This window comes from Leptodactylus fuscus, chromosome 2 (assembly GCF_031893055.1).
Source record: "Leptodactylus fuscus isolate aLepFus1 chromosome 2, aLepFus1.hap2, whole genome shotgun sequence".
In the NCBI taxonomy this organism is placed as follows: Eukaryota; Metazoa; Chordata; class Amphibia; order Anura; family Leptodactylidae; genus Leptodactylus; species Leptodactylus fuscus.
The window spans coordinates 100,732,132-100,804,220 of NC_134266.1; positions in this window are offsets into that span (position 1 = coordinate 100,732,132).

Here is a 72,089-nt window from a genome sequence, read left to right on the forward strand (position 1 = left end):
TACAATGCAAAAAGGTAGGTATATCCAGCAACCAAGGAAAGTCCAGTAGTAAAATAAAACTTAACTTTTATTAATGCATAGTACAGTCCATAAAAAACATTGAGATACTGTGTGTGGATAAAAAAAAGGTATTGCCTACAAAACATACCCAGATGGAAAAACGAATTCACATACGCATGGCTAACCGCTGACGCGTTTCGAGTACTTCAACTCTTAGTCATCGCTATGACTAAGAGTTGAAGTACTCGAAACGCGGCAGCGGTTAGCCATGCGTATGTGAATTCGTTTTTCCATCTGGGTATGTTTTTGTATTCAATACCTTTTTTTTTTTTTTTTTTTTTTATCCACACACAGTAGCTCAATGTTTTTTATGGACTGTACTATGCATTAATAAAAGTTAAGTTTTATTTTACTACTGGACTTTCCTTGGTTGCTGGATATACCTACCTTTTTGCATTGTGTCTTTGTCCTCGTCCGGGAGGCTCTATCCGCGCATCAGGAAATCCTACAATATACTATCAATTTGTTGTTGGCTGTGGACTTCCCCCTTCTTTTTTGGAAGAATACAATGTTGTGACATTACAAGAACCCCAGAACTTTTTATAGCTAAAGGGGTTGTCTCTGTTTCCAATGATAACTGCTTGTACCGGTTCCCTAGTTGGGGTCGGCACTGAGGTCTTTTTTTTTTTTTTATGTAGATTGTGAGCCCCACATACATGCAAACACATGCACGTACATGCAAACACGGGGAGAACATACAAACTCCTTGCAGATGGTTTTATGCCCTTGGCGGGATTTGAACACCAGGACTCCAGCGCTGCAAAGCTTCAGTGCTAACCACTGAGCCACCGTGTGGCCCCTGGCCCTGAGGTGTTGATTGTGTAAAGGAACTGCTGCAGCCAATCTCAGTTATTCTTTGTATGGATTTTGTACCTGGAGCTCTGTGGAGTGACTGGACATTTGATTGTCAATATTACTGCTGCTTTATCTTTATATTCAGAGCTCGCACAGACTGAATCAGTGCAGGAGGAGGAGAGGCCGTCTCAAAGGAAGAAACGTGGAGGGTACGTATATACTATGGTCGGAGGTTGGGCTGGGCAGTTGGGGTAGGGAAGGGTGGGATAGCTAGAGAGACAGGGTGGGGGTGTATGAGGGGGGGTAGTGACGAAGTTGCATAGCAGGAAGCAGAACCAATTAAAAATCAGGAGATACCAAGAGCTCCCAGAGCAGAGTCAGACTGGCCCACCGGAGGACCAGTGAATCCCCTGGTGGGCCCTGTACCTTTAGGAGGCCCTGCGGGGCTCTCACTGATTTTTTTTTTAATAGGCAGTGGAGGTGTGGTAAGGCCCCTTTCCACTAACCTCTCCACGCTCCTGGCCAGGGGGCCCCTGTATGCTGCGCATTACATCATCACGACATAATGTGTGCAGCGCACAGAGCCCAGGCTGAAGTGGGAAAGGGAGAGGCCACAAGCAGGAGCGGGAAGAGGTAAGGAATGCAGACAGGTTTTAATAACCATATCGCAAAACCAAGAAGTTGTGCCGCCGACCCGGTTCTGCTACTAGTAGAGCAGAAAGCCACAGGCTTCCTGTAATACCATTCACAGGCCTCTAGTTAATCCCCAATTCCTACCTGACTGCTCCAGCGCCTCCTGCTTCTTCCTGCTCCGTACGCACTTGGTGTCACATCAGTGCGCTCAGAATAAGAAGGAGTGGGACCGTGGAGCTGACAGGTAAGTACTGACCTAATGCTGCCATGGGGGACAGTGAAGGAGTTACTGTATGGGCCCTTCACTATTCCCCCCATACAGTGGCCAACTCAGCTGTCCCACCCCCCATACAGTGGCCCCTTCACTGGTCCCCTATACTGTATGGGGACCTTTCATGGGGACATTATATTGTGGGTGGGGGGGAGTCAGTGATGTCATGTCACCACCCCAGGGACATTTTATGATTATCCGGTGATGATCTGTTTCCCCATTTCTGGAAACTGATCATCACTACTACAACCCCCCATCCAACCCATTATACTTACCCTCCACGCTACAGGCAAATACCCTGGGGGACATTAAAGGGGTTACCTAAGCAAAAATGGACAACCCTTTTAAAGATTAAATAAGCTGGGACAATGAAAAAAAAATGCACGCTCCCTTGTCCCCATTGCTCTGCAGAAGCCCCTGACCACTGAGGCCAATCAGCAAAGGGCCTGAATGACACTATCTGTGATATCATGGGTTTTCTTCCTGGGGTTGCTGAGGTCAATCAGCAGCTTCAGCACAACGCTGAAAGAGACCCTGTAGAGAAGACAAAACTGAAGGCACAGGATGACAACGGAGCAACAGGGACAGATGAGTATTTTTTTTATTATTATTTTTATTTTCACTGCCCCCAGCAGATTTAAATGTTAAAAGTTTAGCCTTTAAAGCAGTTTTTTCTTGTTTTGTTTTTTAAATTAGGCCAGGAGATGTGGAAAAAAAAACCACAGAATTTTCTCTCCTGTCCCCAGTGTCTCCCAGCGTGGTTCGGTCCTGCACCTTTGTTGTAGTCTTCCAGTGGGAGTTCCCTTTGCTAATCAGCTGTGGAAGGGAAGTGACCAGGGACGGCTCATATGCTATATGAAATCACTTCCGGCACCCGTCCTGTACACAATACGGGGCCAGAAGCAAAAAACTTTTCCCACTGTTTATTAGCTGGGCACCTTCACTGCATCTCAGCACTTATTGAAGTCAGTGAGATCTGAGCTGCAGTGAAGGCACCAGGTGACTATACAGCGTATGGAGCGTTCTGCTTCTGGCAGAACGGGCAACAGAACTGGCAACGGGCAACGGAACTGGCTCCATACAGCTGATGGGGCCATGTGTCAGTTCCTGTACCAATCAGGATGCCTTTCTTGAAGACAATAATATTAAGGGTTATGGACTCTATATTTTAAGGACATGTTGATCCAGGGTTTTATACTGACTGCCAGATTGGAGCAAGGAATTTTTTTCCCCTGAAATGGGGAAATTGGCATAAGCCTCATGGGGTTTTTGCCTTCCTCTGGATAAACACCGTAGGGGATTGTAGAGTTATAGGTTGGACTTGATGGACTGATGTCTTCATCCAACCTCATCTACTATGTAACTATCCCTGGATATATTCTGTGATTGGTGTAGTTTCCAAAATGGGATCACTTTTGGGGGTTTCCATTTTATGAATACTCTAGAGGCTCTGCAAATGTGACATGAATCCACCATCACCACTTCCTGGGGCAGAGATTTCCATAGCCTCGCTGTTCTTACTGTGAAGAATCCCCATAGAAATTCTATGTTTCTGGTGAAACTTTCTGTCCTCTGGAAGTAGAGGATGTCCTCTTGCCACTGTCACTGGCCTAGGAGTAAAAAGATCCTTGGAAAGTTCTTTGTGCTGCCCCTTCATGTATTTGTACATTGTTATGTTGCCAAGTCTCCCCCCCATGCTTGCAGCTTCCTTAGATCCCCTTGTAATATTCTACTATCCTCCTCATTATTGATTACCTTACAAAGTTTAGTATCATCTGTAAATATGGACACCCTGCTTTGTAAACCCTCTACCAGGTCATTAATAAAGATATTAAACAAGAGAGGACCTAATACTGACCCCTGTGGCACCCCACTGGTGACTGTGGCCCAGTCTGAATATTTACCATTAACAAGTACCCTCTGTTTCCTATCAGTGAGCCAGTTGCTAACCCAAATGCATATGTTTTCCTCCAGTCTCAATATTCTCATTTTGCATAACAAGCTTTTATGTGGTACTGTATCAGGAACCTTTGAAAAGTTCACATACCCCCATGTCCACTGCATTACCCATGTCCAGTCTTGAACTGACCTCCTCATAGAAGCTGATCAGATTAGTCTGACAGGACCGATTTCTCATAAACCCATGCTGATTGAGTGTTATAAGATTATTTACATTGAGATATTCCAGGATAGCATCTCTTAGAAAGCCCTCAAGAGTAAGCATTTTACCCCACAATTATTAAAGGGGTTTTCCCATCTCAGTGTTTCAGCCAGCTGTCTGCAGTGTCTGCTTCTCACTTCCTGTATTTATCCCCCCCACACACACACACAAACGAGACATACAATACTCCTGCAGATCAGATAATATGCAGATACTTGTACAGAATGGACTCAGTGTTATCTGTGTATTTACATAGTAAGATAACAGACTCGGCTTTAACAGCAAAATGCAATTAGCTGAACAGATTGTCCTGCCAGCACTAAGTGACAACACTTGTCCTATCTCGCAGGTCCGTGGTTATAGCAATGCTATGTAAACAATGGAAGGAATAAGGTCACATTGCAGGCAAAGAAAGCTAAATTTCTAAAGCAATATATTTAGGAAAAGTCTTCAATTTACATAAGTTACCAGTATAGATAGGATCCTTGAGATGGGACAACCCCTTAAATAAATTTTACTAAGATTGGAACGTGAAAATGAAAGATTACTTTTTCCCAATAAATCGTCAAATCAAACCCAAATTTTTAATTTTCCACAAAGGGCTCAAGGAGAAAAAGCACCCCACAGTTTGTTACGCAATTTCTCCTGAACCCTTCAATACCACATATGTAGTTGTAAAATGTTGTATGGGTATATGGCAATACAATGTCAACCCCCAAAACTGATCCCATTTTGGAAACTACATCTCTCGCAGTATTTAACAAGAGATTTAGCGACCATTTTGACCCAAAAGATGATTTTCAAAAAGAATTGCACAATAGATGATGCAAAATGAAAATCCAGTGCCCAATATGTCATGCCCAGTTTGTGGTACTATGAAATTTCAGTTCTCCAGCTATCATGATCTGTTTCCTAATTTTGGAAACATCCTATATACAGCCCTAATCTTTTGCCTGGAAATATGACAGAGCTCAGAAGTGAGCAGATTTGAGGCTTAATTTGGACATCTAAACTACATTGTTGGGCATTTCCAGATGCCCTGAGATTAAATAAGTAATTCATGCCCAAAATATGACCTCATTTTAGAAACTACACTCATCAAAGAATTCCTCAAGGAGTATTATAATTTTGAGCCAAATTGTGCTTTCCAAAACTTAATGTGCAAAGTGAAGTCATTTTTAAAGAAATATGCCATTTCAATGCCTAATATGTTGTACCGACTTTGTTTCAGTATAGACACGCGCTCTTAAAACTTTAAGGCTAAGGCCCCACGGTTTAGAGATGAGCGAGTACTATTCGAAACGGCTGTTTCGAATAGCACGCACCCATAGGAATGAATGGAAGCATCCGGCACGCAGACTTTGCCGGCGGACGGCCCCTTAACCCCCTGCATGCCAGCTGCGTTCATTCATTCCTATGTACTCAATGTCCATTAAGTAATCTATATGGAATAAAGTTTCTTGATTGATTGATCCTGCTCCTGTGTGCTGGACAAGCCTTCTTGATGATTATTTGTACTTTCTGCTCTGTGCATTGTGCGGGTGTATTGCTGGATAAGTTTGTGGACTTGTTTTTCTATTGCTGCTAATTTAGGGGCTCTTCAAATGAGACATGGCACACCCATGGCGCTACCCCTGCTACCCCGGTATTTACGCCACTATGGCACACAAAAACGATTTCAACCACATTTTCTCTAAAAGCAAATAACGCCCTTCCCTTACAGAAGTTAAAAAAAAAAACCACACACATATAGAGTATTTGTGCATTCAGGAGAAATTGTACTATAATTTAATTTATTTTTTTTTTAGCTTTGTGAGAGAGTATATGTCCCAGCCAGGCAGCTAAAGGGTGTTTGGTAAAAGCCCACACCAGGGAGGTCAGCTGACCAATCAAGGCCTGATAATAGTCTGTGAGTGGGACTGACCTGTCCAGACCGGACCTCCAAAGCAGGTACTGTGCCACCCGTTGCTGTTGCCAAGGTGGGAGACTGGTAGCCAGTCTCTTGTATCGTCAGGGAAAAGTTTCCTTACGTTTAAGTTAGTTTCTCAGCCGAGAAGGGTTTTGTTTTGTTTATTCTGTGCCACTGCGCTACAAGTGAATAAAGCCTAAACTTGTGTGCAATCCAGTATCTGTGTCCCTGTTTCCTGCACTGCTACAAGCATCTACTTGAGCGATTCCCCACACCTATTAAAAAGATTTCAGCAAAATACCCTCCAAAAGCTCAATGGCATTCCTTCCTTTGTGTGCACAGCCCATGCTTTGTGCCCAAGCAACAGTTTACATCCTCATGTGGGGTTTTGCCATATTCAGGAGAAATTGTGCAACAAAATGTGTTTTTTTTCTCTTTTGCTTTGTGAAAATAAACAATTTGGCTCTGCAATAGTTACATTTTAAGCTATGAGAGTTGCAGAATGTTCAGTCCTTTGCACAGAGCAATTTGCAGAGTGTGGAGTCTGTGAGGAGAATCAGACCCTTCTCCCTCCAATCACTGTGATCCTCTCTTGTTTATCTAATGTATCCATGGACAAACCTTTGCTAGCAACAGGGGGAGAGCTGCAAATTATGTAGAAGGGAGACACATAGTGGCAGAACATTAGAGAAGTTTTCAGGTAGAAAGCAGCCACATTAATTATTAAATTATTAAATTTTGGTCCAGAATCATGTGCTCTATGAAATGAGTCTAAGCTGTCTGAAAAGTTAGTATCCGCCTAAACTGGCTGTATCATTGAGGAGTTAACAAAAACAACTGTTGCATTACGTTTTTTTCATATTTCAGGTTAAATACCACTGTAAATTATCTACAAGGGAGACACCTAGTGGCAGAAACTTTATAGAGGTTTTTCAGGCAGAAAGCAGCCACATTTTAAATAAAGAATCCAGAATGACATGATCTATGAAATGAGACTAAGTTGTATGAAAAGTTAGTGACCATTTAAACACCCCAAAGTTGCAGATGATTGGCTGGGAACACACGGTACAGAAGAAGCTATAGAACTAAATAGATCTTGATCATTGGATAATAAAGTAAAACTTAGCTTCTACTGAACAGATGATAAAAAAAATATTGAGTGTATGTGTACCAACCCCACTATACAACACAAAGTACTGGATAAAATATATCCTTCAATCGGGTTTGTTTATAAATGTCACTGCTGCTAATATTGTCAAAAAGTGAACATACACCAAAATAATTGTGTGATATTAATTTTCGTCACTCACATAAGTGTATTCAAAGTGACTTTTGAAAAAAAAATTGCAGCTCTATTTTTTGAAAGCAAAAAGGTCAGCAAAGTCTCAGACCAAACTTGCTCCACTCTCCAAATAGTGAAAGACATAACTCGTATATTACGGCTATAAAAAACATGAAAAGGGTCTTGGTTGATATGTTCTCTCATTTAATATATACCAAGACCACTCCACCAGACATTGTTAATGCCCTATGTTCTTATTGTCCAAGATCCCTTTGCTAAGTAAGACACCTAAAAGTTTTCTTCTCCCTGTAAACAGGTGCACTCTAAAAAGAGCAAAACTCCAACTAATTCTGAAAGATCAGGCCCATGTTAAGGGTTAATAAAAAGAAAACTAGAGTTGTCACTATAAAAGTGATAGATAAATCAGCAGCAAAAGTGGAGAAAACCCTAAGGGGGCGGAGTTTGCGTGCACTGATTCTGACGCGGAATTCGCGCAGAAATAAAGCCTCCCATTGACTTCAATGGGTTCTGTTTTCCGCTTAGAACCCATTGAAATCAATGGGAAAAAAGCACCTCCCATTCATTTCAATTGGTATCACGCGGAAAAAGTGTCAGAATCCGTGCCAAAATACTCCGGGAGTGCCCCCCTGAGGAAAAAAAAAAAAAGGTGTTAAAAAGTCATCCATTCCTACGCATTTCCCCTTGCTAGGGGGATAGTATAGTTATGTGTTCTGATAAAGGTTCAGAATAGCAGTGTTAGCCTCAGACACTCCCCTTGAGACAAAACAACGACCTCTGGCCTATAATTTATCGATGGGCGGTGTTTATTTTCCACACCCCATGTGGTATGAGTGTCAGCCTATAGGGGTGGGCCATGAAGGAAAAAACAGGGGTTACCATGGGGATATTTACTGCGTGTTCCCTGTGAAGCTGTTTGAAAATCGCAGCACTGGAATGTATTAGGTGAGTAGAGCACAAGAAAAATGAATAATAATAATAAATGTTATTTATATAGCGCCAACATATTCCGCAGCGCTGTACAATTAGTAGGGTTCAAATACAGACAGATACATAACAAAGAACGTCATTTCACACAATGGGACTGAGGGCCCTGCTCGCAAGAGCTTACAATCTATGGGGTAGAGGGGGTGACACAAGAGGTAGCAGGGGCGGCATTGCTTATACAGTATTCAGACAATTTTGTAATAGAGGTGACTGTCATTACACAAACAAAACTTTATGAGCCATCACTAGTGGTGTCCTGTAACATGTGGATGGAGCTTGGACAAATAAAGTTAGCCTGAAAAGGAATCATCATGTGGTGTAATGTGGGAGCGGGGACAGAGGAAGGTTAAATTTTGGGGATTCTAATTATAGTACGGAAGGGTTTACGTTAGAAATTGTGATAGGCTGATAGTGTCTGAAAAGATGTGTCTTTAGTTTGCGTTTGAAACTGTAGAAATTGGGAGATAATCTGATTGTCCGGGGTAGAGCATTCCAGAGAAGTGGTGCAGCTCGGGAGAAGTCTTGTATACGAGCATGGGAGGTTCTGATAATAGAGGATGTAAGTGTTAGATCATTGAGTGAACGGAGAACACGGGTTGGGTGGTAGACAGAGATGAGGGAGGAAATGTAGGGAGGTGCGGCATTATGGAGAGCCTTGTGGATGAGGGTGATAACTTTATATTTTATTCTATAATGAATAGGCAGCCAATGTAGCGACTGGCACAGACTGGAATAAACCACAAATACAACACAGTTTAGGTAAATGTTGTAGAATTATTAATATCGACTGCAAACATTAAACCACAGAGTCTGATTAGCTGAATCCAGCATCATTGTGCAGGATATCCATGTTAAACTTATGATAATGGCCTAATCATTACTGTATCATGACATAATTCATGTTAATGATTGTCAACAAAGAATTGTTGACATTGTTGGCATTGTTTTCAGGGAGTGCCACTGCTCCTATTCGGTCTGACCAGTGACCCCAGGTCTTCCCCATCACTGTCCCTATGGATGCCTGCTCCAGCCTCCTACATACTGCTATACACGTGTATTGCAGCGTATACCTATTGAAACAGCGATAACAATATCACTGCTTCAATCCCATATTTGGACAAAAAAATATAAAAAAAAAGGAATGACCCTTACACAGTATTATATACACCCAAGACCCTCAGACCCCAGAGTATAATAATCAGAGGCCCAGGGAAAGTGATTAAAAATTAAAAAAAAAACACTTATACTCACCTTACTTCATCTCTTCTGGGTATCTGGCAGTCTGTAATGTCCTCCTCACTCCTCTTCTTCCTTGCGACTGAGGTCCTACTCCCCAGTCGTCACTGCTGGAGCCTATGATTGGGCCTCAGCTGTCACTTGGGGCGCAATGATGTCAGTGCAATGACATCATAACTCCAGAGTGCTGACATCATTACATCAGTGTGCTCCACATTAAGGCTGGAACCCAATCACAGTGGCCTGGGGAGTAAGGCCTCAGTCACCGGTCAGAAGAGCGGACTGGATGCTGAGCCCAGGACAGGTGAGTATCAGTCTTTTTTAATCATGAAGGCACCCCCCCCCCCTACATCTAGCCGCAGTAGGATGTAGGCTGGCGGAACCTCTTGGACGCCGCAGTCATGTTTGGTCATGTTAAAAACCCCTGACCCCTTGGCGTCATCGTCTGGCCGCATGCTGTGGCACAAGAGGTGTGTTCGGCTGTGATTTCTTTCCTTGAGTTCTTCTTGCATTGTCTGAACACTGTCCTATTCTTTCACCTTGGTAATTGATTTTCCACCACACCCATCTCCTTCAACTTCATTTCCCTCTGCTCCTCTAATAGTTAATTTCAGTCTTGCCCTGTGATTGACGGCCTATCTGCCTATCATCTCCAGGGCAGGTTTTTCCTCCCTATTTATTCTAGGCTCACATTCACACTGGTGCTTGCTATTGCCTTGTGCGTACTTGCTTTTTTCTGTCACTGTTATTACTTATATTCTAATCCTTGACCTCTGGCTTTTCCTACTGACTATTCTTTTGGACTTCGATTTGGCACTGCATTGCTCGACTGTTTCCTCACCCTTGGCTAGCTGACCTCCCTTTGTTGTTGTTCGTCTTGTCTGCATTTTGTGTATCACATATATAGGAAGGGATCGTCTTCGAGTTGCCGCCTATTATGTAGGATAGGGCCTGGCAATAGGAAGGGACAGTGGGGGGCTTCAGCTTAGCGCTCACTGTCTCTTGTGCCCCGCCCCAGGGTTTCCAGCAGCTACTGGGGAATTGCTGTCCTAGCAATTCCATAACAGTATCTCTGTAAAAATTGCCCTTATATTAGAGTGTTCCATAACAAATGATCCAATGATTCTTAAGTTTGGTTCAGTTGCGGTTTCAAATTTATCCCTCTTAGTTCTTGTTAGTAGGAGGGATCTGTGGTCACTGTTAATGGCAGATTTAAAAGCATTTTTTAGGGTAGCTGTTGGATATCCCCTCTTGAGAAAGAAAGCCCACAAATCATCAGCTTTGAAGACTGAGGTCTGGGAACAATTTCTCCTTAAATGGAGATACTGCCCTTGTATTCCATGTTTCGATGCCTCTAGGTGTACACTCTCCCATCTTCCCATCTTGAGAGGCTATTGCTAGATGTCTTCTTTCTATAGACCTGAGTCTGTATAAATCCACCAATACCCCTTGTGATCATTCAAAAATGGGAGAGTGTTTTCATCCCACTCATATGTAAAATGTAGGTCCAAAGGGCAACAAATTTAGTGGAAGATTCTCCCATTCCCTTCAACAGGACAAAAAGTTCATCAATATACCTTAGCCAGAGACGTACATGTTCCTGCCACTGGCTGAGGTCGTCCGAGGCCAACAAATGATGCTCCCACCATCCCAGGAGCAAGTTGACATAGCTAGGAGCACAAGGGTTCCCCATAGCTGAGCCACTGGGCTTATGAAAGAACTGTCCGCAAAAAACTAAGTAGTTTCTGTTCAGGAAGAAACGTAATAGCTGCAAGACAAAGAAACTATGCAGTTTAAACCTAATGTCCCTCTTGTCTAAGCAGTACTGATATGCATGTAATCCCAGGTGGTTATGTATGGAAGTATACAAGGCCTCTCCATCAGTGGTGGCCAAAATCATGTCCTCCTCCATAGTCAAAACACCAAGACATTTAAGAAGATCGGTGTATCCTAATATACAAATGCAGGGTTTCCACAAAATGTTATAAAATGCATTCTATATAAACCCCTATATTTCGTGTTAGACTCCCTACTCCAGAAACAGTGTGCCTACCCTTAAGAAGAAGTAGGCCCATTTGAATCTTGGGTAGGGAGTAAAAACTAGCAATAATAGGGTGGAGGGGGCACAAAAAATCATATTCAGTATTGTTGATATTCCCAGTCTCTAAGGCCTGCAATAAAATTGATTTTAATTCCTACTGAAAGGCAGTAGAGGGGTTGTTGTCAAGTCAAACATAGAAAGATGTATTAGAGTCTAGAGATGAGCGAGTATATTCGATCGATTACCTCCCCTGCATAGTTTTTGGTTTAAAAAAAAGTGCCAGGGAAGGTGGGAGAGGAATCGAATGTTTACCACGTGGTATTCGACTGAGTACACCAATAACTATGCAATGGGAGGTATTCGATCTAATACTACTTGCTCATCATTATAGAGACCAAAATAAGGCATAGCCTCTTATATTGTGATGTATACAAAATCACCACATTACTGTCTTTGCAGACAATTGTCTTACAATCTATCAGATTCAAAGGGCCCTTGTCTCATCTGAAAATAGGTTTTCACTGATGGATGACACTGAAAGTTGAGGTTGATAATAGCTCAAGGTCATGTCTAACCATGTTCTCAAATACTTCAATGTGGGAATAATCATTAACTGGCGGCATATGTGTGTCCTTTAACCAAAGGTTGGTAAAAGGACCTGAGGACAAACTTCTTTCATTGTCCTCCATGAGCGAAACCATTGCCCTGGTTGCTTCAAAGTCACCCAGTTATTTTTTGCACAAACCCTCCTATCCTCTGCTACATGGAAGTTGTGCCAGAACAGTTTCCTAACAAAAAATGCAAGGTCTTTACTTAAATAAAAGAATCAAAAGTGATTGAGGGGACAACAGAAAGGCCTAGATTAAATACGAAGTTTTCTGTGTTTGTAAGTGTATGTGAGGATAAATTGATGACCCGTGTGGATGAGATCATGTCATTTCTTTCTAAATCCAATCCTGTAATCAGTTCTGAAGATAATAATAACTTTGGATGAGACTCTGGGATAAAAACTATACTTGTGGGATTAACAGTATTTCTAAATTGAGAATTACATTCCCATTGATTAGTGCTCCTACCACAGTTCCTATATCCCCTATGTCTATTGTCCCTTGTCAAACTAGAGAGTCTGAAATCTCTCGATTTGGGATGAGAACACATTCAACTCCCTATGAGGTTTACTCTTACGTAAAATTTTAAAAAAAGCTGGAACTGTTGATGCTTCCATTCACTGATTGTACACTGGAAGCACTGAACAGTTACCTGCAGAATCAATTCCTACTGTACAAATTGTGGATCATTCTTGAGTTTTTGTCTCCCCGCCTAATTATAATAGTATAAAACGGATTGAGCTAGCAATGGCCTCTTGTTCCCATTAAAGCATGATGTCAGTGTTCCTTACTCTATCATCTGGACTGATATTGATCCTTTTTCAGAGCACACTGTTATACCTTCCCCTGATGAATATCTTTGGAAGGGGAAACGCAAACGGTTGGGATGACTTTTTTTTGCCACAGGGTTGCCTCCACTTTTGCTGCTAATTTATCTCTCTTTTTCAGTTAAAATGCTATTTTTCTTTTTGTTAACACTTTAGATGGGTCTGATCTCTCAGAATTAGTAGTAAGACTCCTATTTGAGTTTTACTTATTTTAGGGTGAGTTTTACTTATTTTAGAGTGCACCCATCTACAGCTTTAAGCCCACAGACATGCCCGGTATGGGCATGGCTATAATTGGCCAGGCGAGACATATGACTCCTCTGTTAGGCTAGGTAGGGAGAGGCTGCAGTTAGAGATAGGGACATTGAGGGCCTTAAATTTAATAATTGTCCTTTTCAGGGCAATGCGGCTAGGTAGGGAGAGGAGTCTGATACTGTGAAGAACAGTTAGTCTATAAATAATAATTGCCATTTTCAGGGCAGTGACAGTAAACTGTGTGTGTACCCATACTGTCCCCTAGCACAGCAACAATAACTGCGTTTGTTTACACATAGTGTCTTCTAGCACAGTGAAAATAACTGCAGGCGGATAAAAATGAAAAAAGCAGCAAATAATCGACAGGGATGTGGCCATGGTGCTGATGCTGCAGGTGGTGATGGAGCTGGTGGTTCCAGGAGATAACGTTACATCTGTGCCTGCTACACCTTCTTCTGATGCAAGCAGGTGCCAGGGTTTGCCAGCTTATTCTTGCAGGCCACAATAGTGTTGTCAGAATGGAGAGGCCAGGTGAAGTTGATGGATTGTTAGATTACATCACAAACAGTGCCTCAAGTTCCATTGGATTGTCTTCCACCCGTTCCACTGGGATTCCATGGGCCATCCACCTGCCCTTCTCCAGTTGCAGACATAGAGTTCCCAGGTGACCATGGCCGGACATCTACCATGAGGATGAAACCCAAGTGCTAACTGCTGAGGCTTTCTGCAGTGGGCAGACTGACAAGGAGGGCAGCGGTGAGGGGTCAGTGGAAGAAGATACAAGGGGTGATGATGAGGTTCTAGACCCAACATGGATTGAAAGCAATGATAGTTTGGAGGAAGAGGTGGTGACTACGCAGCCCCAGGTAGCCAGAAGAAGATGGAGATGGGTGTAAAGGCACAGCCGTCAGCCCATAGCCATGATGTTGCCTGCTATTGCCCACCGTGCCCAAGGACTGAATGCACAAAATCTGGTTCAGAGAATTCAGTGGCATTTTTTTAAGCAGTGTGCAGAAGACAAAACACAGGTCATTTACACAATGTGCTGCCAATCCCTAAAGTGAGGTAAAAGTGTGAATAATTTCAGGACCACGTGTATGACCAGTCACCTGAAAAACAAAACACGAGCTGCAGTGGATGAGACACCAAAAAAACAAGGAAACAGCAGAGGCTCCCTCTGCTGTTTCAGTTGTCTCAGCCTCTACAAACAACAAGGCCACCTGTGACACCATCACCAGTGACACCATCACCAAGCCTGTCCATACCATCCAGGGAAGCATTCAGCTTTCTATCTACCAAACATTGGAGAGAAAGTGGAAGTTTGGACCATCTCACCCATGAGCCCTATTCCTGAATGGAAGCATTTCAAAATTGCTGACCTTTGAAATGCTCCCATTAAGGCTGATGAAGACAGAGAGCTTTAATAGTGGTGGCAGCTGTCCCACAATATGTCATTCTCAGCCACCACTACTTCTCATCCCAACTTTGCACCGACAGGTTGAAGAGAAAATAAGGTGTGCACTGTGTAATTCCATTAGTGGCAAAGTGAACATCGCAACTGACACGAGGACAAGTAAGCAGGAGCAGGGACGTTACATCTCTTTAACTGCCCATCAGATTAACGTAGTGGCGACTGGGCAAGAAACGCCTTGGCGCATGTACTTCCACCACCCAGGATTGCCAGTCATCACTCGTTGCCTTCCATTGTCTCCTCCAACACCGCTTCCTCCTCTCTTGCCATCTCATCCAGTCAGTGCACCACCAGTTTGAGCATAGCAATTGGGAACAATTGCAGGCTGTGCTGAATCTCCTTTGTCTGGGCGAAAGACAGCGCACCATCCAGGAGCTGTGGGACGGATCAAAAGACAGACAGATGAGTTGTTGCTGCTGCTGAACCTTAAGCCTGGCAGCCAAGTTAGGTTGACGCAAGATGTGCTCAACTTGGTGGTTCAAAGTTTCCTGGCCAATTATCCAGACATGCTGGAGTTGCTGCATAAAACGTGTGCTGTGTGTGCCCACTTTTGGCATTCACACCCTTCTGCTGCTTGCCTATCTGCATTACAGAGGAACTTTGGCCTTCCCACCCACCACCTCATATGTGATGTGCCAACCAGGTGGAATTCCACTTTACATATGTTGGAAATCGTGTGTAAGCAGCAGCAGGCAATAGTTGAGTTCCAGTAACAGAATGTATCTGTTGACTTGTCTCCTGGTACTGAGCAATGGGTCATCCCTGTTCTATTTCTGAGTTGGAAAATTGGACATGTGGCCAGAGCCTGCCCTCTATGCCTTGAAGGTGCTGGCCTGCCCTTCGGCAAGTGTCCTCTCAGAACATGTGTTTAGCACTGCAGGGGGTGTCATCACCGACAAGAGAATATGCCTATCCACAGCCAACGTGGAGATAATAACATTCATTAAGATGAATTATGCATGGATCCCACAGGACTTGGCTGTGCCAGCGCCTCTACTTCCTCTTCCACCACCACATCCACCTCCTCCTCCCCTTGGATCTCTACCAACTGTTTCATAATTATTGACAGGTGACATTTAATTGAGAGTTCACATTACCTCTAATCATGTTGCTGGCCATTGGATTTTCTTGTGTAAACAACGTAGAGAAGAAGACATTTAATAGTTGTATCTTTTCCTCATCCTCCTCCACCATTACACCCAGATTGCTTTTGAGAGGGCTCACATTGTCCGTTTTTATATTCTTATTATTTATGTAATTGAAGATTAGTTTTGGATTATTTATAATTTCCTTGGCAATTACTCTCTCAGTCTTAATCTTTGCCTCCATTATTTGTCGAGAGAAGTTCTCAATCAAGACCTGTAACATGTTGTTTATGTCCGTAATATACAAGCTATTTATCTACAATTTGAATAGCCAAACGATGAATCCAGCAAACAATCTCTGATTAAAACGTAGCCTTTATTTTAATAGATATCCAGAATAAAAAATATATGTAGGTATTGGTATTTCAAAAATAATCCATGATGGCAAGTGGAAAAGACGGCGTCTGGCTGACGCGTTTCGGAGCGCTACAGGGGCTCCTTACTCATAGCCTGACGAAACAAATGCAAATGCTCCTCTATATAGTGAAGACTACTGATTGAACAGCTCAGAGCGTCCTTCATAATAGGTGAGTTTCGATTTCGTAAGTACGAATATTCTTTCCTTGTAGTTTAGTGGAGATGTCCTCTTCTTCTGTTGTGACCTTTTAATGAGAGTTTCTTCAAGTATAACGTCTGAATTCATTTCAGCTTCCTGTTCACTGGTTTCCCTGCCATTGAATATGAAGGACTGGAACTTATTGCCCCCCTGTATGCCAAGGTATCTCTGGGGCCAGTGCAAGGTGCAGTGACGTCACAGGAGTCCAGGCAAGTTTCCAGTCCTTCATATTCAATGGCATACACACTGGCCCCAGAGATACTGGATATTCATTAAAATAAAGACTACGTTTTAATCAGAGATTGTTTGCTGGATTCATCGTTTGGCTATTCAAATTTCACCTCAAGCTGGGAGGCTGGTTTTCGTGCAAGTACATTCACTGAAGAGGACTACAACACGGCATTATCAGAGTGGATTCTACAACTGGTCATTGATCGGAGACACGTGAGTGAGCTGACACGTTCGTATACTAGCTTGTTATTTATCTACAATTGCCACTGTCTATTTCACTATTTGGAGAGTGGAGCAACTTTGGCCTGAGACTTTGGTGACCTATTAGAAGGGGAATTTATAAATAAACCCGATTGAGGGATATATTTTATCTAGCACTTTCTGTTGCATATTGGGGTTGGTACACATACACTCAATATTTTTTTTATCATCTATTCAGTAAAAGTATAGTTTTACTTTATTATCCAATGATCAAGACTGTGTCGTCATATATTTTCATCTTTACTCTTCTGTACTTCTTTAAACACACAGTACAGATTACAGCTTCTTATAGGGCCAGAGCAACCTACACATACACTCACCGGCCACTTTATTAGGTACACCATGCTAGTAACGGGTTGGACCCCCTTTTGCCTTCAGAACTGCCTCAATTCTTCGTGGCATAGATTCAACAAGGTGCTGGAAGCATTCCTCAGAGATTTTGGTCCATATTGACATGATGGCATCACACAGTTGCCGCAGATTTGTCGGCTGCACATCCATGATGCGAATCTCCCGTTCCACCACATCCCAAAGATGCTCTATTGGATTGAGATCTGGTGACTGTGGAGGCCATTGGAGTACAGTGAACTCATTGTCATGTTCAAGAAACCAGTCTGAGATGATTCCAGCTTTATGACATGGCACATTATCCTGCTGAAAGTAGCCATCAGATGTTGGATACATTGTGGTCATAAAGGGATGGACATGGTCAGCAACAATACTCAGGTAGGCTTTGGCGTTGCAACGATGCTCAATTGGTACCAAGGGGCCCAAAGAGTGCCAAGAAAATATTCCCCACACCATGACACCACCACCACCAGCCTGAACCGTTGATACAAGGCAGGATGGATCCATGCTTTCATGTTGTTGACGCCAAATTCTGACCCTACCATCCGAATGTCGCAGCAGAAATCGAGACTCATCAGACCAGGCAACGTTTTTCCAATCTTCAATTGTCCAATTTCGATGAGCTTGTGCAAATTGTAGCCTCAGTTTCCTGTTCTTAGCTGAAAGGAGTGGCACCCGGTGTGGTCTTCTGCTGCTGTAGCCCATCTGCCTCAAAGTTCGACGTACTGTGCGTTCAGAGATGCTCTTCTGGCTACCTTGGTTGTAACGGGTGGCTATTTGAGTCACTGTTGCCTTTCTATCAGCTCGAACCAGTCTGGCCATTCTCCTCTGACCTCTGGCATCAACAACGCATTTCCGCCCACAGAACTGCCGCTCACTGGATGTTTTTTCTTTTTCGGACCATTCTCTGTAAACCCTAGAGATGGTTGTGCGTGAAAATCCCAGTAGATCAGCAGTTTCTGAAATACTCAGACCAGCCCTTCTGGCACCAACAACCATGCCACGTTCAAAGGCACTCAAATCACCTTTCTTCCCCATACTGATGCTCGGTTTGAACTGCAGGAGATTGTCTTGACCATTTCTACATGCCTAAATGCACTGAGTTGCCGCCATGTGATTGTGTGATTAGAAATTAAGTGTTAACGAACAGTTGGACAGGTGTACCTAATAAAGTGGCCGGTGAGTGTATATACTGGAGCACATCAGTCACGATATAGGAGAGTAGTGTAGTGGGCAGAGATGTTGGTGGCTATATCCAGGTGGTGCTACAGCTGTTCAACAGGGAGATAGAAGACGTACCGTACATACTTGAGTATAAGCTGACCTGAATATAAGCCGAGGCCCCTAATTTTATCTAAAAAAAACTGGGAAAACTTATTGACTTGAGTATAAGCCGAGGGGGGGAAATGCAGAAGCTACTGGAAAATTTCAAAATTAAAATGGTCGGAGTTTTGGGGTACAGTAGATGCTGGGTGCTGGGGAAGGGGAGGGGGTGTTTTGGTTGTCTGTCTGCCCCTTCCCTTGAGGACTGGGGGTTTTCCCCCCACTTGGAATTCAGCCTGGCTGAATATACGGTATCTGCAGTGCTCCTATTAACCTCTTCCCGACGGAATAGGAGCACTGCACATACCCTATATTCAGCCTGGCTGTAGTCAGGCTGAATTCCAAGTGGGGGCAAAAAAAAAAAACAGTCTCAGGGAAGGGGCAGTTAGACAACTTTTTTTTTGCTACGGCGTTTACCATACACGAAAAATATTTTTATAGATTTGTAGAGCGGGCATTTTCGAACACAGGGATACCTAGCGTGTATGTGGTTCTCATTATTAACAGTATTAGATATTAATTATATGTGTTTTAGGGAAAGGGTGAGGATTTGAATTTTTAAGGGTGAATTCACACTGAGTAAACGCTAGCTTATTCTGAACGTAAAACACGTTCAGAATAAGCGGCGTCTAAAGCAGCTCCATTCATTTCTATGGGAGGCGGGGATACGAGCGCTCCCCATAGAAATGAATGGGCTGCTTCTTTCACTCCGTGCAGTCCCATTGAAGTGAATGGGGAGTGCCGGCGTATACGGCAAGCTCTGCTCATGCTGGAGCGTACACGCCGGCACTCCCCATTCACTTCAATGGGACTGCTCACAGTGAAAGAAGCAGCCCATTCATTTCTATGGGGAGCGCTCGTATCCCCGCCTCCCATAGAAATGAATGGAGCTGCTTTAGACGCCGCTTATTCTGAACGTGTTTTACGTTCAGAATAAGCTAGCGTTTACTCAGTGTGAATGCACCCTAATACTTTTTTTTTTATTTATTTATTTATTTATTTTGCATTTATTAGACCCCCTAGGGGTCTTGAACCCCAGGGGGTCTGATCACTAATGCAATGCATTGCAATGCTAATGCATTGCAAAAATCATCATTTCTTTTGCAGGCTGCAAAAGAAATGCACTGCAGGCCGGGAAGACTTTACAGAAGTGCTCAAGGGAATCCCTGGCAGGAGTGCTGAGGGGCGGACCAGAATGAGAACCTCGGCCGGCCGCCGGCCAGCCGCAGTTCCCCTTCAGGTCCGGCGGCCGAGGTCTTCCTTTAGGTCCGGCCTCAATGCTCCTGCCGGCAGCAGGGGATTTCCCTCAGTGCTTCAGGGCCACACTCGAGAGAGCGGTCGCGCCCGCTCCCTCCTTTCTCCAGGGGCATGGCGGAGCTTGCCACTTCCCTGCAGCGGTTCCCCTCAGTGGGTTCCAGTGCTACCCACAGAGGGCATCTCCGCTGTAACTCGGAGGTGCCAGTTGCCATGGTGACCGCTCTGGAGCAGAGCAGCGCCATTATAGCTATGGACCCGGCATCCAGACCAGGCATACTGTTACGGTTCTGTGTGTATATATATATAAATATTTTTTTTTTTTTAAACTACAGAACCTCTTAGCTGTAGAACACTACAGCGAGGCCCACAGGCCCAATGGTGGGCGGCTATATGTCTGAACTCAATGTGAATTACTGCAAAGACACTGCAGCATGAAAATCAATGTGAACTACTGCAAAGACACTGCAGCCTGAACTCAATGTGAACAGCTGCAAAGACACTGCAGTGCGATACTTAATGTGAACAGTGTATACTGTGAGACACTCAATGTGAACATAGGTGCAACTAAAACCCTGCCAGTTTAGCTCACTGGCCAGGTGCACCAGTACAAGTGAAACACACACGGCTGCCAAGGGTTAACACTCACCCCAGGCCAGCAAACACACACACTTACCCCTGCAACAGCTAGGGGCCACCACGGAAGTTTAGAACATTCTCCTGCACACAGCTTGGAGTTACCAGGGGAGTTTGCATGCTCCTGCACACAGCTTGGAGGCATCACACACCCATGCTCCCGCACACAGCTGGGAGCCATACATGAAGTCAGACAGTACACATAGGCTAGCTTAGAGACCATACCTGCGGCAGATCTACAAGCTGGAACGGCGTCTACCGCTCCTGGCCCTGGTGTAGATCTAACGGTTCAGGGTTTACAGGTCCTACCTAACAGCACCCAGGAGAAGCAGAGAAACCCCACACAGAGGCCTAGTCTGAAACCTGCCTGAGTACTGGAGCCTATCCCTGAAAACTACTGTCATTCACTCCGTGGACTTTGAGGAAATTTTAGTGGAAAGTGTGAGCCCCCAGCGGGCGTCGGCTCACACTATTTAAAGGGAAGTCCTCGCCCAATAGGGGCGGTGGTGATGACCTCACTGCTCATGCTCAATAGGGGAGAAATGGCACTTAGCTTGTGAGCAGCTCCAATAGGTCTGAGCATGCTCAGTAAGGTGACAGCTGGATGATTAGACTGACCCGCAGGTGGTTCTGTGCGCTATGATAGCAACCTGCGGGACCCAATCCTAACACATACATACACTGGGGCGGGTGCTGGGCCACAGCATCGCCATGCTCCTGGCACGAGCTCGGCGATGCTGTTCATTTCAAACTGCAGAAGTACTTACGGTACTTCTGCTAGCAGGGCCGGAACACAGACACACGCCGGGTGTGGGCCTGAGGTTACATGGCCACATCACCCCGCGTGTCATAGAGCAGTGTGTGTGTGTGTGTGTGTGTGGGGGGGGGGGGGGGGGGGGCGGGGTTCTGTGTTCTGGGCCTGCTAGCAGAAGTACCGTAAGTACTTCTGCAGTTTGAAATGAACAGCATCGCCACGCTACTTCCGTGTTTCCCTGAAAGTAGGACACCCCCCAAAAGTAAGGCATGTGTGTGTGTGGGGGGGTTCTGTTGAATTGCCTAATATAAGGCACCCCCCCCCCCCCCCCCCCCCGAAAATAAGGCATGGCCGACTGAACACTGTGCGATGTGCTCGGTGTGCACAGGAAATACGGCTGCTGCCTCTGCTGTTGTGTTCACTGTCCCTGCTGCTGTAGGATGAGCTCTCCCAGCTCATCCCAGAGGCAGCAGCCGGCATACAGAAGAGGCTGTCAGTGAATTGAGGATCGCTAAGCCCCCCGAAGGCTCGCTAAGTCCCGCCCACCACTGCCGGGACGAACAGCAGCACCAGCGCTACTATGAAGATGGGAAAGGTAAGTATGATATCTTCCCCCCCTCCCCTACACTACCTACAACTGGCAGTCATTCTGACATGAAGTGCCGGCATGACTGCCGGTTGTCATAAGACGTCCCCCGAAAATAAGACAGGTCCTATATTTAGAACGACAATTTAATGTAAGACACTGTCTTATTTTCGGGGAAACACGGTACCAGGAGCGTGGCGATGCTGCGGCCCGGCACCCGCCCTGGTGTCTGGATGCCGGGTCTGGATTCCGGGTCTGGAAAATTGCTGAATTACCGTAATGATCCGAGTATAAGCCGAGGCGGACTTTTTCAGCACAAAAACTGCGCTGAAAAAAATCAGCTTATACTCGAGTATATACAGTAATTTTATAATAAAACAGCAATAGCTGTCCATTGCTCCTTCAATCACATTTATAAGTAATTAAATATTTTACATTTACCAAGTTAGGCCAGGCCCCACGTTGTGAACACATAGGATTTTGAAATAAAATTCAGCATTTTATACTAACTGCAAAGAGGATGGAATTCTGGCCAATTGAAGAAAATAATCTGCAGCGTAAAAGTTGTGATTTAAAAAAATACCCAGTTTTTGAAAATCGAAGCATATCCATTATACCTACAGAAATTATGGAATTTTCCATATAGGTATAATAGGGTCAGAAAGTCTGCATACGAAAACTGTGCGGCAAAAAAACACAATTTGTTTCTGCAACGGTCTTTTCCGATATGAAGAACCTTATTTTAAACAGCATTGCATAATAGAGAAGCTAAAACAATATGCTCTGTGTTCATATTCCTTTTACTAAGTTAGAAATTATGACAGTTGTAAGCTGTATATAACTAACTACTATTAGGCACAAGTAACTTGTAGAAAGCTACATATCCATCATCTTCTGTAATCCATCAGGTCACACAGTATTTGATGTTCAGGAAAGATGTGTTTTAGTAACTCCATATAAAATAGAAGGATGATAAAATGGTCATGATTAGAGATGAGCGAACAGTGTTCTATCGAACACATGTTCGATCGGATATCAGGGTGTTCGCCATGTTCGAATCGAATCGAACACCACGTGGTAAAGTGCGCCAAAATTCGATTCCCCTCCCACCTTCCCTGGCGCCTTTTTTGCACCAATAACAGCGCAGGGGAGGTGGGACAGGAACTACGACACTGGGGGCATTGAAAAAAATTGGAAAAAGTCATTGGCTGCCGAAATCAGGTGACCTCCATTTTAGACGAATAGTGGATTTCAAATCCGGGTCATATGAGAATGTGAACTTTGTGACTATGAGACAGGGATAGCTGTACAGGCAGGGATAGCTAGGGATAACCTTTATTTAGGGGGGAATGTTATTAAAAATAACTTTTTGGGGCTCTATCGGGTGTGTAATTGTGATTTTTGTGAGATAAACTTTTTCCCATAGGGATGCATTGGCCAGCGCTGATTGGCCGAATTCCGTACTCTGGCCAATCAGTGCTGGCCAATGCATTCTATTAGCTTGATGAAGCAGAGTGTGCACAAGGGTTCAAGCGCACCCTCGGCTCTGATGTAGCAGAGCCCAGGCTGCACAAGGGTTCAAGCGCACCCTCGGCTCTGATGTAGGAGAGCCGAGGGTGCACTTGAACCCTTGTGCACCCTCAGCTCTGCTACATCAAAGCCGAGGGTGCGCTTGAACCCTTGTGCACACTCTGCTTCATCAAGCTAATAGAATGCATTGGCCAGCGCTGATTGGCCAATGTATTCTATTAGCCTGATGAAGTAGAGCTGAATGTGTGTGCTAAGCACACACATTCAGCTCTACTTCATCGGGCTAATAGAATGCATTGGCCAGCGCTGATTGGCCAGAGTACGGAACTCGACCAATCAGCGCTGGCTCTGCTGGAGGAGGCGGAGTCTAAGATCGCTCCACACCAGTCTCCATTCAGGTCCGACCTTAGACTCCGCCTCCTCCGGCAGAGCCAGCGCTGATTGGCCGAAGGCTGGCCAATGCATTCCTATGCGAATGCAGAGACTTAGCAGTGCTGAGTCAGTTTTGCTCAACTGCACATCTGATGCACACTCGGCACTGCTACATCAGATGTAGCAATCTGATGTAGCAGAGCCGAGGGTGCACTAGAACCCCTGTGCAAACTCAGTTCACGCTAATAGAATGCATTGGCCAGCGCTGATTGGCCAATGCATTCTATTAGCCCGATGAAGTAGAGCTGAATGTGTGTGCTAAGCACACACATTCAGCACTGCTTCATCACGCCAATACAATGCATTAGCCAGTGCTGATTGGCCAGAGTACGGAATTCGGCCAATCAGCGCTGGCTCTGCTGGAGGAGGCGGAGTCTAAGGTCGGACCTGAATGGAGACTGGTGTGGAGCGATCTTAGACTCCGCCTCCTCCAGCAGAGCCAGCGCTGATTGGTCGAGTTCCGTACTCTGGCCAATCAGCGCTGGCCAATGCATTCTATTAGCCCGATGAAGTAGAGCTGAATGTGTGTGCTTAGCACACACATTCAGCTCTACTTCATCAGGCTAATAGAATACATTGGCCAATCAGCGCTGGCCAATGCATTCTATTAGCTTGATGAAGCAGAGTGTGCACAAGGGTTCAAGCGCACCCTCGGCTCTGATGTAGCAGAGCCGAGGCTGCACAAGGGTTCAAGTGCACCCTCGGCTCTCCTACATCAGAGCCGAGGGTGCGCTTGAACCCTTGTGCAGCCTCGGCTCTGCTACATCAGAGCCGAGGGTGCGCTTGAACCCTTGTGCACACTCTGCTTCATCAAGCTAATAGAATGCATTGGCCAGCACTGATTGGCCAGAGTACGGAATTCGGCCAATCAGCGCTGGCCAATGCATTCTATTAGCCCGATGAAGTAGAGCTGAATGTGTGTGCTTAGCACACACATTCAGCTCTACTTCATCAGGCTAATAGAATACATTGGCCAATCAGCGCTGGCCAATGCATTCTATTAGCTTGATGAAGCAGAGTGTGCACAAGGGTTCAAGCGCACCCTCGGCTCTGATGTAGCAGAGCCGAGGCTGCACAAGGGTTCAAGTGCACCCTCGGCTCTCCTACATCAGAGCCGAGGGTGCGCTTGAACCCTTGTGCAGCCTCGGCTCTGCTACATCAGAGCCGAGGGTGCGCTTGAACCCTTGTGCACACTCTGCTTCATCACGCCAATACAATGCATTAGCCAGTGCTGATTGGCCAGAGTACGGAATTCGGCCAATCAGCGCTGGCTCTGCTGGAGGAGGCGGAGTCTAAGATCGCTCCACACCAGTCTCCATTCAGGTCCGACCTTAGACTCCGCCTCCTCCAGCAGAGCCAGCGCTGATTGGCCGAATTCCGTACTCTGGCCAATCAGCACTGGCTAATGCATTGTATTGGCTTGATGAAGCAGTGCTGAATGTGTGTGCTTAGCACACACATTCAGCTCTACTTCATCGGGCTAATAGAATGCATTGGCCAGCGCTGATTGGCCGAATTCCGTACTCTGGCCAATCAGCACTGGCTAATGCATTGTATTGGCTTGATGAAGCAGTGCTGAATGTGTGTGCTTAGCACACACATTCAGCTCTACTTCATCGGGCTAATAGAATGCATTGGCCAATCAGCGCTGGCCAATGCATTCTATTAGCGTGAACTGAGTTTGCACAGGGGTTCTAGTGCACCCTCGGCTCTGCTACATCAGATTGCTACATCTGATGTAGCAGTGCCGAGTGTGCATCAGATGTGTAGTTGAGCAAAACTGACTCAGCACTGCTAAGTCTGCATTCGCATAGGAATGCATTGGCCAGCCTTCGGCCAATCAGCGCTGGCTCTGCCGGAGGAGGCGGAGTCTAAGGTCGGACCTGAATGGAGACTGGTGTGGAGCGATCTTAGACTCCGCCTCCTCCAGCAGAGCCAGCGCTGATTGGCCGAATTCCGTACTCTGGCCAATCAGCACTGGCTAATGCATTGTATTGGCTTGATGAAGCAGTGCTGAATGTGTGTGCTTAGCACACACATTCAGCTCTACTTCATCGGGCTAATAGAATGCATTGGCCAGCGCTGATTGGCCGAATTCCGTACTCTGGCCAATCAGCACTGGCTAATGCATTGTATTGGCTTGATGAAGCAGTGCTGAATGTGTGTGCTTAGCACACACATTCAGCTCTACTTCATCGGGCTAATAGAATGCATTGGCCAATCAGCGCTGGCCAATGCATTCTATTAGCGTGAACTGAGTTTGCACAGGGGTTCTAGTGCACCCTCGGCTCTGCTACATCAGATTGCTACATCTGATGTAGCAGTGCCGAGTGTGCATCAGATGTGTAGTTGAGCAAAACTGACTCAGCACTGCTAAGTCTGCATTCGCATAGGAATGCATTGGCCAGCCTTCGGCCAATCAGCGCTGGCTCTGCCGGAGGAGGCGGAGTCTAAGGTCGGACCTGAATGGAGACTGGTGTGGAGCTATCTTAGACTCCGCCTCCTCCAGCAGAGCCAGCGCTGATTGGTCGAGTTCCGTACTCTGGCCAATCAGCACTGGCCAATGCATTTCTATGGGGAAAAGTTAGCTTGCGAAAATCGCAAACTGACAGGGATTTCCATGAAATAAAGTGACTTTTATGCCCCCAGACATGCTTCCCCTGCTGTCCCAGTGTCATTCCAGGGTGTTGGTATCATTTCCTGGGGTGTCATAGTGGACTTGGTGACCCTCCAGACACGAATTTGGGTTTCCCCCTTAACGAGTTTATGTTCCCCATAGACTATAATGGGGTTCGAAACCCATTCGAACACTCGAACAGTGAGCGGCTGTTCGAATCGAATTTCGAACCTCGAACATTTTAGTGTTCGCTCATCTCTAGTCATGATTAACAAACACAAATACCCTGTGAAGACCATGGCTGATTTACAGTTCTCATAAACCGCTGGCTCATTCAATTTGTCTCAGCCTTGACAGATGAGGAACCAGAGATTCACACAAAACATCTGGAATAATAACTCATTAACGTTCACAGCAGAGAAGCACGCCACAAGGATCATTGTGGCATAAAGGGTGCTAACATATATATTGTCTCAATAAAAAGCAACATCACAGTCTAAGGGTTCCCTTAAAATGCAATTTCAGAACAATGCACATTAATAGTGCGGGGGCCCACCATTGATCCATTCCATCTTCTCTCTTCATTGCGTATCGCTCCCTCTATAGCTATATTTTCTCAATCTCCCTGTTTTTTTAATCTTATTCTGAGCTACTTTCCTCCACCTCTTCTTTCACTCCCTCCTCCCGTTCTTAACACTTTTGGGTTTAAACACCTAACAATGACTACTAAATGTTTTAAGGTTGCTATAGAAACAGCAGCAGATGCATCTTCCACCCAGGAGTTTATACAGTTTACCATAAGTGGCACCTGCAAGCTGACATAACACACTTCCTACATGCTAGTATGATCTAGTGTACACAAATCTTAACAACTTGATGTGATGTGGAAAGAGAATTTCTTCTGTACAGGTTAGTATATCCTTTACCTTAATATAAGAATTGTCCTGCTTCTTTCAAGCCAATAATTAATAAAATATACAATATATAAAGAAATAAAAATGTATTTGTTAATTACTGCATTTCCCTCTATTTTTGTGTGGATTGTGAACAGCTGCAAGCTACTGTTTATAAATTGGAGCAAAATATAGTAAAATCTACTGATGAAAAATGAACCTGGTTTTATGATTTCTTCTTTCAAAGTATAGAAACTACATATATTTACATGACGTACACTACCTATAGTTACATGACATACACTGCCTACAGTTACATGACATACACTACCTATACTTACATGACATACACTATATAGTTATATGGTATACACTGCCTACAGTTACATGGCGTATACTGCCTATAGTTACATGACATACACTATTTATAGTTATATGGTATACACTGCCTACAGTTACATGGCTGCCTACAGTTACATGGCATACACTGCCTACAGTTACATGACATACACTGCCTATAGTTACATGGCTGCCTACAGTTACATGACATACACTGCCTATAGTTACATGACATTACACTGCCTATAGTTACATGGCATACCCTGCCTACAGTTACATGACATACGCTGCCTATAGTTACATGGCATACACTGTCTATAGTTACATGGCTGCCTACAGTTACATGGCTACCTACAGTTACATGACATACACTGCCTATAGTTACATGACATACACTGCCTATAGTTACATGGCATACACTGCCTACAGTTACATGACATACACTACCTATAGTTACAATGTAAATAATCTTTCTAAATTTACTTTTCTTATGCTCCTTAAACTGAGCAAGATCTCATCGCATAGTGACATTGCGTTCCTCTTTTTCCACCCGTAGGACTTTTGGGGTAAGTTTGCAATTCTGAGTCAACAGGGTTTAGACTTCATATTGAATTATTAAAAACCCACAGTGCTGCCACAAATATTTAATAACATCTTCATCAAAAATTTACTGCAGTGGTTGTCATAATTAAGCAGATCTGTACAAGATGAGAGTGTGGAAACCGGAATTTGAAAAACTTTGATTGGTTTAGAAATGAGGTCACCCCTCCCCCATGTGGGTGCTGAGAGGAGGGGGTTCAAACACACATAAATCTTACCCCTACAACTGTACTGTAATTATCACCTACATTGTGTGAAGAGATGTCTTGCCTGCTTCTGTATAACCATAAGTAACCCTTTAAAGGCATGTGATTAATGCATTATTTAATTCTTGCAAGATATTCCTACCAAAAGAATTTGAAGAAAACACCACTGATGCTGTGTAGACGAAATTGTTTTAAAGGTCCCAGCAGCAAATGTATGGAGGATGCTGCACTATAAAGTGTCCCCAAGCAAGGAATTCTTATTTGTATATTTGTGGAAGGAAATGAATGGGTACAGAATGTCTTATGCTCTTCTGTCTCCTGTGCTCAGCCTCTCACTTTCAGAAACATTGCAAATGCTGTAAATTATTCAGAATGATAAGAAGATAGAAAACGGAGGGATTGTACAGCTGAATCTTACATATTAAATCAACAATTCACCAACCTGTGGTTCACTGAAAACTGGAAACCTCCAATATTACTTGTGCCCATAAATTACAGTTGCATCTGATTCTCTTACAGATTTTAGATTAGATTTTTTTTTCTGATACACATTAAATATACTCACTAGAGATGAGCAAGTAGTGAAATATTCGTTTTGAGTAGCCCCTCAATATTCGACCGAATATCGAATCCCATTATAGTCTATGGGGAAAAAATGCTCGTTTCAGGGGAAACCACAATTCGACTAAGGAGAGTCACCAAGTCCACAATGACACCCCAGGAAATGATGCCAACACCTCTGGAATACAACTGGGACAGCAGGGAAGCATGCCTGGGGGCATCTAACATGCCCAAGTCCCAGTATTACCCACTATCACAGCCTAACAACTACACACTTTCCACACTCAATAGAACCTCTATGGAAAGTGGAAAAATACTTGGAAACCTTCTTTCCTCTACATTAGTATGTACAGAAACACAAATTTTAAGCTAAAGAAACATTAACATGCACCCCTTTAAATCATGTTGCCCATGACAACCACAGATGGCATAGGCAATGGGAAATCCAACAGCCCCCACCCTTAACTGTCATTGTTTATGTGTGTGTGTGATGTGGTGAGACCTCCAAAAATTATTTTTCTGGCCCTTCACGTGAGCCCTTCCAAATTAAGTTAGAGGCCCTTAAGCTGAGCCATACAAAAATTTACTTTTCAGGCCCTTGGAGTGAGCCCTTCCAAACTTAGCTTCAGGACCTTGGGGTGAGTTGGGGTGAGACTTGTACCAGTAGAGTTTTAGGCCCTTTAAGTGAGTTGAGCCTTTAACCAGCAGAGTTTTTGGCCCTTTGGGTGAGTTGAGCCTTTATCTATATAGCAGTTGCTAATGATGAAGGGCGGATGACAGACGACGCAGCTGGGCAGGGGCATGGGGGGACGAGGGGGGGAAGAATCTGCAAGAGGATCCAAAACAAAATTAAAGTCCCCTCCCAGGACTACTACACCCTCACTAAAGTCTGCGAGTCTGCCAATGAAGGACCTACAAAACGTCATTTGACCCTGATTTGGGAGATATCAACCGGCTACAGTAAGGACAGTGCCCGCAGTGCGCAGTTTAAGAAAAACATATCTACCATCAGGATCAATCAGGGAGTCCAGGACTTCATGCTGGAAAGAACGATAAATGGCAATAGAGACCCCCTTGGATTTAGAGACCGGGTTGACGCTGTGGAGTGAGTTGAGCCTTGCACCAGCAGTGTTTTTGGCCCTTGGGGTGAGTTGAGCCTTACACCAGCAGTATTTTTTGGCCCTTGAGGTGAGTTGAGCCTTTAACCAGCAGTGGTTTTGGCCCTTTGGGTGAGTTGAGCCCTTTACCAGCAGTGTTTTTGGCGCTTGAGGTGAGTTGAGCCTTTAACCAGCAGAGTTTTAGTTTTTGGCCCTTTGGGTGAATTTAGCCTTTTACCAGCAGAGTTTTTGGCCCTTGAGGTGAGTTGAGCCTTGTAGCAGCAGAGTTTTAGTTTTTGGCCCTTTTGGTGAATTGATCCTTGTAGCAGCAGAGTTTTAGATTTTGGCCCTTTGGGTGAATTGAGGCTGCTACCAGAAATGTTTTTGGCCCTTGGGGTGAGTTGTTCCTTGTACCAGCAATGTTTTTGGCCCTTTGGGTGAGTTTAGCCTTGCACTAGCAGTGTTTTTGGCCCATGGGGTGAGTTGAGTCTTGCACCAGATGTGTTTTAGTTTTTGGCCCTTGGGGTGAGTTGAGCCTTGCACCAGCAATGTTTTTGGCCGTTGGAGTGAGTTGAGCCTTTAAACAGCAAAGTTTTAGTTACTGGCCCTTTGGGTGAGTTGAGCCTTTAACCAGCAGTGTTTTAGGCCCTTTGGGTGAATTGAGCCTTTAATCAGCAGTGTTTTAGTTTTTGGCCCTTGGGGTGAGCCCTAAAAAATATTTTTCAGACCCTTGGGGTGAGTCTTAAAACATTATTTGTCAGGCCCTTGGGGTGAGCCCTAAAAAAATATTTTTCAGGCCCTTGGGGTGAGCCCTAAAAAATTATTTTTCAGGCCGTTGGGGTGAGCCCTAAAACATTATTTGTCAGGCCCTTGGGGTGAGCCCTAAAACATTATTTGTCAAGCCCTTGGGGTGAGCCCTAAAACATTATTTGTCAGGCCCTTGGGGTGTACCCTAAAACATTATTTGTCAGGCCATTTGGGTGAGCCCTAAAACATTATTTGTCAGACCCTTGGGGTGAGACCTAAAACATTATTTGTCAGGCCCTTTGGGGTGAGACCTAAAACATTATTTGTCAGGCCCTTGCAGTGAGCCCTAAAACATTAATTTTCAGGGCCTTGGGGTGAGCCCTAAAAAATTATTTGCCCTAAAACATTAATGGGGTTATTTTAATTATTTTTTAACGGTGATGGTGGTGGTGTTGAAGGATGCCGGGACTTCGGGGGAGGGCAGCATTTTTGCTGACCTAAGCCAGTCCAGGACAAGCTGTCCTGGACTGGCTTAGCGTCACCATCTCAGCAACCCAGCACGGGAAGCGAGCGGTGGATTGGGGCGGCCCTGTGGACGCAGCGCTGCTCCAGCGGCCACCCCTCATGCTTAGCAGAGAGCAGGTCCTCTTCCTGCCTGCTCTCTGCCTGCTAACGATGCTCGCTCGGCCCCGCCCCCTCCGCTTGGCCCCATCCCGCCACCTCCGCTCGGACACGTCTCTGACCTCCGCCTCAGGCGGCAGAAACCCTAGGTTCACCCCTGAGGAGGACAAGGAACTTGTGAGCTGGCACAGACACATGGAAGTACTGTTGATGTGACATGCTGGTAGCGGTCCACAATATCTGCTATCCACTGTAACATCAGTTCTTGGTGCTCAGGACTCGTCAGCGGGGTACCCTGCACCCTGCTTGATGTTCTGGCACTGCTGGCTGACCCTCTCCAGTAGCTAATTGGATCCGCAGTAGCTCGACTGCGGCCTGGATCCCCAGTTGGATTTCCACATCCCTGTCCCTGTATGCTAATGATGAGGGGCACTGCTGGCTGCCCCTCTCCAGTAGCCATTGGATCCGCAGTAGCTCAACTGTACTACTACTGTTTCCACCATGTAATACATCTGTCCCTGATATATCCATTGTAGTCTCAGGCCTTACTATAACTCCTAGGCAGCATGCCCGATGCCTCAGGGTCATGTTTGACGCAGACCTTTCCTTCACCCCTCATATTGAATCACTTGCACGTTCATGACACCTCCACCTCAAAAACATCTCCAGAATACGCCCTTTCCTTACCAGAGATACACTAAAGACACTTATTGTCTCTCTGATTCAATCTCGCCTTGACTACTGTAACTCCTTATTAATCGGTCTTCCCCTTACTAAACTCTCCCCTCTACAATCTATTACTAATGCAGCGGCCAGGCTTATCTATCAGTCTAGACGCTACAGTGATGCCTGGAGTCTGTGCCAGTCACTACATTGGCTGCCTATTCATTATAGAATAAAATATAAAGTTATTACTCTCATCCACAAGGCTCTCCATAATGCCGCACCTCCCTACGTTTCCGCCCTCATCTCTGTCTACCGCCCAACCCGTGCTCTCCGTTCACTCAATGACCTAACACTTACATCCTCTGTTATCAGAACTTTAGATCAGAACTATAATTTATTATAAATCCGAGGTCTCCTGATTTAGCCAGCCAATGACTTTTTCCTATTTTTTTTCGATGCCTACATTTTCCTGCTTCCTGTCCCACCTTCCTTGCACAGTTATTGGTGCTAAAAAAGCACAAGGGAAGGTGGGAGGGGATACAAATTTTTGCATAATACAAATACCGCGTGATATTCTATCAAAATCGAATGTCGGGAATACTGTAATATTCGATTGCATACCTACTCGATCGAACGGTATTCTCTCATCTCTAATATTCACCTCAGCTTCTCCCATGTTGTCCATGACTCAGGCTATCAAGCACATCTTGTGATGCAACACACGAAAGTCATTAGCCATCATGCCACCAGGTATTTTTCCCAAATATTTTCTTTGCACACTATTCTCCTTGATCTTTTGGTTTTATGGAAAAGGTTTTGCTAAAAAGATTGGACATGGAAGCTTAGACTGATGAAATGATTACTACATGGTTAATTGAATATTTCTTCCTTATGCATAACAGATAAGGTTATAGATCAGTTTGTGAGATAGCTCCAAACACTGAGAGGACATCATTACCTAGATAAGGTGAGGAGATCAGGTACAAGTTGATATGGTTGGAGCAAAGCAAGCATATATAATTACATTTATCACTTGCTTTTTCCATTCAACATATTAGTCTTTACTTTTATTAACAGAACTATTAACCAATCCATCCCTGACATAATTGACATGTGTAACGGGATTAGCTCAGGGATCGCTGTCTTGAGCACTTTTTGGCACAAAATGAAAGTCCAAACCAGCCAAGTATGGTGCAACTGGCCGCAACCAGTTTTATTATGATTTTTCCAGGCAAAACAAAACAGAAACAATGCAAAATAAAATCCTAGCCGTCCGGCTTCTACCTTCAACAGCAGGTATCCTAACTATGAGAGCTGGGCCTTCTGCACCGCTCCCTAAACACAAACACCAGCAGTAGTACTCACAAGTAGACAGAGCCCTTTTCCTTTGGGCTGTCTGCCCTTTTATACAGACACTTTCATGAAACCAGGAATTACCCCACACATCTCAAAAACCTGGAGTGGTTGAGTGGAGTACAGCCACACCCAATACTCCCACTCCAGCAGCCAGAACTTGTTACCAGGGTTTTGGTAAAACCCACGAGCAAGGAGCGCAGCTTTGCTCAAGCTGCACCTGGATTGTGTATGACAGGAACCTGGGAGAAATGTATATTCCTTCTACCACTTTTCCCCTGGTCCTGTCACACATGTTACACTAATGGCATTAGCCCAACATTCCAGTTTCATATTAAATTCAAACATGCAGCCTGGACATAATCATACACTATATATGACACAGGACACTTGGAGCGAATAAACCTGGAACCTGTACAGCACTCCATAGAAGTTTTATTGTTATAAGGTTTAGTTAGCGAGGAAGGGGGGGCCCGCACAAAGTCAGTGGACCCAAAGGCCGCTGCAAACACATGTAGCATTTTACACTGTATTAATGTCTACAGGACACCAATACAATTGAAACAGATGGTAGAGGAGGAAGCCTTTTGTTTCCTCCTCTACCAGATGCATTCTTTCAACAAATCTTGAAAATCACAGTGAAGGCTTAGCTTCCTGGCCTATAATGCAGGCATCTTCTAGTGATGTCTGATGCTCCCTCCAATATTGCTGCTTTGAGACAAGAATAAGAAGAGAACTACCGAATGCTTCAGGGACAGGACTGGGTAAACATGTGTGCGTGTGTTGAGGTGTCTGAGGACAATAGTACTGTGTGAAGGGACCACTGGAGCTATTGGGGCGAATATTACTGTGTGAAGGGGCCTCTGAGTTCAATAATACTGTGTGAAGAAGCCACTAAGGATTATTGGGGGCAGTAATACTGTGTGAAGGCGCCCCTGGGATGTCTTATAAATAAAATGTACTTTTCTGTCAGGTTTTTTGGAAAACAGATAAAACATATAGATTTATAATTTCATAGTCCACGCCAATCCATGCAGGAATAAACTTACACCCTATAACCCCTTTTTAAAACATTTGGCTACAACCCAAAACCTTAAATTTACCCATTCCCCCCATAGAAAACCGCAGCTAATTACCCCAAAATACACTTAAAGGGATTTAATCATTGAAATACAATTTTTTCTCCCTAAAACATAGGAATAGCCTTAAAAGAAAGGCTTTTCTTCTCCTACCTTTAGATGTCTCGTACGAGCGCTCCCATTGAAGTGAATGGGAAGTGTTCGGCAGTCTGCCGTAACGCCGGCGTGTATGGCTGTGTTACACGCCCGGCGTTACTCCGTTTCAATGCCCCCTAAGGCTGGGGGAGGTGAAAAATAATTTTTTTAAAAAAACATAGTGTCTCAGATCGCTGTCCTTGAATTTATTTTGGATGTTACAAGTGTAATAGCGATATTCCAGATTTACAAGAACATTGACTAGTAATTTCTTAGATTTGTTAGGCACCACTTCAGTTCTGAAGGGGATTACAAAGGCCTATATATTAGAATGGAATGGAAAAGGAAGATTTTTCTGGAACAGTTGTCAGGTGACACATTGCATTTGCAGAGCCTCTAAACTACCAGTAGAAGTACTAGTACTTCTGAGGAAGCCCCAGAAGCTGCCGTGTGTGACACTGGAGAAGCTGTCCAATGTAGATGCTGAGGCCAGCACTGCTACATCTCGGCATAGGAATGCATTGACCATCGATGAATTTTTAGTGCGTTTGCCTCGTGGTATTCGATTGGAATCGAATACCTGGAACGGCCTTATATTCGACCGAATTTCTATTCGATCGAACAGTGTTCGCTCATCTCTAATTATTACTATTATTACAGGTCAATGTGGTTTTGCCCATAAAAGACCTATTATTTTTGATTCTTACAAAAACAACTTTGCCACCTGAGAACAATATTTATTCAGGATCCTACTAACAATTTTATTATCAGTGGCAAGTCACTGATTGTTCATAAAAAAAAAAAATTGCAAAAGTATTATTAAACGTACAGAGAATTTTGCCGTAATATGATACTGGGCATGTACCGCATGTGATGTGCTGTTTACAGTTTCATGCTTGGGGCTACATTCTGGTACATCACAAGTTCATCATGACAGATGCTGCTAGTAGGGGTTGATGAGTACAGAAGGACATTGTTCATATCAATCTAATTTTCACATATGGACACTTGTGCTGACCTTGCAAAGACTGGGTTTACACAGCGCTTTTTAACTGAAGAACTGCGTATAGTAGTACCAACTACCGTAATAACTACCAGGTTAGAGTCTATTCCCGTCACGTTTTTTCACATCCTTTTAATATATAATAAATATAATAATACTTAAACTTTATTGAGGCTCTTGTTAAAATAAAAAAGTGAAAACAAAGAAAACAAAGAAAAGAAGCGTATGGCAGGCATACTGGTCAAATACTGATGAGCAACCACTTGTATCGCCGAATCCTCTGCCAGTAGTAGCTATTGAGAGAAAGGAAAATGTGTATGTTGTACAGCAGAGGTTGGCCACTTCTTTGCTGCAGATATATTAATTGCCAGTAGGACATGTACTTATATCTAGTGTACTTATTGTATTAAAAAATGACCAGGTATAAGGGGTGCCAGAGAGGGAAATGATATGGAGAGATTCCCCCCCCCCCCCAATTCTGAACCATTTGGAGAAAGTCCAAATGCCACTATTGCTGTTACAGGTCACAGGCTGCCCAAGTGAATACACCACCCACCCACACTCCACTGCAGGTGTATATGCTATATAAGATATTGTAAGGCTACACCATGTACTCTTAATCAGGGGGTGGTTGTCAGTAACAACACACACTCAGCTTCAACGACTGGAATTTACTTGACACACAGCTCAAGAATACAGCAGTAACTAGCAAGAAATAGGTAAAAAATATGCAAATCTATTCTTCTGGATGGAATTAGGAGAACAGAGTGCTCTCTGTACACCACCCTATAGAGGGCAGCATCCTTAACATCATGAACGACTCAGTTATAAAGTCTTTTAATCATGATGTGGATTTAATTGCCAAATAAGTATTTCTGTCCCAAAAGGAACAGATTCCCAGCTATGGACAGCGCTGTTACAGACAGCGCTGTGTCCCCTGACCCTGGTCTATAGTCTCTCACTCTGCCAAATCAGTATCCCTACGCTATGCTGAGGATGGCCCAATAGGCCGAAACAGCGCTGTCCATAGCTGGGAATCTGTTCCTTTTGGGACAGAAATACTGATTTGGCAATTAAATCCACATCATGATTAAAAGACTTTATAACTGAGTCGTTCATGATGTTAAGGATGCTGTCCTCTATAGGGTGGTGTACAGAGTGCACTCTGTTCTCCTAATTCCATCCAGGAGAATAGATTTGCATATTTTTTACCCATAATCCCTAGCGGAGCAGGAATGACTTGTAAGTCTCCGTACTGCCTATGTAGCACACACTCTCCCTGATGTGGACGAGTGTCCCCTGACCCTAGCAAGAAATAGTACTTTTTCCAGAATCCACAATCAGCAACCCAATAGCAGTTAGGGGCGCACAGTTAGTAGTTACACTATTATACAAAAACTAAAACATTCCAGTATATTTCAAAGTATCAATTCATCTCACCATATCTCTCTATATTATAAAAATGAATTTCTGTCTGTCTGTCTGTCTGTTCTTTATGCGCGACCAAACGGCTGGACTAATCTTCACCAAATTTGGCACACAGATACTTCAGGATTCCGGGAAGGTTTAAGAAGAGGCCCCAACTCGCTCGGACTTACCATTCCGGAGATACAGCTTTTCCAATATCCTCACCCCCCATTAGCCAAAACAAACCTGCAAGTCTTTCACTCATATTCCAACTGCAATACACACGATCACTCCACATGCACAATACAACACTGATATCCAAACTGAGATAGAGGATTAAATATGCAGGTCTGCATACAGTTCCACAAGCCAAAAGGTTAGATACGTGTGTCTGCAGACAGCTCCACAAGCCATAGGATTAGATAGATGCGTCTGCACACAGTACCACACGCCTGAGGATTAGATACGTGTGTGTGCACAAAGTACCAAATGCTGAAAGATTAGATACTCGTGTCTGCACACAGTTCCACATGCAGGAGAATTAGATACATGTGTCTGCACAAAGTACCACAAACTGAAAGATTAAATATGCGCATCTGCACACAGTTCCACATGCCAGAGGATTAGATACACATGTCTGCACAAAGTACCACAAACTGAAAGATTAGATATGCGCATCTGCACACAGTTCCACATGCCAGAGGATTAGATACACATGTCTGCACAAAGTACCACAAACTGAAAGATTAGATATGCGCATCTGCACACAGGTCCACATGCCAGAGGATTAGATATGCACATCTGCACAAAGTACCACACGCTAGAGGATTAGATACATAGGCCAACACACAGTATCACACAGCAGAGGATTAGATACATGCATCTGCACATAGTTCTACATGGCAGAGGATTAGATACGCTCATCTGCACAAAGTACCATACGCTGTAGGATTAGATACACAGGTCAGCACACATTATCACACGCCAGAGCATTAGATGCGCGTGTCTGCACAATGTACCACATGGCCAAAGATTAGATACGCCCATCTGCAAACAGTTCCACATGCCAGAGGATTAGATATGCGCTTCTGCACAAAGTACCACACGCCGGCCGGAGGATTAGATATGCGCATCTGCACACAGTACCACAAGCCAGAGTATTGGATACACTCCACTGCACACAATACCACACGCTAGAGGATTAGATCCGCGAAACTGCACACAATACCACACTCCGGAGGATTAGATACACAGCACTTCACACAATACCACATGCTGGAGAATTATATGCGCACATCTGCACACAGTTTCACACGCTGCGGGATTAGATACGCACATCTACATACAATTCCACATGCTGGAGGATTAGATATGCACATCAACACATAATACCACATGCCAGAGGATTAGATGCGCGTGTCTTCTCACAGTTCCACATGTCGGAGTATTAGAGACGTGAGTCTATACTCAGTTACACACGCCGCAGGATTAGATACGCACATCTTTTCGCAATACCACATGATGGAGGATTAGATACGCACGTCTGCACACAGTTCCACAATGCCGCAGGATAAGATACGCGCATCTGCGCACAGTTCCACACACCGTAGGATTATATATGCACATCTTTACACAATAACACACAGTGGAGGATTAGATATGCGCCACTGCACACAATACCACACGGTAGAGGATTAGATACGCACTACTGCACACAATACCACATGGGGAGGGTTAGATACACGCGTCTACTCACAGTTCCACACACCAGAGGATTAGATACACAAGTCAGCAACCAGTATCACAAGCCAGATGATTATATACGCAAGTCTGAACACAGTTCCACATGCCAGAGGATTAAATATGCGTGTCTTCCACAAGCCAAAAGGTTAGATACATGCGTCTGCAGAAAGCTCCACAAGCCAGAGGATTAGATACACGCGTTTGCACACAGTACCACACGCCTGAGGATTAGATACGCGTGTGTGCACAAAGTACCACACACTGAAAGATTAGATATGTGTGTCTGCACACAGTTCCACATGCCATAGGATTAGATACACGCATCTGCACAAAGTACCACACACCGAAAGATTAGATACACAGAACAACACACAGTATCACAGCAGAGAATTAGATACACGCGTCTGCACACAGTTCCACACACTAGAGGATTAGATATGTGTGTCTGCACAAACTACCACACACCAAAAGATTAGATACGTACGTCTGCACATGGTTCTACATGGCAGAGGATTAGATACGCGCATCTGCACAAAGTACGACAACCTATAGGATTAGATAAACAGGTCAGCACACATTATCACATGCCAAAGGATTAGATACGCGTGTCTGCACACACTTCCACATGCCAGTGCATTAGATGCGTGTGTCTGCACAGAGTACCACATGGCCAAAGATTAGATACGCCCGTCTGCAAACAGTTCCACATGCCAGAGGATTAGATACACGCATCTGCACAAAGTACCACACGCTGGAGGATTAGATACGCACATCTACATAGAGTACCACACGCCGAAAGATTAGATACGTGCGTCTGCACACAGTTCCACATGCCAGAGGATTAGATATGCGCTTCTGCACAAAGTACCACACGCCGGCCAGAGGATTAGATATGTGCATCTGCAGACAATACCACAAGCCAGAGGATTGGATACGCTCCACTGAACACAATACCACATGCCAGAGGATTAGATATGTGCCACTGCACACAATACCATACACCGGAGGATTAGATACGCGCATCTACACACAATTCCACATTCCGGAGGATTAGATACGCGAGTCTGCACACAGTTCCACATGCTGGATGGTTAGACACGCACCTCAACACATAATACCACACGCCAGAGGATTAGATACTCACGTCTTCTCACAGTTCCACATGCCGGTGTATTAGATACTTGAGTCTATACACAGTTCCACATGCCAGAGTATTCGATAGGTGTGTCTGCGCACAGTTCCACACACCGTAGGATTAGATATGCACATCTTTACACAATAACACACAATGGAGGATTAGATATGCACCACTGCACACAATACCACACGGCGGAGGATTAGATATGCACTACTGCACACAATACCACACGGGGAGGGTTAGATACACGCATCTACTCACAGTACCACATGCCAGAGGATTAGATACACATGTCAGCACACAGTTCCACGCACCAGAGGATTAGATACGCACATATACACACAGTACTAAGCGCCAGAGGATTAGATATATGTGTCTTCACATAATTCCACACACCAGAGGATTAGATATACGCCACTGCACTCAATATCACATGCCGGAGGATTGGATATGCGCCACTGCACACAATACCACATGCCAGAGGATTAGATAAGCACCACTGAACACAATACCAAACACCGGAGGATTAGATACACGGCTCTGCACAGAGTACCACATATTAGAGTTTTACTCCAGGTTTCCATAGCAACCGAGCCATTTTTCTTCACTGCTTTATGTCAGCTTTAAAGGGGCAGGGTGCTGTGGATGACATTGTTAGACAAGGTCACATACACACAGCTTTACTTCAGGTCTCCATAACAACTGATTGCAGGTTTTTCACTGATATCTGAAATGAGATACACATGATCACATGATGCTTATAGACACACACACAAACGATATACAAAATACACCAGTGCAAAACTGGACAATTCTTATGGGGCTACTACACAAACAAAAAATGAAATATACCCGTGCAAAGCCGGGTCCTCCTGCTAGTAAACTGATAAAGCCTAACGTTTATTCTGCTATGTAAAAAGAATCAATAGGATGTCCAATAAAAAGAATGCATATAAGTCCAGGGCTAATATGCTGAGCTAGCCTCTGTTAGTCTCAGAGCAGGTCCATTAGGACCTATTTATCAGTTATAGTATATATATACAGTGGGGCAAAAAAGTATTTAGTCAGTCACCAATAGTGCAAGTTCCACCACTTAAAAAGATGAGAGGCGTCTGTAATTTACATCATAGGTAGACCTCAACTATGAGAGACAAAATGAGAAAAAAAATCCAGAAAATCACATTGTCTGATTTTGTAAGAATTTATTTGCAAATTATGGTGGAAAATAAGTATTTGGTCAGTAACAAAATTTTATCTCAATACTTTGTTATATATCCTTTGTTGGCAATGAAAGAGGTCAAACGTTTTCTGTAAGTCTTCACAAGGTTGGCACACACTGTTGTTGGTATGTTGGCCCATTCCTCCATGCAGATCTCCTCTAGAGCAGTGATGTTTTGGGGCTGTCGCTTGGCAACACGGACTTTCAACTCCCTCCAAAGGTTTTCTATAGGGTTGAGATCTGGAGACTGGCTAGGCCACTCCAGGACCTTGAAATGCTTCTTACAAAGCCACTCCTTCGTTACCCTGGCGGTGTGCTTTGGATCATTGTCATGTTGAAAGACCCAGCCATGTTTCATCTTCAATGCCACCAAGGAGGTTGCTACTGCTACTACTTTCTTTCCTACTGCATTTGCCAGTATCTGTTGGAATGAATAAAACTCAACATTTGGACTGATACCTTGGATTGGAGTCTGTGTCTGTGCCATCCAGCACCCCCAGATTCTTACAATATATAGTCCCCCAGCAGTTCATCTCATGGTCTATAAACATTGATATATTAATTGCTCTAAAATTGTTAACCAAATATCAGCTCTGATCTATTTGTTCCATCACAGACATACAGTTAGGGCCAGAAATATTTGGACAGTGACACAAGTTTTGTTATTTTAGCTGTTTACTAAAACATGTTCAGAAATACAATTATATATATAATATGGACTGAAAGTGCACACTCCCAGCTGCAATATGAGAGTTTCCACATTCAAATCGGAGAAAGGGTTTAGGAATCATAGCTCTGTAATGCATAGCCTCCTCTTTTTCAAGGGACCAAAAGTAATTGGACAATGGACTCTAAGGGCTGCAATTAACTCTGAAGGCATCTCCCTCGTAAACCTGTAATCAATGAAGTAGTTAAAAGGTCTGGGGTTGATTCCAGGTGTGTGGTTTTGCATTTGAAAGCTGTTGCTGTGACCAGACAACATGCGCTCAAAGGAACTCTCAATTGAGGTGAAGCAGAACATCCTGAGGCTCAAAAAAAAGAAAAAATCCATCAGAGAGATAGCAGACATTCTTGGAGTAGCAAAATCAACAGTCGGGTACATTCTAAGAAAAAAGGAATTGACTGGTGAGCTTGGGAACTCAAAAAGGCCTGGGTGTCCACGGATGACAACAGTGGTGGATGATCGCCGCATACTTTCTTTGGTCAAGAAGAACCCGTTCACAACATCAACTGAAGTCCAGAACACTCTCAGTGAAGTAGGTGTATCTGTCTCTAAGTCAACAGTAAAGAGAAGACTCCATGAAAGTAAATACAAAGGGTTCACATCTAGATGCAAACCATTCCTCAATTCCAAAAATAGACAGGCCAGAGTTAAATTTGCTGAAAAACACCTCAAGAAGCCAGCTCAGTTCTGGTAAAGTATTCTATGGACAGATGAGACAAAGATCAACCTGTACCAGAATGATGGGAAGAAAAAAGTTTGGAGAAGAAAGGGAACGGCACATGATCCAAGGCACACCACATCCTCTGTAAAACATGGTGGAGGCAACGTGATGGCATGGGCATGCATGGCTTTCAATGGCACTGGGTCACTTGTGTTTATTGATGACATAACAGCAGACAAGAGTAGCCAGATTAATTCTGAAGTGTGCCGGGATATACTTTCAGCCCAGATTCAGCCAAATGCTGCCAAGTTGATCGGACGGCGCTTCATAGTACAGATGGACAATGACCCCAAGCATACAGCCAAAGCTACCCAGGAGTTCATGAGTGCAAAAAAGTGGAACATTCTGCAATGGCCAAGTCAATCACCAGATCTTAACCCAATTGAGCATGCATTTCACTTGCTCAAATCCAGACTTAAGGCGGAAAGACCCACAAACAAGCAAGACCTGAAGGCTGCGGCTGTAAAGGCCTGGCAAAGCATTAAGAAGGAGGAAACCCAGCGTTTGGTGATGTCCATGGGTTCCAGACTTAAGGCAGTGATTTCCCCCAAAGGATTCGCAACAAAATATTGAAAATAAAAATATTTTGTTTGGCTTATGTTTATTTGTCCAATTACTTTTGAGCTCCTAAAATGTGGAGTGTTTATAAAGAAAAGTGTACAATTCCTACATTTTCTATCAGATATTTTTGTTCAACCCTTCAAATTAAACGTTACAATCTGCACTTGAATTCTGTTGTAGAGGTTTCATTTCAAAACCAATGTGGTGGCATGCAGAGCCCAACTCGCGAAAATTGTGTCACTGTCCAAATATTTCTGGCCCTAACTGTAAGCGGGTGCCATTCTCTCAACCATTAGTCAAAGTGACTAATAGTGTTTGCATGCCCATATGGTGCTAGACCCACTACAGTGTATTTAAACATCGAATTCACCTCCTCCCATTATTAGACTTATTGTGGTTGCAGCTCTAAACTATGCTCTTTCCTCTTTAATTGTTAAGAGGAAGAGATGGAATATCAGGGAAGGGATACAGGTATGCTGCCATTCAATGTAGGAGTGGCAGCTTGTCCCCCCCCCCCCCCCCCAACAAAGGAGCCGATATATGCAACTGCTATTAGTCATTTATGCCCTGTTCACATCTGCTTTTGTATTCCATATGTGGAGAGTCCGCATGGAGACCCCCTCCCCGAACGGAATACAAACACAACTGCAAGCACTGTGCTGTAAAAGCACACAGACCCCATAGACTATAATGGTGTTTGTGTGCTTGCCGCGCACTGCCCACGGGAATGAATCAATCATCCACCGCCAGTGTCCATTCAGTCTTGTGCTGGTGCCTTCTTGCTGGGAGTGGTGTGCCAAACCAATTAGGTACAGGAAGCACAAGATTTACAGAAATGAGGCATGAGATCAAACCAGAAGTAGGATACCGGGAACAGGTGAGTATTTTTTTTTTTTTTAATTCTACAACTCCTGCCTGCCACATGGGTTGCTCCAGTCCCTGGACAAACATTATATTGTCTGGGGGGCATTGATGTGGGCTACCATTCTGTGGGAGGGGAGACATTAAAGGGGTTGGCAAGGCTTAATTTTTTTTTTTTTTATTGTCTATCATTAGGATAGGCCATAAATACCTAATTGGTAGGGGGCTGACACCCAGCTCCATCAGCTGTTCAGAACCGCTTCCAGAACTCGTCCTATACACAATATGAGGCCAAAAGCAGAAAGCATTGACCTCTGTATAGTGGCCGGGCGCCTTTACTGAAGCTTAGCTCTCACTGACTTGAATAAGTGCTGAGTTGCAGTGAAGGTGCCCTGCCCCTATACAGAGGATGAAGCTTCCAGCCTTGTATTGTGTACATGACAGGCGCCCAAAGCGGTTCCATACAGCTGATCGGTCCAGGAGCCAGGTGTAAGCCCCCTACCAATCAGGTATTTATGACCTATCCTGATGATAGACCATAAAAAAATTAAACTCCTTTAATTTTCCCTCCTAATGTTCCACACACTTCCACCACAAGATATTAGCCACAATTACTGTTCCCACACAATATAGTGGCAACATCACTGGTCCCCAAACAGCATGGAGGACCAGTGAAGTGGCCACTGTATGGCAGTGAACAGTGAAAGGGCCCCACTGTATGAGTGGTCCCCTTATAGCAGTGTTGGGATATTATTTACCTATCTGCTCTCTGGTCTCTGTTCCTTCTTGTTTTGAGCACACTGTTATGACATCATACACCTAGAGCATGGGGGGGAGAGCAGACAGGTAATAACTCGCATTCAGCTGGTAAGCCACAGGCTTAATGTGGCCAGTGGCCTATAAGTTGGGGCGTGGTAAAATAGGAAGTGTGGTATTTTTAACAGCTGAATCGGCAGAACTGGGGAGAACTGGCTGTACTCACTTACTGATGTCTGCTCCTGCATGCAGCCTCCTCCTCCCTCTTCAGTCTTCAATGGACCCTGTGCGTTGCACATCATGTTGCCATGCTGATATGAGGCACATGGGGGCCCCCTGAAGGCTGAAGAGGAAGGCTGTAGTAAGCAGGAGGGGGAATAGGTGAACTACAACAACCCCTCACCAGCTTCTGGCCAAAAGGACAATCCTGGGCACTACACACACAGCACCAAATAAGATCAATGGCCTAATAAAATCTTGGGGGGCCTAACTCTTGGGGAATAACCCCACTTGTCCAACCCCTATCTAACAATGCATCTGCTGCTTTGGGGTTATGTTCTTTACCCCCTAGATTCAGTCATGTCAGCTACATCTTAAAATACTGTAAACTTCCAGAATATACCCTTTCTCATTTTGGAAACAACCAAAATACTTGGGATTTGTCTACTGCTCATTTCATATTACAGGATTTTCCTGTTATGGGTTTGCCTCAACTTTCACAAGGATGGAAGCCACAGTGAAATCTTGCAGCACATACTGACATGCTGCAGCTTGAAAGAGCAAGATCAATTTGTGCAACATGTTTTCTGTGAGCAGTGTGCGGATGAATCAGCAAATGTTTGGCAGGTAATCCACTGCATGTAAAGTCTGTTAGGATCACAATTACTAATTGTTATTACTAAACTCTCTTTTCTGCAATTTACTGTGAATTAAGCAGCTAGACTCATCTTTCTTTCCAACTGCTCCATCTATGCCTTTACCCTGTGCCAGTCACTGAACTTGCCTTTTCTATTTAGAATCTAATTCGGTATCTTCTACAATCTGCACCTCTTACTCCAATGTCCAGGATTTTCCTTGTGCTGCATCCCTTCTCTTGAATGCATTACCCTGGAAAGTCACATTAATTCTTATCAAATACAGTTTTAAAGGAGTTGTCCAGGATCTGAAGATAATTTATACTGATGACCTATCCACAGTATCAGATCGACCCTGCACTGTTCAGCTGATGTGGCCACTGGAAGCCATATGTACAGTATACAGACGGAGGTAGCCAATATGTACAATGACTTAATTTTAGTTTCAATTTAATACAAGTACAATTATATTAAGAGTAACTCATATTGATTTTGGATGCATCCTTACTTAGAAGGTAGTTATATCAGTAGTGCAGGAAGTTTCTTGACTTTTAATATGTGCTTCTCTGTTTTTTTTCTCTCAGTTTTTGCGGTTTTTTTTTCTTTTTGTTATTTTCAAGTGAGAAAAAAAAACACTATCTTTTCATCAGCACCAACTAACTGAAAATTAAGTCTAGTAGAGGATATAGGGAATTCTTCTAGGCATGTGGGTTACTACAACCCCCAGAAGGTTTATTTAACCTGTGTCAAAATATCCTGAATGCACAACTTTTCCATCTGCACATTTCAGTTAAAAAACAGACCCCTTTGTAGACAATAGGGAATAGGGTCCTTTGGGCTCCATATGTATGTGCTATTGTAGCAATCTCCCTGTTCAGACAGGAAGGTGAAGATGTGATAGCCTCAATCAAAATGCTCACAGCTGAATAAGGGCTCGTTCACATCTGCGTCCGGAGATGAGCAGGAGATGGAAACTTGCAGGACTCTTTCAAACCCATTCATTTGAATGGGTTTGAAAGATGTCTGGCTGTGAGCGCCGGTGAGCGTTTTATGCTCTCCGCCGCAAAACCTTTTTTTTTAAATCGGACACAGAGTCGGACATGCAGTACTCAGATCGAAACAGCCGTACACAGTTGGGATGATACTGACTTGGCGAAATTCCACATCATTGCAATTAAAGACTTGTTGAAAAGTTGGGCATGATGTTCAAGGGACTGTTGTCCTATGCACAGACTCTCTCAACTCAGCTGTAGATCTCTGCAGTTCATCTAGAGTGATTATGGGCCTCTTGGCTGCATCTCTGGTCAGTTTTTTCCTTGTTTGAGATTAAAGTTTAGAGGGACGGCCGGGTCTTGGTAGATTTGCAGTGGTCTGGTACTCCTTCCATTTCAATATGATTGCTTGCACAGTGCTCCTTGGGGAGTGTTTTTTTTTTTGTTTGTTTGTTTTTTTTTGTCTTTGTAGAATGGGAGTTCCTTGGGATGTTTAAAGTGTGGGAAATCATTTTGTATCCAAATCCGGATTTAAACTTCTCCACAACAGTATCTCGGACCTGCCTGGTGTGTTCCTTGGTTTTCATGATGCTCTCTGTGGTTAAACAGAACCCTGAGTCTATCACAGAGCAGGTACAGTTATACAGAGACTTGATTACACAGCAAAAGATTGAAAAGTTCAAGGGGGCCGAATACTTTCGCAAGGCACTGTAGGTAGCTTATGTTAAGGGGGCCAAATTACAGAAGCTTCAGTGTTACACTGACTATTAAATATAATAGTGCATATTAAATTAATACATTTAATAGGCACAATTTCATTAGCTCAGTGGTTCTCATCCTGTGATACATGTACCCCAGGGGATATGCCGTTCAGTCTCAGGGGATACTCACCATCGCTCTGGAAGTGGCAGGTACAGTGAGAGCTCAGGTTCTGATGTTCCTGGGGTGCAAGTGCCACTTAATCCTCCCACCATCTTTAAATACAAAAACATAGTGACTGAGAAGCAGAGGCAGGCATTATATGACATCAGGTTAGGGTTGACGGGGCAGGTGTCCTCAACATCAGCAGGTAGTGTGTGCTCAGTAGACAAATAGCTTCTGATCCATGACCTGATGAGCGTAAAGCTGGTCAGGAGCTAAAAGACCCTCAAAACTTTTGTATTTTGCATGCCACTTGTTTTCCACTGAAGGATCACAAGTGGAACTTGCTTGAAAAGGTTGATAAACAGTGCCACAGATAATAAGCTATAATGCAGTCTTGAATGTAGCTTAAAACATAGTGACAGATGCTCTTTAAAGAGGACTAGAGACAGGCAACTGACATGTATTGAGCTGACTCTGACCCAACTATTACAATTAGGGTCAGTTCACACGTGAACTGCCCGCGCGGGTTTTGACACCGAGAGAGACGCGGTGAGCCGTGTCTCTCTCTTGTCAAAACCCGCCTGCCGCAACCATCGCGGTCGCGGCTTTCCCCTCCGCTGTCGGCTCAAATGACATAGGAGGGAGCTGCCGGGAAAGAAAGGGCATGTCCTATCTTTTCTCCGCTAGCGGAAAAAAAAGCCGGTGGTCTACATAGACCACCATTGTAAAGGGGCGGATTTTGAAGTGAAATCTGCTGTCAAAATCCGCCCCTTTGCCTACGTGTGAACTAGCCCTTAAATTGTTTTTACAAAACCAAACAAAAAGAGATTTGTCTTAGGCAAACTAAAATGACAGCAACATTATACATCTAGTGCTCTCCTTGTGATGTCATGCACCTAGGGTTACCGTTGTGACCTATGATCGGGCCACAAGTGGTTACATAAGCCTGCCAAGCATTATGCCACTTGATGTGGCCATGTCACTGCTGACACCTGTGCATGTAATTTCACCAAGGAGGCATAGAGAGAGCACTGGACGCGGTGAGGTGGCCCAAAAAAGATAACAGCCCAGGGAGAGACCCCAGAGTATAATTTTGACTTTGATATAATTATGACTGTGTATAACTTTTACAGCTAGAAATTGTATAGATAGATTCCTATAAGCCCTTCACTTAATTTGAAGCCATCTTAAAGATTTGGTTCATACAGAACTTGACAACCCTGAACCCATAACAAACCCAGAAATGTTCGCCTATCTCTAAAGAGAACCCTTCAGATCCTCTTAACCCCTACTGGCCACAGGCATTTTTCGATTTTCGTTTTTCCTCCCAGCCTTCCAAACGCCATAATTTTTTAAAATCTTTACATTCACAGAGCCATATGAGGGCATATGAATATTTGTGGGAAAAATTGTACTTTGTAAGGGTACCATTTAATATTCTGAGGTACTGAGAAGCCGAAAAAATATCAGAATTTGGTGGAATTGGAGAAAAACTATGTTTGTGCAACTTTTTTACATTGTGTAGCAAAGGTGTCACCTGTATTCTATGGGATGATATGGAATACTAAATTGAAATTGTTTTATTTACATTTTAAGCCCTGAAAAAAATACAAAACGCTGCAAAAATTCTTGGAGTCACCATATTCTATATGGTATGCATAAAGTTTTTTTTGTTGTTGTTTTTTTTTTTTTTTGCAGGTCCAGATATACTTTTTAGTTATACTATTTGGGGGAATACTTTGATCACTTTTTAATCCAATTTTTAAGCAAAATGAAACTGCAAAAAAAATAAAATAAAAAAACAGAGTATGGGAAAAACATTTTAATAATTTTTGTAGATTAGGTATCAGTGCGTCAAGAAAAAGAGTCAGGAAATTTGTCCACACCTGAAGAATTAGCAAAATTGACAACTCGTTACAACAAGACTGTACAACATGGGAAGTTGGTACTCAACGAAGAAAACCAAAGAAATACCAGGTGGATCTACAGGACCATTTGAACAATCAGTTCTACAAATTAAGGAAAAAATGTGCGTGGTAAGATGACTCATTACTCGCGTATCACTTCCATAGCCAGTAACAGCTCACAAATCTCTGGGGGTCTTTATAAAGAGGATATTGACAACAGTACCAAAAGTAAGTGAGAGTGAGAGGAAAGTGTTGGACAATATGGAGATCTGAACATGATGGATGGATCTGAACATGGTGGTTTAAAAGTAATTAATTTGTCTGATAGCATACTAACTCCTGGACAGATTAAAGTGCTATCTATGGAGCTGACCTTTGGTCCAGCAGCAAAACCTGATAAATTTGTAGTGAATAAATTTATATTTTTATTTGCAAAAACTAAAGAAACATTTTGTGGTGGTGATGCTTCTTTCTCTTACATGCTTCATTCTCTTAACGAGCGTCCATTCGGCTACATGAAAATGGCCAAACAGACATGAGCAGTTGGCTCTGCCCAAGGTGCTATGGCAGAGGCAACTGAGCATGCACAGGATTTGGATCCTGAATGCAGACTCGCTGGCTGATAACTTGGTGGAGAGGCATCGACAGAAGAAGACAGAGGCATTGCTAAAGCACCTTTGGTGACCACAGGGAGAACGCCACCTGTACTTTTTGAAAACTCATTTGTATAAGGAATTAAAAAGAAAATTCTCAGGAATGGCGGCTTGCATCAGAAAAAGAAAGGTATCAGAAGAATAGCCTTTCTAAAGGCTATAAAATGATGATATCTCGAACCTTTAGTGAATGATGAGATATGGAGCTTGAAAGTCAAAAGATCAAAACATTATTACTAGAGATGAGCGAACACTAAAATGTTCGAGGTTCGAAATTCGATTCGAACAGCCGCTCAATGTTCGTGTGTTCGAACGGGTTTCGAACCCCATTATAGTCTATGGGGAACAGATACTCGTTAAGGGGGAAACCCAAATCCGTGTCTGGAGGGTCACCAAGTCCACTATGACACCCCAGGAAATGATGCCAACACCTCTGGAATGACACTGGGACAGCAGGGGAAGCATGTCTGGGGGCATCTAACACACCAAAGACCCTCTATTACCCCAACATCACAGCCTAACAACTACACACTTTACACACTCAATACCACCTCTCTGACAGTAGGAAAACACCTTGAAACATGTGTATTTGGCACTTGCAGTGAGGAGAGCTTGTCACCAGCAGTGAATTTGGCCCTTGTAGTAAGTTGAGGTTGGCACCAACATTTGTTTTGAAAATCAGGGTGGATTGAGCCTCTAACCAGCAGAGTTTGGGCAAATTCATGGTGGAGGGAGCCTCTAAACACCCCAGTTTGGGCAAATTCATGGTGGAGGGAGCCTCTAAAAACCCCAGTTTGGACCAATTCATGGTGGAGGGAGCCTCTAACCAGCCCAGTTTGGGCAAATTCATGGTGGAGGGAGCCTCTAACCAGCCCAGTTTGGACCAATTAATGGTGGAGGGAGCCTCTAACCAGCCCAGTTTGGACCAATTAATGGTGGAGGGAGCCTCTAACCAGCCCAGTTTGGACCAATTAATGGTGGAGGGAGCCTCTAACCAGCCCAGTTTGGACCAATTAATGGTGGAGGGAGCCTCTAACCACCCCAGTTTGGACCAATTCATGGTGGAGGGAGCCTCTAAACAGCCAAGTTTGGACCAATTCATGGTGGAGGGAGCCTCTAAAAACCCCAGTTTGGACCAATTCATGGTGGAGGGAGCCTCTAACCAGCCCAGTTTGGGCAAATTCATGGTGGAGGGAGCCTCTAAACAGCCCAGTTTGGGCAAATTCATGGTGGAGGGAGCCTCTAACCAGCCCAGTTTGGACCAATTAATGGTGGAGGGAGCCGCTAAACAGCCCAGTTTGGGCAAATTCATGGTGGAGGGAGCCTCTAAACAGCCCAGTTTGGACCAATTCATGGTGGAGGGAGCCTCTAAAAAACCCAGTTTGGACCAATTCATGGTGGAGGGAGCCTCTAAACAGCCCAGTTTGGGCAAATTCATGGTGGAGGGAGCCTCTAACCAGCCCAGTTTGGACCAATTAATGGTGGAGGGAGCCTCTAAACAGCCAAGTTTTGGGAAATTCATGGTGGAGGGAGCCTCTAACCAGCCCAGTTTGGACCAATTAATGGTGGAGGGAGCCTCTAAACAGCCCAGTTTGGACCAATTCATGGTGGAGGGAGCCTCTAAACAGCCCAGTTTGGGCAAATTCATGGTGGAGGGAGCCTCTAAAAAACCCAGTTTGGACCAATTCATGGTGGAGGGAGCCTCTAACCAGCCCAGTTTGGGCAAATTCATGGTGGAGGGAGCCTCTAAACAGCCCAGTTTGGGCAAATTCATGGTGGAGGGAGCCTCTAACCAGCCCAGTTTGGACCAATTAATGGTGGAGGGAGCCGCTAAACAGCCCAGTTTGGGCAAATTCATGGTGGAGGGAGCCTCTAAACAGCCCAGTTTGGACCAATTCATGGTGGAGGGAGCCTCTAAAAAACCCAGTTTGGACCAATTCATGGTGGAGGGAGCCTCTAAACAGCCCAGTTTGGGCAAATTCATGGTGGAGGGAGCCTCTAACCAGCAGAGTTGTGGGAAAGCAGGGTGGAGGGAGCCTCTAACCAGCAGAGTTGGTGGAAATCAGGGTGGAGGGAGCCTCTAACCAGCAGAGTTGGGGGAAATCATGTTGGAGGGAGCCTAGTATTAGCAGAATTGTGCAACGCTTATGGTGGATGAGTATGAGGATGCGGAGGAATTGGAGAGGTTGAGTACAGACATGGAGTTTCATGTTGGGGTGCTTTACACAGGTGGGCACAAAAATGAAGGCTCTATCCAGTGGTGGTTCATTTTTATCAAAGTGAGCCGGTCGGCACTCTCAGCTGACAGACGGGTGCGCTTGTCAGTGATGATGCCACCGGCTGCACTGAACACCCTCTCAGATAGGACGCTGGCGGCAGGACAGGACAGCACCTCCAAGGCATATAGGGCAAGTTCAAGCCACAGGTCCAACTTTGACACCCAATACGTGTAGGGCGCAGAGGGGTCGGAGAGGACAGGGCTGTGGTCGGAAAGGTATTCCCGCAACATGCGCCTATACTTCTCACGCCTGGTGACACTAGGACCCTCCGTGGCGGCACTTTGGCGAGGGGGTGCCATCAAGGTGTCCCAGACCTTAGACAGTGTGCCCCTCGTTTGTGTGGACCGGTGAGAACTTGGTTGCCTACTGGAGGAACTGCCCTCCCTGCCGCCAACGTCACATGCTGGAAACATCTCCATCATATTCTGCACCAATTGCCTGTGGCAAGCATTGATGCGATTGGCCCTCCCCTCTACCGGAATAAAAGACGAGATGTTGTTTTTATACCGGGGGTCAAGGATAGCAAAGATCCAGTACTGGTTGTCCTCCATGATTTTGACAATACGCTTGTCGGTTGTAAAGCACCCCAACATGAACTCAGCCATGTCTGCCACAGTGTTAGTTGGCATGACTCCTCTGGCCCCACCGGAAAGTTCAATCTCCATTTCCTCCTCATCCTCCATGTCTACCCATCCGCGCTGCAACAATGGGACGATTCGAAGTTGCCCGGAAGCCTCCTGTATCACCATCACATCATCGGACAACTCTTCTTCCTCCTCCTCCTCCTCCTCCTCCTCCTCCATTAAACGCAGTGAAGCGGACAGATGTGTGGACCTACTCTCCAGCTGTGACGGATCGGATGCTATCCCTAACTCCTCTGTGTGATCTGAGTTATCCCTGATGTCAATCAGGGATTCTCTCAGAACACACAAGAGCGGGATTGTAAGGCTCACCATCGCATCCTCAGAGCTCACCCTCCTTGTGGACTCCTCAAAGACCCGTAGGATGTCACAAAGGTCTCTCATCCATGGCCACTCATGGATGTGAAACTGAGGCAGCTGACTTTGTGGCACCCTAGGGTTTTGTAGCTGGTATTCCATCAAAGGTCTCTGCTGCTCAACCACTCTATTCAACATCTGAAACGTTGAGTTCCAGCGTGTGGGGACGTCGCACAAAAGCCGGTGTTGTGGCACATGCAGGCGTTGCTGGAGAGATTTTAAGCTAGCAGCGGCTACTGTCGACTTGCGAAAGTGGGCGCACATGCGCCGCACTTTCACCAGTAGCTCTGGAACATTGGGGTAGCTCTTTAGGAAACGTTGCACCACTAGGTTGAAGACGTGGGCCAGGCATGGAACATGTTGGAGTCCGGCAAGCTCCAGAGCTGCTACCAGGTTCCGGCCGTTATCACAAACGACCATGCCTGGGCCCAGGTGCAGCGGCTCAAACCATATTGCCGTCTCATCGAGGAGGGCATCCCTCACCTCGGAGGCAGTGTGCTGTCTGTCCCCCAAGCTGATCAGCTTCAGCACAGCCTGCTGACGTCTACCAACGCCAGTGCTGCAACGTTTCCAACTCGTAGCTGGGGTCAATCTAACAGCGGAGGAGGAGGCGGTGGCGGAGGAGGAGGCGGTGGCGGAGGAGGAGGCGGTAGAGGAGGAGGAGGAGGGGGGTGTTCTTCTCGTGTCCCTGCCAGGAATGTTAGGCGGGGAGACGAGGTACACCGGGCCAGTTTGGGAAGCAGTCCCAGCCTCAACTACATTCACCCAGTGTGCCGTCAGTGAAATGTAGCGTCCCTGTCCGCATGCACTTGTCCACGCGTCGGTGGTCAAGTGGACCTTTGTGCAAAGCGCGGAACTAAGGGCCCGCCTGATGTTGAGTGACACGTGCTGGTGCAAGGCGGGGACGGCACACCGGGAGAAGTAGTGACGGCTAGGGACGGCATAGCGAGGTGCCGCAGTTGCCATCAGGTCCAGGAAGGCGGGAGTTTCAACAAGCCGGAACGCCAACATCTCCTGGGCCAGCAGTTTAGCGATGTTGGCGTTCAAGGCTTGCGCGTGTGGGTGGTTAGCAGTGTATTTCTGCCGCCGCTCCAATGTCTGAGAGATGGTGGGTTGTTGTAAAGAAACGCCTGATGGTGCCTTTGATGGTGCAGGAGAAGGAGATAAGACAGGACCAGGGGAGGATGAGGTAGAAGTCAACAAAGTGGCGGAGGCAGATGAAGTGGTGTCCTGGCTCGTCCTCTGGAGTGCATCGCCAGCACAGTCAGCAGTGGCAGTGGCAGAGGCAGAGGCAGTGGCAGAGGCAGTGGCAGTGGCATGAACGGCAGGCGGCCTTTGTCCTGCCGTTGCTGCCTGCCACTGATTCCAGTGCTTGGATTCCAAATGACGGCGCATTGAAGTGGTGGACAGGTTGCTCTTCTCAGAGCCCCTAATCAATTTTGAGAGGCAAATTGTGCAGACAACACTATATCTGTCCTCGGCGCATTCCTTGAAAAAACTCCACACCTTCGAGAAACGTGCCCTCGAGTTTTTCGGGGCTGGGTACGAACTGGAACATCTTGGGAGATTCCGGGTGTGGCCTGGCTTCGCCTAAGCTGCTGACCTCTGCCTCTGCCTCTAGCTACCCTTTTTGGTGCTGCACCTGCCTCAACATCCACACTACTTTCCCCGCTTGACATCCCCCCTGTCCAGGTCGGGTCAGTGTCCTCATCATCCACCACTTCCTCTTCCAACTCCTGTCTCATCTCCTCCTCCCGCACAATGCGCCGGTCAACTGGATGCCCTGACGGCAACTGCGTCACATCATCGTCGATGAGGGTGGGATTCTGGTCATCCACCACCAAATCGAACGGAGATGGAGGAGACTCTAGTGTTTGAGCATCTGGACACAGATGCTCCTCTGTTAGGTTCGTGGAATCGTGACGTGGAGAGGCAGGTTGAGGGACAATGAAAGGAGCGGAGAACAGCTCTGGGGAGCAGGGACAGTTTGGGTTATTGTTCTGTAAAGCTTCGGAATTTTGGGAGGAAGGAAGACAAGACTGTTGGGTAATAGGAGGAGAGGAGGCAGAGTCTGACTGGCTGCTGGACAATGTGCTGTAAGCGTTCTCTGACAGCCATTGCAAGACCTGTTCCTAGTTCTCGGGCCTACTAAGGTTTGTACCCCGCAGTTTAGTTAATGTGGCAAGCAACCCTGGCACTGTGGAGTGGCGCAATGCTTGCTGCCCCACAGGAGTAGGCACGGGACGCCCTGTGGCTTCACTGCTACCTTGCTCCCCAGAACCATTCCCCCGACCTCGCCCACGGCCTCGTCCACGTCCCTTTCCGGGAGCCTTGCGCATTTTGAATTCCTAGTTAGAAATTGGCACTGTATACCAGTAGTAAAAATTGTGGGTGCACGTAACCCCAATATATTCTTTGAATTCCCAGTCAGACACTGGCACTATATGGCAGTAGCAAGAAATGAGGGTATTTGTATTCCCAATATATTCTTTGAATTCCCAGTCAGACAATGGCACTGTATACCAGTAGTAAAAATTGTGGGTGCACGTAACCCCAATATATTCTTTGAATTACCAGTCAGAAACTGGCACTATATGGCAGTAGCAAGAAATGAGGGTATTTATAACCCCAATATATTCTTTGAATTCCCAGTCAGACAATGGCACTGTATACCAGTAGTAAAAATTGTGGGTGCACGTAACCCCAATATATTCTTTGAATTCCCAGTCAGACACTGGCACTATATGGCAGTAGCAAGAAATGAGGGTATTTGTATTCCCAATATACTCTTTGAATTCCCAGTCAGACAATGGCACTGTATACCAGTAGTAAAAATTGTGGGTGCACGTAACCCCAATATATTCTTTGAATTACCAGTCAGAAACTGGCACTATATGGCAGTAGCAAGAAATGAGGGTATTTATAACCCCAATATATTCTTTGAATTCCCAGTCAGACAATGGCACTGTATACCAGTAGTAAAAATTGTGGGTGCACGTAACCCCAATATATTCTTTGAATTACCAGTCAGAAACTGGTACTATATGGCAGTAGCAAGAAATGAGGGTATTTGTATTCCCAATATATTCTTTGAATTCCCAGTCAGACAATGGCACTGTATACCAGTAGTAAAAATTGTGAGTGCACGTAACCCCAATATATTCTTTGAATTACCAGTCAGAAACTGGCACTATATGGCAGTAGCAAGAAATGAGGGTATTTGTATTCCCAATATATTCTTTGAATTCCCAGTCAGACAATGGCACTGTATACCAGTAGTAAAAATTGTGGGTGCACGTAACCCCAATATATTCTTTGAATTACCAGTCAGAAACTGGCACTATATGGCAGTAGCAAGAAATGAGGGTATTTGTATTCCCAATATATTCTTTGAATTCCCAGTCAGACACTGGCACTATATGGCAGTAGCAAGAAATGAGGGTATTTGTATTCCCAATATATTCTTTGAATTCCCAGTCAGACAATGGCACTGTATACCAGTAGTAAAAATTGTGGGTGCACGTAACCCCAATATATTCTTTGAATTACCAGTCAGAAACTGGCACTATATGGCAGTAGCAAGAAATGAGGGTATTTATAACCCCAATATATTCTTTGAATTCCCAGTCAGACAATGGCACTGTATACCAGTAGTAAAAATTGTGGGTGCACGTAACCCCAATATATTCTTTGAATTACCAGTCAGAAACTGGTACTATATGGCAGTAGCAAGAAATGAGGGTATTTGTATTCCCAATATATTCTTTGAATTCCCAGTCAGACAATGGCACTGTATACCAGTAGTAAAAATTGTGAGTGCACGTAACCCCAATATATTCTTTGAATTACCAGTCAGAAACTGGCACTATATGGCAGTAGCAAGAAATGAGGGTATTTGTATTCCCAATATATTCTTTGAATTCCCAGTCAGACAATGGCACTGTATACCAGTAGTAAAAATTGTGGGTGCACGTAACCCCAATATATTCTTTGAATTACCAGTCAGAAACTGGCACTATATGGCAGTAGCAAGAAATGAGGGTATTTGTATTCCCAATATATTCTTTGAATTCCCAGTCAGACAATGGCACTGTATACCAGTAGTAAAAATTGTGGGTGCACGTAACCCCAATATATTCTTTGAATTACCAGTCAGAAACTGGCACTATATGGCAGTAGCAAGAAATGAGGGTATTTATAACCCCAATATATTCTTTGAATTCCCAGTCAGACAATGGCACTGTATACCAGTAGTAAAAATTGTGGGTGCACGTAACCCCAATATATTCTTTGAATTCCCAGTCAGACACTGGCACTATATGGCAGTAGCAAGAAATGAGGGTATTTGTATTCCCAATATATTCTTTGAATTCCCAGTCAGACAATGGCACTGTATACCAGTAGTAAAAATTGTGGGTGCACGTAACCCCAATATATTCTTTGAATTACCAGTCAGAAACTGGCACTATATGGCAGTAGCAAGAAATGAGGGTATTTATAACCCCAATATATTCTTTGAATTCCCAGTCAGACAATGGCACTGTATACCAGTAGTAAAAAATTGTGGGTGCACGTAACCCCAATATATTCTTTGAATTACCAGTCAGAAACTGGCACTATATGGCAGTAGCAAGAAATGAGGGTATTTATAACCCCAATATATTCTTTGAATTCCCAGTCAGACAATGGCACTGTATACCAGTAGTAAAAATTGTGGGTGCACGTAACCCCAATATATTCTTTGAATTCCCAGTCAGACACTGGCACAATATGGCAGTAGCAAGAAATGAGGGTATTTGTATTCCCAATATACTCTTTGAATTCCCAGTCAGACAATGGCACTGTATACCAGTAGTAAAAATTGTGGGTGCACGTAACCACAATATATTCTTTGAATTACCAGTCAGAAACTGGCACTATATGGCAGTAGCAAGAAATGAGGGTATTTATAACCCCAATATATTCTTTGAATTCCCAGTCAGACAATGGCACTGTATACCAGTAGTAAAAATTGTGGGTGCACGTAACCCCAATATATTCTTTGAATTACCAGTCAGAAACTGGCACTATATGGCAGTAGCAAGAAATGAGGGTATTTGTATTCCCAATATATTCTTTGAATTCCCAGTCAGACACTGGCACTATATGGCAGTAGCAAGAAATGAGGGTATTTGTATTCCCAATATATTCTTTGAATTCCCAGTCAGACAATGGCACTGTATACCAGTAGTAAAAATTGTGGGTGCACGTAACCCCAATATATTCTTTGAATTACCAGTCAGAAACTGGCACTATATGGCAGTAGCAAGAAATGAGGGTATTTATAACCCCAATATATTCTTTGAATTCCCAGTCAGACAATGGCACTGTATACCAGTAGTAAAAATTGTGGGTGCACGTAACCCCAATATATTCTTTGAATTCCCAGTCAGACACTGGCACTATATGGCAGTAGCAAGAAATGAGGGTATTTGTATTCCCAATATATTCTTTGAATTCCCAGTCAGACAATGGCACTGTATACCAGTAGTAAAAATTGTGGGTGCACGTAACCCCAATATATTCTTTGAATTCCCAGTCAGACACTGGCACTATATGGCAGTAGCAAGAAATGAGGGTATTTGTATTCCCAATATATTCTTTGAATTCCCAGTCAGACAATGGCACTGTATACCAGTAGTAAAAATTGTGGGTGCACGTAACCCCAATATATTCTTTGAATTACCAGTCAGACACTGGCACTATATGGCAGTAGCAAGAAATGAGGGTATTTGTATTCCCAATATATTCTTTGAATTCCCAGTCAGACAATGGCACTGTATACCAGTAGTAAAAATTGTGGGTGCACGTAACCCCAATATATTCTTTGAATTCCCAGTCAGACACTGGCACTATATGGCAGTAGCAAGAAATGAGGGTATTTGTATTCCCAATATATTCTTTGAATTCCCAGTCAGACAATGGCACTGTATACCAGTAATAAAAATTGTGGGTGCACGTAACCCCAATATATTCTTTGAATTACCAGTCAGAAACTGGCACTATATGGCAGTAGCAAGAAATGAGGGTATTTATAACCCCAATATATTCTTTGAATTCCCAGTCAGACAATGGCACTGTATACCAGTAGTAAAAATTGTGGGTGCACGTAACCCCAATATATTCTTTGAATTACCAGTCAGAAACTGGCACTATATGGCAGTAGCAAGAAATGAGGGTATTTGTATTCCCAATATATTCTTTGAATTCCCAGTCAGACAATGGCACTGTATACCAGTAGTAAAAATTGTGGGTGCACGTAACCCCAATATATTCTTTGAATTCCCAGTCAGACACTGGCACTATATGGCAGTAGCAAGAAATGAGGGTATTTGTATTCCCAATATATTCTTTGAATTCCCAGTCAGACAATGGCACTGTATACCAGTAGTAAAAATTGTGGGTGCACGTAACCCCAATATATTCTTTGAATTACCAGTCAGACACTGGCACTATATGGCAGTAGCAAGAAATGAGGGTATTTGTATTCCCAATATATTCTTTGAATTCCCAGTCAGACAATGGCACTGTATACCAGTAGTAAAAATTGTGGGTGCACGTAACCCCAATATATTCTTTGAATTCCCAGTCAGACACTGGCACTATATGGCAGTAGCAAGAAATGAGGGTATTTGTATTCCCAATATATTCTTTGAATTCCCAGTCAGACAATGGCACTGTATACCAGTAGTAAAAATTGTGGGTGCACGTAACCCCAATATATTCTTTGAATTACCAGTCAGACACTGGCACTATATGGCAGTAGCAAGAAATGAGGGTATTTGTATTCCCAATATATTCTTTGAATTCCCAGTCAGACAATGGCACTGTATACCAGTAGTAAAAATTGTGGGTGCACGTAACCCCAATATATTCTTTGAATTCCCAGTCAGACACTGGCACTATATGGCAGTAGCAAGAAATGAGGGTATTTGTATTCCCAATATATTCTTTGAATTCCCAGTCAGACAATGGCACTGTATACCAGTAATAAAAATTGTGGGTGCACGTAACCCCAATATATTCTTTGAATTACCAGTCAGAAACTGGCACTATATGGCAGTAGCAAGAAATGAGGGTATTTATAACCCCAATATATTCTTTGAATTCCCAGTCAGACAATGGCACTGTATACCAGTAGTAAAAATTGTGGGTGCACGTAACCCCAATATATTCTTTGAATTACCAGTCAGAAACTGGCACTATATGGCAGTAGCAAGAAATGAGGGTATTTGTATTCCCAATATATTCTTTGAATTCCCAGTCAGACAATGGCACTGTATACCAGTAGTAAAAATTGTGAGTGCACGTAACCCCAATATATTCTTTGAATTACCAGTCAGAAACTGGCACTATATGGCAGTAGCAAGAAATGAGGGTATTTGTATTCCCAATATATTCTTTGAATTCCCAGTCAGACAATGGCACTGTATACCAGTAGTAAAAATTGTGGGTGCACGTAACCCCAATATATTCTTTGAATTACCAGTCAGAAACTGGCACTATATGGCAGTAGCAAGAAATGAGGGTATTTATAACCCCAATATATTCTTTGAATTCCCAGTCAGACAATGGCACTGTATACCAGTAGTAAAAATTGTGGGTGCACGTAACCACAATATATTCTTTGAATTACCAGTCAGAAACTGGCACTATATGGCAGTAGCAAGAAATGAGGGTATTTATAACCCCAATATATTCTTTGAATTCCCAGTCAGACAATGGCACTGTATACCAGTAGTAAAAATTGTGGGTGCACGTAACCCCAATATATTCTTTGAATTACCAGTCAGAAACTGGCACTATATGGCAGTAGCAAGAAATGAGGGTATTTATAACCCCAATATATTCTTTGAATTCCCAGTCAGACAATGGCACTGTATACCAGTAGTAAAAATTGTGGGTGCACGTAACCCCAATATATTCTTTGAATTCCCAGTCAGACACTGGCACTATATGGCAGTAGCAAGAAATGAGGGTATTTGTATTCCCAATATATTCTTTGAATTCCCAGTCAGACAATGGCACTGTATACCAGTAGTAAAAATTGTGGGTGCACGTAACCCCAATATATTCTTTGAATTACCAGTCAGAAACTGGCACTATATGGCAGTAGCAAGAAATGAGGGTATTTATAACCCCAATATATTCTTTGAATTCCCAGTCAGACAATGGCACTGTATACCAGTAGTAAAAATTGTGGGTGCACGTAACCCCAATATATTCTTTGAATTCCCAGTCAGACACTGGCACTATATGGCAGTAGCAAGAAATGAGGGTATTTGTATTCCCAATATACTCTTTGAATTTCCAGTCAGACAATGGCACTGTATACCAGTAGTAAAAATTGTGGGTGCACGTAACCCCAATATATTCTTTGAATTACCAGTCAGAAACTGGCACTATATGGCAGTAGCAAGAAATGAGGGTATTTATAACCCCAATATATTCTTTGAATTCCCAGTCAGACAATGGCACTGTATACCAGTAGTAAAAATTGTGGGTGCACGTAACCCCAATATATTCTTTGAATTACCAGTCAGAAACTGGCACTATATGGCAGTAGCAAGAAATGAGGGTATTTGTATTCCCAATATATTCTTTGAATTCCCAGTCAGACAATGGCACTGTATACCAGTAGTAAAAATTGTGAGTGCACGTAACCCCAATATATTCTTTGAATTACCAGTCAGAAACTGGCACTATATGGCAGTAGCAAGAAATGAGGGTATTTGTATTCCCAATATATTCTTTGAATTCCCAGTCAGACAATGGCACTGTATACCAGTAGTAAAAATTGTGGGTGCACGTAACCCCAATATATTCTTTGAATTACCAGTCAGAAACTGGCACTATATGGCAGTAGCAAGAAATGAGGGTATTTGTATTCCCAATATATTCTTTGAATTCCCAGTCAGACAATGGCACTGTATACCAGTAGTAAAAATTGTGGGTGCACGTAACCCCAATATATTCTTTGAATTACCAGTCAGAAACTGGCACTATATGGCAGTAGCAAGAAATGAGGGTATTTGTATTCCCAATATATTCTTTGAATTCCCAGTCAGACACTGGCACTATATGGCAGTAGCAAGAAATGAGGGTATTTGTATTCCCAATATATTCTTTGAATTCCCAGTCAGACAATGGCACTGTATACCAGTATTAAAAATTGTGGGTGCACGTAACCCCAATATATTCTTTGAATTACCAGTCAGAAACTGGCACTATATGGCAGTAGCAAAAAATGAGGGTATTTATAACCCCAATATATTCTTTGAATTCCGAGTCAGACAATGGCACTGTATACCAGTAGTAAAAATTGTGGGTGCACGTAACCCCAATATATTCTTTGAATTACCAGTCAGAAACTGGCACTATATGGCAGTAGCAAGAAATGAGGGTATTTATAACCCCAATATATTCTTTGAATTCCCAGTCAGACAATGGCACTGTATACCAGTAGTAAAAATTGTGGGTGCACGTAACCCCAATATATTCTTTGAATTCCCAGTCAGACACTGGCACTATATGGCAGTAGCAAGAAATGAGGGTATTTGTATTCCCAATATACTCTTTGAATTCCCAGCCAGACAATGGCACTGTATACCAGTAGTAAAAATTGTGGGTGCACGTAACCACAATATATTCTTTGAATTACCAGTCAGAAACTGGCACTATATGGCAGTAGCAAGAAATGAGGGTATTTATAACCCCAATATATTCTTTGAATTCCCAGTCAGACAATGGCACTGTATACCAGTAGTAAAAATTGTGGGTGCACGTAACCCCAATATATTCTTTGAATTACCAGTCAGAAACTGGCACTATATGGCAGTAGCAAGAAATGAGGGTATTTGTATTCCCAATATATTCTTTGAATTCCCAGTCAGACACTGGCACTATATGGCAGTAGCAAGAAATGAGGGTATTTGTATTCCCAATATACTCTTTGAATTCCCAGTCAGACAATGGCACTGTATACCAGTAGTAAAAATTGTGGGTGCACGTAACCCCAATATATTCTTTGAATTACCAGTCAGAAACTGGCACTATATGGCAGTAGCAAGAAATGAGGGTATTTATAACCCCAATATATTCTTTGAATTCCCAGTCAGACAATGGCACTGTATACCAGTAGTAAAAATTGTGGGTGCACGTAACCCCAATATATTCTTTGAATTCCCAGTCAGACACTGGCACTATATGGCAGTAGCAAGAAATGAGGGTATTTGTATTCCCAATATATTCTTTGAATTCCCAGTCAGACAATGGCACTGTATACCAGTAGTAAAAATTGTGGGTGCACGTAACCACAATATATTCTTTGAATTACCAGTCAGACACTGGCACTATATGGCAGTAGCAAGAAATGAGGGTATTTGTATTCCCAATATATTCTTTGAATTCCCAGTCAGACAATGGCACTGTATACCAGTAGTAAAAATTGTGGGTGCACGTAACCCCAATATATTCTTTGAATTACCAGTCAGAAACTGGCACTATATGGCAGTAGCAAGAAATGAGGGTATTTGTATTCCCAATATATTCTTTGAATTCCCAGTCAGACAATGGCACTGTATACCAGTAGTAAAAATTGTGAGTGCACGTAACCCCAATATATTCTTTGAATTACCAGTCAGAAACTGGCACTATATGGCAGTAGCAAGAAATGAGGGTATTTGTATTCCCAATATATTCTTTGAATTCCCAGTCAGACAATGGCACTGTATACCAGTAGTAAAAATTGTGGGTGCACGTAACCCCAATATATTCTTTGAATTACCAGTCAGAAACTGGCACTATATGGCAGTAGCAAGAAATGAGGGTATTTATAACCCCAATATATTCTTTGAATTCCCAGTCAGACAATGGCACTGTATACCAGTAGTAAAAATTGTGGGTGCACGTAACCACAATATATTCTTTGAATTACCAGTCAGAAACTGGCACTATATGGCAGTAGCAAGAAATGAGGGTATTTATAACCCCAATATATTCTTTGAATTCCCAGTCAGACAATGGCACTGTATACCAGTAGTAAAAATTGTGGGTGCACGTAACCCCAATATATTCTTTGAATTACCAGTCAGAAACTGGCACTATATGGCAGTAGCAAGAAATGAGGGTATTTGTATTCCCAATATATTCTTTGAATTCCCAGTCAGACACTGGCACTATATGGCAGTAGCAAGAAATGAGGGTATTTGTATTCCCAATATATTCTTTGAATTCCCAGTCAGACAATGGCACTGTATACCAGTATTAAAAATTGTGGGTGCACGTAACCCCAATATATTCTTTGAATTACCAGTCAGAAACTGGCACTATATGGCAGTAGCAAAAAATGAGGGTATTTATAACCCCAATATATTCTTTGAATTCCGAGTCAGACAATGGCACTGTATACCAGTAGTAAAAATTGTGGGTGCATGTAACCCCAATATATTCTTTGAATTACCAGTCAGAAACTGGCACTATATGGCAGTAGCAAGAAATGAGGGTATTTATAACCCCAATATATTCTTTGAATTCCCAGTCAGACAATGGCACTGTATACCAGTAGTAAAAATTGTGGGTGCACGTAACCCCAATATATTCTTTGAATTACCAGTCAGAAACTGGCACTATATGGCAGTAGCAAGAAATGAGGGTATTTGTATTCCCAATATATTCTTTGAATTCCCAGTCAGACACTGGCACTATATGGCAGTAGCAAGAAATGAGGGTATTTGTATTCCCAATATACTCTTTGAATTCCCAGTCAGACAATGGCACTGTATACCAGTAGTAAAAATTGTGGGTGCACGTAACCCCAATATATTCTTTGAATTACCAGTCAGAAACTGGCACTATATGGCAGTAGCAAGAAATGAGGGTATTTATAACCCCAATATATTCTTTGAATTCCCAGTCAGACAATGGCACTGTATACCAGTAGTAAAAATTGTGGGTGCACGTAACCCCAATATATTCTTTGAATTCCCAGTCAGACACTGGCACTATATGGCAGTAGCAAGAAATGAGGGTATTTGTATTCCCAATATATTCTTTGAATTCCCAGTCAGACAATGGCACTGTATACCAGTAGTAAAAATTGTGGGTGCACGTAACCACAATATATTCTTTGAATTACCAGTCAGACACTGGCACTATATGGCAGTAGCAAGAAATGAGGGTATTTGTATTCCCAATATATTCTTTGAATTCCCAGTCAGACAATGGCACTGTATACCAGTAGTAAAAATTGTGGGTGCACGTAACCACAATATATTCTTTGAATTACCAGTCAGAAACTGGCACTATATGGCAGTAGCAAGAAATGAGGGTATTTATAACCCCAATATATTCTTTGAATTCCCAGTCAGACAATGGCACTGTATACCAGTAGTAAAAATTGTGGGTGCACGTAACCCCAATATATTCTTTGAATTACCAGTCAGAAACTGGCACTATATGGCAGTAGCAAGAAATGAGGGTATTTGTATTCCCAATATATTCTTTGAATTCCCAGTCAGACACTGGCACTATATGGCAGTAGCAAGAAATGAGGGTATTTGTATTCCCAATATATTCTTTGAATTCCCAGTCAGACAATGGCACTGTATACCAGTATTAAAAATTGTGGGTGCACGTAACCCCAATATATTCTTTGAATTACCAGTCAGAAACTGGCACTATATGGCAGTAGCAAAAAATGAGGGTATTTATAACCCCAATATATTCTTTGAATTCCGAGTCAGACAATGGCACTGTATACCAGTAGTAAAAATTGTGGGTGCACGTAACCCCAATATATTCTTTGAATTACCAGTCAGAAACTGGCACTATATGGCAGTAGCAAGAAATGAGGGTATTTATAACCCCAATATATTCTTTGAATTCCCAGTCAGACAATGGCACTGTATACCAGTAGTAAAAATTGTGGGTGCACGTAACCCCAATATATTCTTTGAATTCCCAGTCAGACACTGGCACTATATGGCAGTAGCAAGAAATGAGGGTATTTGTATTCCCAATATACTCTTTGAATTCCCAGCCAGACAATGGCACTGTATACCAGTAGTAAAAATTGTGGGTGCACGTAACCACAATATATTCTTTGAATTACCAGTCAGAAACTGGCACTATATGGCAGTAGCAAGAAATGAGGGTATTTATAACCCCAATATATTCTTTGAATTCCCAGTCAGACAATGGCACTGTATACCAGTAGTAAAAATTGTGGGTGCACGTAACCCCAATATATTCTTTGAATTACCAGTCAGAAACTGGCACTATATGGCAGTAGCAAGAAATGAGGGTATTTGTATTCCCAATATATTCTTTGAATTCCCAGTCAGACACTGGCACTATATGGCAGTAGCAAGAAATGAGGGTATTTGTATTCCCAATATACTCTTTGAATTCCCAGTCAGACAATGGCACTGTATACCAGTAGTAAAAATTGTGGGTGCACGTAACCCCAATATATTCTTTGAATTACCAGTCAGAAACTGGCACTATATGGCAGTAGCAAGAAATGAGGGTATTTATAACCCCAATATATTCTTTGAATTCCCAGTCAGACAATGGCACTGTATACCAGTAGTAAAAATTGTGGGTGCACGTAACCCCAATATATTCTTTGAATTCCCAGTCAGACACTGGCACTATATGGCAGTAGCAAGAAATGAGGGTATTTGTATTCCCAATATATTCTTTGAATTCCCAGTCAGACAACGGCACTGTATACCAGTAGTAAAAATTGTGGGTGCACGTAACCACAATATATTCTTTGAATTACCAGTCAGACACTGGCACTATATGGCAGTAGCAAGAAATGAGGGTATTTGTATTCCCAATATATTCTTTGAATTCCCAGTCAGACAATGGCACTGTATACCAGTAGTAAAAATTGTGGGTGCACGTAACCCCAATATATTCTTTGAATTACCAGTCAGAAACTGGCACTATATGGCAGTAGCAAGAAATGAGGGTATTTATAACCCCAATATATTCTTTGAATTCCCAGTCAGACAATGGCACTGTATACCAGTAGTAAAAATTGTGGGTGCACGTAACCCCAATATATTCTTTGAATTCCCAGTCAGACACTGGCACTATATGGCAGTAGCAAGAAATGAGGGTATTTGTATTCCCAATATACTCTTTGAATTCCCAGTCAGACAATGGCACTGTATACCAGTAGTAAAAATTGTGGGTGCACGTAACCCCAATATATTCTTTGAATTACCAGTCAGAAACTGGCACTATATGGCAGTAGCAAGAAATGAGGGTATTTATAACCCCAATATATTCTTTGAATTCCCAGTCAGACAATGGCACTGTATACCAGTAGTAAAAATTGTGGGTGCACGTAACCACAATATATTCTTTGAATTACCAGTCAGAAACTGGCACTATATGGCAGTAGCAAGAAATGAGGGTATTTATAACCCCAATATATTCCTTGAATTCCCAGTCAGACAATGGCACTGTATACCAGTAGTAAAAATTGTGGGTGCACGTAACCCCAATATATTCTTTGAATTACCAGTCAGACACTGGCACTATATGGCAGTAGCAAGAAATGAGGGTATTTGTATTCCCAATATATTCTTTGAATTCCCAGTCAGACAATGGCACTGTATACCAGTAGTAAAAATTGTGGGTGCACGTAACCCCAATATATTCTTTGAATTCCCAGTCAGACACTGGCACTATATGGCAGTAGCAAGAAATGAGGGTATTTGTATTCCCAATATATTCTTTGAATTCCCAGTCAGACAATGGCACTGTATACCAGTAGTAAAAATTGTGGGTGCACGTAACCCCAATATATTCTTTGAATTACCAGTCAGAAACTGGCACTATATGGCAGTAGCAAGAAATGAGGGTATTTATAACCCCAATATATTCTTTGAATTCCCAGTCAGACAATGGCACTGTATACCAGTAGTAAAAATTGTGGGTGCACGTAACCACAATATATTCTTTGAATTACCAGTCAGAAACTGGCACTATATGGCAGTAGCAAGAAATGAGGGTATTTATAACCCCAATATATTCTTTGAATTCCCAGTCAGACAATGGCACTGTATACCAGTAGTAAAAATTGTGGGTGCACGTAACCCCAATATATTCTTTGAATTACCAGTCAGAAACTGGCACTATATGGCAGTAGCAAGAAATGAGGGTATTTGTATTCCCAATATATTCTTTGAATTCCCAGTCAGACACTGGCACTATATGGCAGTAGCAAGAAATGAGGGTATTTGTATTCCCAATATATTCTTTGAATTCCCAGTCAGACAATGGCACTGTATACCAGTAGTAAAAATTGTGGGTGCACGTAACCCCAATATATTCTTTGAATTACCAGTCAGAAACTGGCACTATATGGCAGTAGCAAGAAATGAGGGTATTTATAACCCCAATATATTCTTTGAATTCCCAGTCAGACAATGGCACTGTATACCAGTAGTAAAAATTGTGGGTGCACGTAACCCCAATATATTCTTTGAATTCCCAGTCAGACACTGGCACTATATGGCAGTAGCAAGAAATGAGGGTATTTGTATTCCCAATATACTCTTTGAATTCCCAGTCAGACAATGGCACTGTATACCAGTAGTAAAAATTGTGGGTGCACGTAACCACAATATATTCTTTGAATTACCAGTCAGAAACTGGCACTATATGGCAGTAGCAAGAAATGAGGGTATTTATAACCCCAATATATTCTTTGAATTCCCAGTCAGACAATGGCACTGTATACCAGTAGTAAAAATTGTGGGTGCACGTAACCCCAATATATTCTTTGAATTACCAGTCAGAAACTGGCACTATATGGCAGTAGCAAGAAATGAGGGTATTTGTATTCCCAATATATTCTTTGAATTCCCAGTCAGACACTGGCACTATATGGCAGTAGCAAGAAATGAGGGTATTTGTATTCCCAATATATTCTTTGAATTCCCAGTCAGACAATGGCACTGTATACCAGTATTAAAAATTGTGGGTGCACGTAACCCCAATATATTCTTTGAATTACCAGTCAGAAACTGGCACTATATGGCAGTAGCAAGAAATGAGGGTATTTATAACCCCAATATATTCTTTGAATTCCGAGTCAGACAATGGCACTGTATACCAGTAGTAAAAATTGTGGGTGCACGTAACCCCAATATATTCTTTGAATTACCAGTCAGAAACTGGCAGTAGCAAGAAATGAGGGTATTTATAACCCCAATATATTCTTTGAATTCCCAGTCAGACAATGGCACTGTATACCAGTAGTAAAAATTGTGGGTGCACGTAACCCCAATATATTCTTTGAATTCCCAGTCAGACACTGGCACTATATGGCAGTAGCAAGAAATGAGGGTATTTGTATTCCCAATATACTCTTTGAATTCCCAGCCAGACAATGGCACTGTATACCAGTAGTAAAAATTGTGGGTGCACGTAACCACAATATATTCTTTGAATTACCAGTCAGAAACTGGCACTATATGGCAGTAGCAAGAAATGAGGGTATTTATAACCCCAATATATTCTTTGAATTCCCAGTCAGACAATGGCACTGTATACCAGTAGTAAAAATTGTGGGTGCACGTAACCCCAATATATTCTTTGAATTACCAGTCAGAAACTGGCACTATATGGCAGTAGCAAGAAATGAGGGTATTTGTATTCCCAATATATTCTTTGAATTCCCAGTCAGACACTGGCACTATATGGCAGTAGCAAGAAATGAGGGTATTTGTATTCCCAATATATTCTTTGAATTCCCAGTCAGACAATGGCACTGTATACCAGTAGTAAAAATTGTGGGTGCACGTAACCCCAATATATTCTTTGAATTACCAGTCAGAAACTGGCACTATATGGCAGTAGCAAGAAATGAGGGTATTTATAACCCCAATATATTCTTTGAATTCCCAGTCAGACAATGGCACTGTATACCAGTAGTAAAAATTGTGGGTGCACGTAACCCCAATATATTCTTTGAATTCCCAGTCAGACACTGGCACTATATGGCAGTAGCAAGAAATGAGGGTATTTGTATTCCCAATATATTCTTTGAATTCCCAGTCAGACAATGGCACTGTATACCAGTAGTAAAAATTGTGGGTGCACGTAACCCCAATATATTCTTTGAATTCCCAGTCAGACACTGGCACTATATGGCAGTAGCAAGAAATGAGGGTATTTGTATTCCCAATATATTCTTTGAATTCCCAGTCAGACAATGGCACTGTATACCAGTAGTAAAAATTGTGGGTGCACGTAACCCCAATATATTCTTTGAATTACCAGTCAGACACTGGCACTATATGGCAGTAGCAAGAAATGAGGGTATTTGTATTCCCAATATATTCTTTGAATTCCCAGTCAGACAATGGCACTGTATACCAGTAGTAAAAATTGTGGGTGCACGTAACCCCAATATATTCTTTGAATTACCAGTCAGAAACTGGCACTATATGGCAGTAGCAAGAAATGAGGGTATTTATAACCCCAATATATTCTTTGAATTCCCAGTCAGACAATGGCACTGTATACCAGTAGTAAAAATTGTGGGTGCACGTAACCCCAATATATTCTTTGAATTCCCAGTCAGACACTGGCACTATATGGCAGTAGCAAGAAATGAGGGTATTTGTATTCCCAATATACTCTTTGAATTCACAGTCAGACAATGGCACTGTATACCAGTAGTAAAAATTGTGGGTGCACGTAACCCCAATATATTCTTTGAATTACCAGTCAGAAACTGGCACTATATGGCAGTAGCAAGAAATGAGGGTATTTATAACCCCAATATATTCTTTGAATTCCCAGTCAGACAATGGCACTGTATACCAGTAGTAAAAATTATGGGTGCACGTAACCACAATATATTCTTTGAATTACCAGTCAGAAACTGGCACTATATGGCAGTAGCAAGAAATGAGGGTATTTATAACCCCAATATATTCCTTGAATTCCCAGTCAGACAATGGCACTGTATACCAGTAGTAAAAATTGTGGGTGCACGTAACCCCAATATATTCTTTGAATTACTAGTCAGAAACTGGCACTATATGGCAGTAGCAAGAAATGAGGGTATTTGTATTCCCAATATATTCTTTGAATTCCCAGTCAGACACTGGCACTATATGGCAGTAGCAAGAAATGAGGGTATTTGTATTCCCAATATATTCTTTGAATTCCCAGTCAGACAATGGCACTGTATACCAGTAGTAAAAATTGTGGGTGCACGTAACCCCAATATATTCTTTGAATTACCAGTCAGAAACTGGCACTATATGGCAGTAGCAAGAAATGAGGGTATTTATAACCCCAATATATTCTTTGAATTCCCAGTCAGACAATGGCACTGTATACCAGTAGTAAAAATTGTGGGTGCACGTAACCCCAATATATTCTTTGAATTACCAGTCAGACACTGGCACTATATGGCAGTAGCAAGAAATGAGGGTATTTGTATTCCCAATATATTCTTTGAATTCCCAGTCAGACAATGGCACTGTATACCAGTAGTAAAAATTGTGGGTGCACGTAACCCCAATATATTCTTTGAATTCCCAGTCAGACACTGGCACTATATGGCAGTAGCAAGAAATGAGGGTATTTGTATTCCCAATATATTCTTTGAATTCCCAGTCAGACAATGGCACTGTATACCAGTAGTAAAAATTGTGGGTGCACGTAACCCCAATATATTCTTTGATTTACCAGTCAGAAACTGGCACTATATGGCAGTAGCAAGAAATGAGGGTATTTATAACCCCAATATATTCTTTGAATTCCCAGTCAGACAATGGCACTGTATACCAGTAGTAAAAATTGTGGGTG